Source organism: Setaria italica, chromosome IX (genome assembly GCF_000263155.2).
Source record: "Setaria italica strain Yugu1 chromosome IX, Setaria_italica_v2.0, whole genome shotgun sequence".
NCBI lineage: Eukaryota > Viridiplantae > Streptophyta > Magnoliopsida > Poales > Poaceae > Setaria > Setaria italica.
Genome location: NC_028458.1, coordinates 44,745,497 through 44,817,585, shown reverse-complemented (window position 1 = coordinate 44,817,585; position 72,089 = coordinate 44,745,497). Strand labels below are relative to the sequence as shown.

Here is a 72,089-nt window from a genome sequence, read left to right as displayed (position 1 = left end):
CTTAACCGTACGTAGCATGGCCATGCATTTTCAGATCCGATCACTCGAGGGGCCCAGAGATATCACTCTCAATCAGAGAGGGGCAAATCCCATCTTGACTGACCATGTCTCATAGCATGCTTCTTGACAAACCCGAAAGCTACCTTTATAACTACCCTGTTACGGCGTAGCGTTTGATAGCCCCTAAGTAGGTCGATCCACATCTAGAATACATGCGACAGTCTCAGGTCTAAGGACAAAGCATATATGTTGTTCAAAGAGAGAACTACTTCTCGTGTTGGGTCAGTCCTAGCACATGTCTCCACATGTGTCCACATTATAAGTTCAACATCTCCATGTCCATGACTTGTGAAACATAGTCATCAACTAATACATGTGCTAGTCTAATATTCATGTGTGTCCTCACATGAACTCCGACTAGGGACAACTTTAGAATAACCATACAAGTAAAGAGTTTCACATACAATTCACATAATTGCAAATCAATTCAAGTAGCCTTCAATGGATATTCAATGAACACAACATACAAATCATAGATACAAATGGAATATCATCATCTCTATGATTGCCTCTAGGGCATACCTCCAACAGTCTCCCACTTGCACTAGAGTCAATCTAGAAGGTACCTAATACCCATAGCTCTTACATGCGCATCATGCTTAGCCTGCGGGAGTGGTTTTGTCAACGGATCAGAAATGTTCAGATCCGTGTGTATTTTGCATATCTTGATCTCACCCCGGTTAACGAAGTCTCGAATGAGATGAAATCGCCGCATTACGTGTTTGTTCTTCTGGTGGTTCCTTGGCTCCTTTGCTTGCGCAATTGCCCCATTGTTATCACAGTAGAGATTCAATGGGCTGGACGCATTCAGGAACACACCAAGCTCAATGAGGAAATTTCTTATCCAAACACCTTCCTTCACGTTTTCCGAAGCCGCGATGTACTCGGCTTCTGTCGTAGAATCGGCCACCGTCTCCTGCTTGGAACTCTTCCAACTAACAGCACCACCATTTAGCGTGAACACAAATCCTGATTGTGACTTTGAGTCATCTCTGTCGGTTTGGAAACTAGCATCGGTGTAACCTGTTACAACGAGCTCCTCCTCACCTCCATAGACGAGGAACATATCTTTAGTCCTTCTCAAGTACTTAAGAATGTTTTTCACCGTTGTCCAGTGACTCTCACCTGGATCAGATTGGTGTCTGCTTGTCATACTTAGCGCATATGAAACATCTGGGCGAGTACTTATCATTGCATACATGATAAATCCAATAGCCGAGGCATATGACACTCTACTCATGCGATCCCGCTCATCAGCAGTCGAAGGACACTGAGTCTTGCTGAGATGTATGCCATGTGACATAGGCAAGAACCCTTTCTTTGCCTCTTCCATGCTGAACCGCTTCAACACTTTGTTAATGTAAGTATCTTGGCTTAAACCTATAAGCCTTCTCGATCTATCTCTATAGATCTTAATACCCAGAATATATGCCGTTTCCCCTAAGTCCTTCATCGAAAAACTATTTTTCAGTGAAGTCTTTACGGACTCAAGCATAGGAATGTTATTTCCAATCAGTAATATGTCATCCACATATAAGATTAGAAATACTACAGAGCTCCCACTAACCTTCTTGTAAACACAAGACTCTTCTTCGTTCTTGGTGAAGTCAAACCCTTTGACCACTTCATCAAAATGAATGTTCCAACTCCTAGATGCTTGCTTCAATCCATAAATGGATCTCTGAAGCTTGCGTACCTTTCCAGCATTTTTCAGATCGACAAAACCCTCGGGCTGTATCATATACACGTCCTCAGCTAGGTTTCCATTCAGGAAAGCTGTCTTGACATCCATCTGCCATATCTCATAATCAAAATATGCAGCTATAGCTAGAATAATCCGAATGGACTTAAGCATCACTACGGGCGAGAAGGTCTCGTCGTAGTCAACTCCTTGAACTTGTCGAAAACCTTTTGCGACAAGTCGTGCTTTATAGATGTGAACATTTCCATCCATGTCCTTTTCTTTCCTATAGATCCACTTGCACTCTATGGCTTTAACACCATCAGGCGGGTCAACCAAGTTCCAAACTTGATTTTCTCCCATGGACTCTATTTCGGATTGCATGGCACTCTGCCATTTTTCGGAGTCTGGGTCCATCATTGCTTCTGCATATGTCGCAGGCTCATCATTGTCCAACAATAATATTTCTCGCATTTCGCGGAGCCTTGCTGACCTTCGTGGTTGTGGTGGTGCTTCTCTTGCCATGGGTATCTCAACTTGTTCTGCTACGTTAGCATCACTCATTGATTCTTGCCCGATTGGCTCATCTTGAACTTCTTCAAGATGCACTGTCTTTCCACTCTTTTCTCCTTTGAGAAACTCTTTCTCTAGGAAAACCCCGTTCCGAGCGACAAACACTTTGCCTTCTGATCGGTTGTAGAAATAATATCCCAAAGTTTCCTTTGGATATCCCACGAAAATGCACTTATCCGACTTGGGTGTGATCTTGTCCGACTGAAGTCGCTTAACAAACACTTCACATCCCCAAATCTTTAGAAAAGACAAACTAGGAACCTTTCCAGTCCATATCTCATATGGTGTCTTAACTACGGATTTAGATGGTACCCTATTAAGTGTGAAAGCTGCTGTTTCTAGAGCGTATCCCCAAAATGACAACGGTAGGTTCAACTGGCTCATCATTGATCGAACCATGTCTAACAAAGTTCGATTACGTCGCTCGGACACACCGTTTCTCTGAGGTGTTCCAGGCGGCGTAAGTTGTGGAACAATTCCGCAACTCTTTAGATAATTGCTAAACTCGTGGCTCAAATACTCGCCTCCACGATCAGATCGTAAGGCCTTAATTTTCTTGCCACGCTGATTTTCAACTTCATTCTGAAATTCCTTGAACTTTTCCAAGGTTTCAAACTTGTGCCTCATCAAGTAGACATAGCCATATCTACTAAAATCATCAGTGAAAGTTATGAAGTATTGGAATCCTCCTCTAGCCGTCATGCTCATTGGTCCGCATACATCACTATGTACGAGTTCCAACAAGTCTACTGCTCTCTCAGGAAATCCTGTGAAAGGCGTCTTGGTCATCTTGCCTAGCAAGCAAGCCTCACATGTCTCGTATGATTCAAAATCAAACGAAGTTAGAAGTCCATCAGAATGGAGCTTCTTCATGCGCTTTTCACTTATATGACCCAAACGACAATGCCACAAGTAGGTAGGACTCAAATCATTAGGCTGAGGCCTTTTAGCACTTACATTACAGACAGGTGAACCATCAAGATTTAAAACAAATAATCCATTCACAATGGGTGCAAAAGCTATAAACATATTATTCTTAGAGATCACACAACCATTGTTTTCACTCGCAAATGAATAGCCATCCTTCATCAAGCATGAAGGAGACAAAATGTTTCGACTTAAACTAGGAACAAAATAACAATTATTCAACTCCATAATAAATCCTGATGGGAGGTGGAGTTGCATCGTCCCGACGGTCAACGCAGCAACTCTTGCATTATTGCCCACGCGGAAATCAACTTCTCCTCTTTCCACGCTTCTACTTCTTATCATTCCCTGCATCGAATTGCAAATATGAGCAACCGATCCGGTATCAAATACCCAAGAATTAATAATTGTATCAGCGAGAAATATGTTGTCTATAACATTAACAACAAGCGTACCTGAGGTAGAAGTACTCTTACTTCCGCCGTTCTTCAACAAAGCTAGGTACTGCTTGCAGTTTCTCTTCCAGTGACCAAGTTCATGACAGTAAAAGCACTCTTTATCTGGAGCAGGTCCAGCTTTAGCCTTGGGCGCTGGGTTTGGCTTGGACACTCTAGCCTTGCCCTTCTTCTTCCAAGAATTGCCCTTCTTCTTAAAGGTAGGCTTGTTCTGTACAGCCATCACATGGCTGGTACTAGCGCTTTTCTTAATGTCTACCTCTGCTGTCTTGAGCATACCACACAGTTCATTCAGACCCTTCTCCGTCCCATGCATATGGTAGTTCGAGATGAAGTTCCCATAGCTAGGCGGAAGAGATGAAAGAATGAAGTCAGTGGCCAACTCTTTGCCCATTGGGAAGCCCAGCTTCTCCAATCGCTGAGTGTAACCAACCATCTTGATTACATGTGGTCCTACTGCTGCGCCTTCTGCTAACTTGCACTCCAGAAAGGCTTTGGACACATTGAACCTTTCGGTCCTAGCATGTGTCTGGAACATGTCCTTGAGCGCCACGATCATATCGTGTGCCTCATGATTTGTTTCGAACTGCATCTGCAGCTCGGGTTCCATGCAAGCAAGCATAAGGCAGCTTACCTCAAGATTAGCATCAAATGCCTTCTTGTAAGCAGCCTTAACGGCAGCAGATGCATCATCAGCAGGTACTGGTGGTAGTGGGGTGTCTAGAACATCTTCCTTTTTCTCAGCCCTGAGAACAATTCTCAGGTTACGGATCCAATCCGAGTAGTTTGTTCCATTCAACTTGTCCTTCTCAAGGACCGAACGCAAAGCAAACGATGCGGTGGTGTTGCTAGGTGCCATTTAATCTACAACAAAAGTAATGCAAAATACACTAAGACAAACGTATCCATGATAGAGCAAATTACATTAAACAGAATCTACTCCCACTAAAATCAATATCCCTCTATTGAAACTTAGTGATTCAGGATCCACAACTAACAAGTCCACTAGTGAGCTTTAGCATCACCGCTAGCAAACGAGGTAGATCGGTAAGCAACTTTTGCTAATCATATCACATATGACTCCTGTTGTTGGGTGACATCTCTATGTCTCGGCGCCCAACCTTTATGCTCCAAGGTCCTTAACCGTTAAGATAACCTTGTTAAGCAAACCAACCCTTATGCGTGTAAGTGTCCGACACAAACCCGTCTAGTCAAGGAAAACTAGTGGCACCCTAATTTCATAGACCCACCACTAATTGTACAAGACATGGGACGGTGCAAGTTTTAGTTGGGAGGGCATACTAACTTAAACTTTGTGAGGGATCGTTCTACTTCTAACATCACAGCATGCAGAAAGTAAAACATAAACAGAATAGCATTCACACAGTTGTGACACAGTATGGCCCGTTTTCATATGGTGATCTCCATCTCCATAGAACCTGTTCACCATGGTGATCTCCATCTCAATGTTCCATGTGCGCCATCCTCCTGGTGATGAGTCCTCCAAGAACTAGAGCATGCTATTACGCCTAATAGCTAGTAAAGAAGCTAGTAATGAAGATTACATAGTTGCTTGGATCATCACAGATTGGTACGCAGACCATTAAATACAATAAAGTGACAACACATATGGCTCCTGCCGTGTTGCCGTACGCGCGACACGCAGGTCATGAATGAGTTACACACATGCATCACATACACAAGGGGGCCATACTGATCACAAGATACATACATACATCCTGCAAAACAGAGTTAGGCGTCCTACGTTCCAAACTTGGGAGGCCCGAAACTCTATCTTCCAAGCCGAATTTGGGAAATCTAATTTCGTCGAAAACGGCATAGCATTGAATTTCATGTGTAACTTTTTCTGTAGATCAATTTTCATATAAAAATCGCCCCGATCCGAGATCGTACCGAAAAGTTACGGCTGATTTACCGAAGCATACGCATACGGCAAAATCCCGACCCTGGCAGTAGATCCCATCTACTATTGCACATCTAATGCGCCTGGCGTATGACCCTGGATCTCGATTCGACCAATCATATTGATCTTCGCTCACTGCAACTGGATTTACGTGTATCACTTAACTTCGATGGCGAAAACCGACCGGTAGGAGTATGTCGTTACACTACCATTGCAGCAAGGGCACGAAACCAGGACATAGATCAAACAGAAAACTCGCATATCTCCATATGCTCACATCCCGAATCCAAAACTAAGCAGCTACGGCTCTTGATACCACTGTTGGATACGAGGTAGGCTACACTAGCGCAAATCAAAATTTCTACCGCGTAAAACCAGGAAGAACTGCCGTATAAGGATCACGGGATTACCACTCAACGCACTACTGGTGCGGAAGATGTAGATATGCGTCGATGCAGTGAAGACGATCATGTAGTCGTACGTAGTCGATCACGTCACGTCCAGCAGCTCCTCCACGTGCAGCAAGATCGCCTCCGGTGCCGCGGCTCGTCGGCAGCTCGTCGATGGCTCATCCAAGTGCTGCAGGCGCAACACCTCCAAGGTATCCACACGTGCAGGGAGGAAGCGTCGCAAGCCGGACTGCTAGATCCGCGAGTTGCAACAGGCGAGGGCGTGGGAGGCGCGGCAGGTGTGTTTCGCCAAAAGGTGTCACCCTAGGGCGCCCCCACCCCTCTATTTATAGAGGTTCCTGATGGACCTCTGGATCCGAGGCCCATTAGTACTCCTAAACCTAATCCAACTCGGATCAGATCCGAATTGGGCTTCCAGCCCCTTAAGTGTGTGACCCTATGGGTTCGGATACGTATAGACATGGCCTGAGTACTCCTACTCGGCCCAATAGTCGGTAGCGGCCTCTAGCAAGACGTGCCAACTCCTATACGCACACGAAGATCATATCAGACGAACCATCACAACATAATATACATGCTATTCCCTTTGCCTCACGATATTTGGTCTAGCTTCAAGCCGACCGCTCTTTCTCGATCCTGTGATTCGGAATCCCTTTGTAGGTTAACTCTTAACCGTACGTAGCATGGCCATGCATTTTCGGATCCGATCACTCGAGGGGCCCAGAGATATCACTCTCAATCAGAGAGGGGCAAATCCCATCTTGACTGACCATGTCTCATAGCATGCTTCTTGACAAACCCGAAAGCTACATTTATAACTACCCTGTTACGGCGTAGCGTTTGATAGCCCCTAAGTAGGTCGATCCACATCTAGAATACATGCGACAGTCTCAGGTCTAAGGACAAAGCGTATATGTTGTTCAAAGAGAGAACTACTTCTCGTGTTGGGTCAGTCCTAGCACATGTCTCCACATGTGTCCACATTATTAGTTCAACATCTCCATGTCCATGACTTGTGAAACATAGTCATCAACTAATACATGTGCTAGTCTAATATTCATGTGTGTCCTCACATGAACTCCGACTAGGGACAACTTTAGAATAACCATACAAGTAAAGAGTTTCACATACAATTCACATAATTGCAAATCAATTCAAGTAGCCTTCAATGGATATTCAATGAACACAACATACAAATCATGGATACAAATGGAATATCATCATCTCTATGATTGCCTCTAGGGCATACCTCCAACAACTTCAACTTGCAGGCCCAAACCGATTCGTCTATGAATGCCGAGTTGAGACAGGTTGTCGATGGCTGTGCCTACAGGGTCAAATCTTTTACCGGTTATGATGTAAATGGATATCGCTTTCACACAACAAGGCATGAGCATAGTCGGCCCAATCGAAGAACGACAAATACCGGAGTTTTTACGCCAGGCTTTGATGGTGTAGAGTACTATGGAAGAATTGAAGAGATATACGAACTAACTTTTCATGGTTGCAAAGTTATTAATCCAGTCATATTCAAATGCCATTGGTTTGATCCATCAGTCGTGAGACGGGCACCTAATCTTGGGTTAGTCAAAATTCGCCAATCATCCGTCTTAGAAGGAGACGATGTATACATTGTCGCTCAACAGGCCACGCAAGTTTATTATTTGTCATACCCGTGACAATCCGACGACCGTCTTAAAGGTTGGGATGTTGTGTACAAGGTATCGCCGCACGGTAAATTACCGGTACCAAACAATGAAGATTACAACATTGACCCCAACACATATGACGGAGATTTTTTTCAAGAAGATGGGCTCGAAGGGAATTTTGAAATTGATTTAACCGACGCTTTCGGAATGGAAGTGGACAATGAAATGGTGGCTGACGATGACGCTGGAGAGGAGGTTCATAATATGAAGGAGTTAAAATTACTTCAGCGGTTATAGTTAGGACAGGAGCTTGATGATGACACTCCTCCTTCGGAGCACGGGAATGATTTTATTGACACGCGTGACAGCGATGATGAGACTTATGATCCAGCTAATCCCGATCATGACGATTATTTCTAAGACATGTATGGGCCGTACTAATTTATTTATTATTTGTCATACCATGTTATTTATTAAGTATGTTTACTTTATTTTGCACATCTTCCTAATTATGTTTTGTGGGCAAATGCAGGTGACTCAACAATGGTGGGCGGTACGAGGAAGATTGCAACACTTTATGAAAAATTAAAAGCTGCAGCTTCAGGGTCAGGTACAAGGTCAGACGCATCGAGAGGTCGAGGGAGGCGTCGAGGGAGGGGTGGAGGCAGGGGTGATGCACAGGTTGAGGAAACGGAGGGGGCACAGGTCCTTCCTAGAGGCAGGGGTCGGGGCAGGGGGCGAGGAAAGGGTAAAGGGGTGAGGCCCCCCTCGCCTGTGCCTTCGTCGTCATCTGATGAGGAGGTACCTCCCGCGCATGCCTCTAGTGATGAGGCGAAGGTACAGCCGAAGCAGGAGCAGGAGCAGGAGCAGGAGCTGGAGCAGGAGCAGGAGCAGGAGAGGGAGGAAGGGGAGGAGGCAGGGGATTCGTAGTCCAAGATCTGGTTGTGAGGTCCCTCGTCCCTCCCGAGGCGACCCATCCCTCTTCATTTACGCCTATTGATTCAACCTACTGGGGCAAAGTAAGTTCCTCCACACTTCTCAGTACTTTTGATATGTTGAAATTTACAATAGAAGCTAATAATGTATATTAATCACTTGTGCAGGAGTTGGACTAAGCTCAGTGGGGGTGCCCACAACCGCAAGGTCAACGGCATCATCGGTCTTTTGTGTAGGCTACACTTCCCCGGTCTAGTGGTCTTCGCCGGACAGGAGGAGCTGACCTACACGTGGGACCACTACGTCGCCACCGCCAGGACTTTTATACGCATTGTGTCTATACGCAGAACTTTTATAGATGCCAGGAGGGATTCGAGGCTAGGGCGGCCTCCGTCATTGAACAAGCCGCCAAGAAGCTCGTTAAGGACATGCACTACGAGGCGCGGGTTCAGGCCATCATCGACTTCTATGCTGAATACAGAAGGATGAGGGTCAAAAAAGAAGAGGCTAGGACAATGAACCTGACCAAGGATGAATTCATGATGGTCACGGCAAAGTAATATTGATCCTGAAATTGTGATGAGGGTGGGAGGAGGGAAGAAGCATGGGAGGTATTGGATTGGAGATAGCGTGATCGACACTGCCAGTACTCCCACCCTCTCCCAGATCCGAGCAAGGAGCACGGACTCGAGCCCCGCGATACGGCCACGGCCTATCGCTGCACAGTTACAGATGCAGGCTCTGCAGGTTATTCCTGTTTCTTTAATTTTTCATTCATTTTGTACATATCTTGGCATTGACAATAAGACATTGGGATGAAATATTGTAGGCCCAGGTGGAGGTAGAACGGAAGCGCCGGGAGGAACTAGAGGCGAGGATCGAGGCGGATCGACAGCTAGAAAGGCAGAGGACGGAGCAGATGTTTCAATACATGCAGAGTGTCTTTCACAGTTTAGGTCAGACTCCACCACCTATGCCACCGAACCTATTCCCGCCACCTCCACCACCTCCTGCAGCTACTCCTGTGAGTTACTCTCAACCTTACAATCAATCTAGAGTTAAACTAGAAACTACAGGCACTACAGACTTACACTAGAAAAGTGACTAATGCAATCTCTATAACTTTGTGCAGAATCAATCGGCGACGTCCAATGCAGAATCTTCTTGGGGGCAGTGGCCACCTGCACATACTCCTCAGCCTCCTCATCCTCCTCATCCTCCTCAATGACTTGTGAACTAGAGGTGTTAGCTGTGGTAAAACTTGTGAATTACTTGTTTCGACGAGAACTTATGAATGTTATTTGTGTGCTTGTGATGCTTGTGGTGCAATTTATATGCCTGTGGTGTAATTTATATGCATGTGCTTCTCTGGTTGTTTTTTGAGAGGGGTCTTTTATATGTAACATTTCCGTTTTTGCAGCAGGTGGTTGGATACTTTGCCGAGTGTTGAGTGTTAACACTCGGCAAAGAGGCCATTTTCTGTAACATTGACGGCTTTGCCGAGTGCATTGCTAAAACACTCGGCAAAGGCGTCATAAAACTTTTGCTGGATTGGTCTCTTTGCCGAGTGCCAAGAGGGAGGCACTCGGCAAACTATGTAAGTTCGCCGAGTGCCAAGAGGAAAACACTCGGCAACCGGCTCAAAAAATTCTGGCGGAAGCAGCCTCTTTGCCGAGTGCCACCGGGAAGGCACTTGGCAAACCGGGAACCTTCACCGAGTGCCGCGGGGAAATACACTCGGCAAAGATTTTCTTTTTGCCGAGTGCCATCTAAAATACACTCGGCAAAATGTAACTCTTCGCCGCGTGTCGGGCGCCTAGCACTTGGCAAAGGAGCCGTTACCGTCACATACCGTTACCGCTTTTGTGCCGAGTGTTATATTTTGCCGAGTGTTTTCTGGCACTCGGCAAAGGCTTTGCCGAGTGCCTGACGGTCGACACTCGGCAAACACACTGTTTGCCGAGGGAAAGTTTGCCGAGTAGGGTTCGCCGAGTGTTACACTCGGCAAACCCTTTGCCGAGTGTATTTGGACCTTTGCCGGCACTCGGCAAAGTTACTGTTTCCGGTAGTGGAAGCTTGTTGCCTTTTAAGGATTCTTCGTCTTATATATGAATAAAAGAGAGAGAGTGTTTTTTTGTAGGAGTTTTGGTATCTACATGATGATGAGTATTAAATTCCACCATGATCACCATGCACTTAACGCTTATTAGCTTCAACTGCTAGCCAAGTGTTAAGTAGCTAGCAATTTTATCGATCTGAGACGCACCTTATATATGACAACGACCCTCGCCATCTTATATATATGGTCTTCACCGGCCACCACACAATAGCAAAATATATCTAGGAAAAGCTAATGAAGTAGCTGGTAACTGTAATGATCGAGGCGAAAGAGGAACAAGAGACCTACAGTAGGGAAGCTAGGAACGTAGGAATAGAAGGAATTTGGAAAGGTTCTAGCACGGCAGCATTAGGCGCCATCAAATACAGCGCCACCATCCGTGCATTGGCTGACACTGCTGCTCGAGCTTCTCGAAAAGGCGGTGGCAACAGCGGCATTGCACGGACGTAGTACGCAACAGGAAGCTGTATTGGAAGGCAGCCGGTGGCCTACTCACCAACAAGGGGTGGAAGCCGGGGAGAGAAGCTGCCGCAGTATGGACGTGTGCGGCCAAAGTGACTCATTGTAGGTTGTTTCTTCCTTTAGGTGTCATGTGGTTGCCTCTGCGGGACAAACGGTAGACAATACAGTAGTGACATAGTGCTGAATCTACTGTCTCGCATTCTACGAATTCAAACTAATATTCCCAGCCTTCACACCCGTATGAAGCTCGTTGCCTTTTATGAATTCTTCGTCTTATATATGTATAACAGGAGTGTTTTTTTTAGGAATTTTGGTATCTACATGATGATGAGTATTAAATTCCACCATGATCACTATCTACCTAAATTCTATGAGCTTCAACTGCTAGCCAAGTACCAAGTGCTAAAAACTAGCTAGTAATTTTCCCTCCAACGCACCTTATATATGACAACGACCCTCACCATCTTATATATGTTGTCTTCGCCGGTCAGCACACAATAGCAAAATATATCTAGGAAAAGCGAAGGAAGCAGGTAATCACCGGTACAAAACTCGCCTTTAGTCCCGATTGGTAGGGGCAAATCTTCCGAAAATCCATCCAAAATAAAGTAATCAAGACGAAGGGAGTCTTTAGTCCCACGTCACTCAACCGGGACTAAAGGCACCCTTTAATCCCAGTTGGTAAAACCAGTCGGAACTAAAGGGATCGCCACGCTAGGCACAGCCCCCACCCCTTTATTTCCGGTTGGTAATAGTTTTGCGAAAAAAAAGAACCGTGCACAACAGGAAGCTGTATTGGAAGGCGGCCGGTGGCCTACTCACCGACAAGAAGTGCAATCCGGGGAGAGAAGCTGCTGCAGCAAGGACATGTGTGGCCAAAGTGACTCATTGTAGGTTTCTACCTTTAAGTGTCATGTGGTTGCCTCTGCTGGACAAACTGTAGCCAGTACAGTGGTGTCAAGTTCTTGCACGTTTTGTTTTAGGCTTGCCTCAAGGCAGAACCACGTGGTTAATTAGGAAACAACTACTTCTTCCATGTATGGGGTTTATGTGAACTTGGCTTTGTTGGGATACGAGGTAGGCTACACTAGCGCAAATCAAAATTTCTACCGCGTAAAACCAGGAAGAACTGCCGTATAAGGATCACGGGATTACCACTCGACACACTACTGGTGCGGAAGATGTAGATTTGCGTCGATGCAGCGAAGACGATCAACGTAGTCATACGTAGTCGATCAACGTAGTCATACATAGTCGATCACGTCAACGTCTAGCAGCGCTTCAGCAGCTCGTCCACATGCAGCAAGATCGCCCTCGTACCGTGGCTCGTCGTCGGCTCGTCGTGGCTCGTCGGCGGCTCGTTGTGGCTCGTCGGCGGCTCGTCCAAGTGCTGCAGGCGCAACACCTCCAAGGTATCCACACGTGCAGGGAGTAGCGTCGCAAGCCGGACTGCTATATCCGCGAGTTGCAACAGGCGAGGGCGTGGGAGGCGCGGCATGTGTGTTTCGCCAAAAAGGTGTAAACCCTAGGGCGCCCCCACCCCTCTATTTATAGAGGTTCCTAACAGGCCTCTGGGTCCGAGGCTCATTAGTACTTCTAAACCTAATCCAACTCGGATCACATCCGAATTGTGCTTCCAGCCCCTTAAGTGTGTGACCCTGTGGGTTCGGATACGTATAGACATGGCCCGAGTACTCCTACTCGGCCCAATAGTCGGTAGCGGCCTCTAGCAAGACGTGCCAACTCCTATACGCACACGAAGATCATATCAGATGAACCATCACAACATAATATACATGCTATTCCCTTTGCCTCACGATATTTGGCCTAGCTTCAAGTCGACCACTCTTTCTTGATCCTGTGATTCGGAATCCCTTTGTAGGTTAACTCTTAACCGTACGTAGCATGGCCATGCATTTTCGGATCCGATCACTCGAGGGGCCCAGAGATATCACTCTCAATCAGAGAGGGGCAAATCCCATCTTGATTGACCATGTCTCATAGCATGCTTCTTGACAAACCCGAAAGCTACCTTTATAACTACCCTGTTACGGCGTAGTGTTTGATAGCCCCTAAGTAGGTCGATCCACATCTTGAATACATGCGACAATCTCAGGTCTAAGGACAAAGCGTATATGTTGTTTAAAAAGAGAACTACTTCTCGTGTTGGGTCAGTTCTAGCACTTGTCTCCACATGTGTCCACATTATTAGTTCAACATCTCCATATCCATGACTTGTGAAACATTGTCATCAACTAATATATGTGCTAGTCTAATATTCATGTGTGTCCTCACATGAACTCCGACTAGGGACAACTTTAGAATAACCATACAAGTAAAGAGTTTCACATACAATTCACATAATTGCAAATCAATTCAAGTAGCCTTTAATGGATATTCAATGAACACAATATACAAATCATGGATACAAATGGAATATTATCATCTCTATGATTGCCTCTAGGGCATACCTCCAACAGTCTCCCACTTGCACTAGAGTCAATCTAGAAGGTACCTAATACCCATAGCTCTTACATGCGCATCATGCTTAGCCTGCGGGAGTGGTTTTGTCAACGGATCAGAAATGTTCAGATCCGTGTGTATTTTGCATATCTTGATCTCACCCCGGTTAACGAAGTGTCGAATGAGATGAAATCGCCGCATTACGTGTTGTTCTTCTGGTGGTTCCTTGGCTCCTTTGCTTGCGCAATTGCCCCATTATTATCACAGTAGAGATTCAATGGGTTGGACGCATTTGGGAACACACCAAGCTCAATGAGGAAATTTCTTACCCAAACACCTTCCTTTGCGGCTTCCGAAGCCGCGATGTACTCGGCTTCTGTCGTAGAATCGGCCACCGTCTCCTATTTGGAACTCTTCCAACTAACAGCACCACCATTTAGCGTGAACACAAATCCTGATTGTGACTTTGAATCACCTCTGTCGGTTTGGAAACTAGCATCGGTGTAACCTGTTACAACGAGCTCCTCCTCACCTCCATAGACGAGGAACATATCTTTAGTCCTTCTCAAGTACTTAAGAATGTTTTTCACTGCTGTCCAGTGACTCTCACCTAGATCAGATTGGTGTCTGCTTGTCATACTTAGCGCATATGAAACATCTGGGCGAGTACTTATCATTGCATAAATGATAGATCCAATAGCCAAGGCATATGGCACTCTACTCATGCGATCCCGCTCATCAGCAGTCGAAGGACACTGAGTCTTGCTGAGATGTATGCCATGTGACATAGGCAAGAACCCTTTCTTTGCCTCTTCCATGCTGAACTGCTTCAACACTTTATCAATGTAAGTATCTTGGCTTAAACCTATAAGCCTTCTCGATCTATCTCTATAGATCTTAATGCCCAGAATATATGCCGCTTCCCCTAAGTCCTTCATCGAAAAACTATTTTTCAGTGAAGTCTTTACGGACTCAAGCATAGGAATGTTATTTCCAATCAGTAATATGTCATCCACATATAAGATTAGAAATACTACAGAGCTCCCACTAACCTTCTTGTAAACACAAGACTCTTCTTCGTTCTTGGTGAAGTCAAACCCTTTGACCACTTCATCAAAACGAATGTTCCAACTCCTAGATGCTTGCTTCAATCCATAAATGGATCTTTGAAGCTTGCATACCTTTCCAGCATTTTTCGGATCAACAAAACCCTCGGGCTGTATCATATACACGTCCTCAGCTAGGTTTCCATTCAGGAAAGCTGTCTTGACATCCATCTGCCGTATCTCATAATCGAAATATGCAGCTATAGCTAGAATAATCCAAATGGACTTAAGCATCACTACGGGCGAGAAGGTCTCGTCGTAGTCAACTCCTTGAACTTGTCAAAAACCTTTTGCGACAAGTCGTGCTTTATAGATGTGAACATTTCCTACCCATGTCCTTTTTCTTCTTGTAGATCCACTTGCACTCTATGGCTTTAACACCATCAGGCGGGTCAACCAAGTTCCAAACTTGATTGTCTCCCATGGACTCTATTTCGGATTGCATGGCACTCTGCCATTTTTCGGAGTCTAGGTCCATCATTGCTTCTGCATATGTCGTAGGCTCATCATTGTCCAACAATAATATTTCCCGCATTTCGCGGAGCCTTGCCGACCTTCGTGGTTGTGGTGGTGCTTCTCTTGCCATGGGTATCTCAACTTGTTCTGCTACGTTCGCATCACTCATTGATTCTTGCCCGATCGGCTCATCTTGAACTTCTTCAAGATGCACTGTCTTTCCACTCTTTTCTCCTTTGAGAAACTCTTTCTCTAGGAAAATCCTATTTCGAGCGACAAACACTTTGCCTTCTGATCGGTTGTAGAAATAATATCCCAAAGTTTCCTTTGGATATCCCACGAAAATGCACTTATCCGACTTGGGTGTGATCTTGTCCGACTGAAGTCGCTTGACAAACACTTCACATCCCCAAATCTTTAGAAAAGACAAACTAGGAACCTTTCCAGTCCATATCTCATATGGTGTCTTAACTACGGATTTAGATGGTACCCTATTAAGTGTGAAAGCTGCTGTTTCTAGAGCGTATCCCCAAAATGACAATGGTAGGTCCGACTGGCTCATCATTGATCGAACCATGTCTAACAAAGTTCGATTACTTCACTCAGATACACCGTTTCTCTGAGGTGTTCCAGGCAGTGTAAGTTGTGGAACAATTCCGCAACTCTTTAGATGATTGCTAAACTAGTGGCTCAAATACTCGCCTCCACGATCAGAACGTAAGGCCTTAATTTTCTTGCCATGCTGATTTTCAACTTCATTCTGAAATTCCTTAAACTTTTCAAAGGTTTCAGACTTGTGCCTCATCAAGTAGACATAGCCATATTTACTAAAATCATCAGTGAAAGTTTTGAAGTATTGGAATCCTCCTCTAGCCGTTGTGCTCATTGGTCCGCATACATCACTATGTACGAGTTCCAACAAGTCTACTGCTCTCTCAGGAAATCCTGTGAAAGGCGTCTTGGTCATCCTGCCTAGCAAGCAAGCCTCACATGTCTCGTATGATTCAAAATCAAACGAAGTTAGAAGTCCATCAGAATGGAGCTTCTTCATGCGTTTTTCACTTATATGACCCAAACGACAATGCCACAAGTAGGTAGGACTCAAATCATTAGGCCGAGGCCTTTTAGCACTTACGTTACAGACAGGTGAACCATCAAGATTTAAAATAAATAATCCATTCACAATGGGTGCAAAAGCCATAAACATATCATTCTTAGAGATCACACAACCATTATTTTCACTCGCAAATGAATAACCATCCTTCATCAAGCATGAAGGAGACAAAATGTTTCGACTTAAACTAGGAACGAAATAACAATTATTCAACTCCATAATAAATCCTGATGGGAGGTGGAGTTGCATCGTCCCGACGGTCAACGCAACAACTCTTGCATTATTGCCCATGCGGAAATCAACTTCTCCTCTTTCCACGCTTCTACTTCTTATCATTCCCTGCATCGAATTGCAAATATGAGCAACCGATCCGGTATCAAATACCCAAGAATTAATAATTGTATCAGCGAAAAAAATATTGTCTATAACATTAACAACAAGCGTACCTGAGGTAGAAGTACTCTTATTTCCGCCATTCTTCAAGGAAGCTAGGTACTACTTGCAGTTTCTCTTCCAGTGACCAAGTTCCTGACAGTAAAAGCACTCTTTGTCTGGAGCAGGTCCAGGTCCAGCTTTAACCTTGGGCGCTGGGTTTGGCTTGGACATTCCAACCTTGCCCTTCTTCTTCCAAGAATTGCCCTTCTTCTTAAAGCTAGGCTTGTTCTGTATAGCCATCACATGGCTGGTACTAGCGCTTTTCTTGATGTCAGCCTCTGCTATTTTAAGCATGCCACACAGCTCATTCAGATCCTTCTCCGTCCCATGCATATGGTAGTTCGAGATGAATTTCCCATAGCTAGGCGGAAGAGACGAAAGAATGAAATCAGTGGCCAACTCTTGGTCTAGTGGGAAGCCCAGCTTCTCCAACCTTTGAGTGTAACCAACCATCTTGATTACGTGTGGTCCTACTGCTGCACCTTCTGCTAGCTTGCTCTCCACAAAGGCCTTAGACACATTGAACCTTTCAGTCCTGGCCTGTGTTTGGAACATGTCTCTAAGCACCACGATTATATCGTGCGCCTCATGGTTTGTTTCAAACTGCATCTGCAGCTCGGGTTCCATGCAAGCAAGCATAAGGCAGCTTACTTCGAGGTTAGCATCACATGCTTTCTTGTAAGCATTCTTAGCAGCAGCGGGTGCATCATCAGCAGGTTCTTCTGGTAGTGGGTTGTCTAGAACATCTTCCTTTTTCTCAGCCCTGAGAACAATTCTCAGGTTACGGATCCAATCTAAGTAATTTGTTCCATTCAACTTGTCCTTCTCAAGGACCGAACGCAAAGCAAACGGTGTAGTGCTGCTAGGTGCCATTTAATCTACAACAAAAGTAATGCAAAATACACTAAGACAAACGTATCCATAATAGAGCAAATCACATTAAACTATTTTAACAGAATCTACTCCCACTAAAATCAATATCCCTCTATTGAAACTTAGTGATTTAGGATCCACAACTAACAAGTCTACTAGTGAGCTTTAGCATCACCGCTAGCAAACAAGGTAGATCGGTAAGCAACTCTTGCTAATCATATCACATATGACTCCTGTTGTTGGGTGACATCTTCATGTCTCGGCGCCCAACCTTTATGCCCCAAGGTCCTTAACCGTTAAGATAACCTTGTTAAGCAAACCAACCCTTATGCGTGTAAGTGTCCGACACAAACCCATCTAGTCAAGGAAAACTAGTGGTACCCTAATTTCATAGACCCACCACTAATTGTACAAGACATGGGACGGTGCAAGTTTTAGTTGGGAGGACATGCTAACTTAAACTTTGTGAGGAATCGTTCTACTTCTAACATCACAGCATGCAGAAAGTAAAACATAAACAGAATAGCATTCACAAAGTTGTGACACAGTATGTCCCGTTTTCATATGGTGATCTCCATCTCCATAGAACCTGTTCACCATGGTGATCTCCATCTCCATGTTCCATGTGCGCCATCCTCCTGGTGATGAGTCCTCCAAGAACTAGAACATGCTATTACGCCTAATAGCTAGTAAAGAAGCTAGTAATGAAGATTACATAGTTGCTTGGATCATCACAGATTGGTACGCAGACCATTAAATACAATAAAGTGACAACACATATGGCTCCTGCCGTGTTGCTGTACGCGCGACACGCAGGTCTCGAATGAGTTACACACATGCATCACATACACAAAGGGCCATACTGATCACAAGATACATACATCCTGCAAAACAGAGTTAAGCGTCCTAATGTTCCAAACTTCGGATGCCCGAAACTCTATCTTCCAAGCTGAATTTGGGAAATATAATTTCGCCAAAAATGGCAAAGCAATTGAAATTCATGTGTAACTTTTTCTGTAGATCAATTTTAATATAAAATTCGCCCCGATCCGAGATCGTACCGAAAAGTTACGGCTGATTTACCGAAGCATACGCATATGGCAAAAATCCCAACCCCGACAGTAGATCCCATCTACTATTGCACATCTAATGCGCCTGACGTATGACCCTGGATTTCGATTCGACCAATCATATTGATCTTTGCTCACTGCAACTGGAATTACGTGTATCACTTAACTCCGATGGTGGAAACCGACCGGTAGGTGTATGTCGTTACACTACCATTGCAGCAAGAGCACGAAACCAGGACATAGATCAACCTGAAAACTTGCATATCTCCAGATGCACACATCCCGAATCCAAAACTAAACAGCTATAGCTCTAATACCACTGTTGGGATACGAGGTAGGCTACACTAGCGCAAATCAAAATTTCTACCGCGTAAAACCAGGAAGAACTGCCGTATAAGGATCACGGGATTACCACTCGACGCACTACTGGTGTGGAAGATGTAGATTTGCGTCGATGCAGCGAAGACGATCAACGTAGTCGTACGTAGTCGATCAACGTAGTCGTACGTAGTCGATCACGTCAACGTCCAGCAGCTCCTCCGTAGCTCGTCCATGTGCAGCAAGATCGCCCTCGTACCGCGGCTCGTCGTCGGCTCGTCATGGCTCGTCGGCGGCTCGTATTGGCTCGTCGGCTGCTCATCCAAGTGCTGTAGGCGCAACACCTCTAAGGTATCCACACGTGCAGGGAGGAAGCGTTGCAAGCCGGACTGCTAGTGTGGCGGAACCACCTCGAATTAGCTTGATTAAGCAGGGTTAAGCCGCCTAACATGCGACGTTCATGCCTAAACCGAGCTAACACGAAGTGCCGTCGGATTTCATCCGATTTAACCACTTGAACAGGATCGAGTTTAGCAAACCCACACGAAGGTGAGTGGTTACAGAGAATACAACAAGTCCACTGAGTTAAACAAGTTTTACCCATTTTTTGTTCAACCATAAAATCCAACATCAGAGTTTTACAAAGTTCAAAGTAAATGACAGAGAAAACACTAGTGGAAGACTTCGTTGGGGTCGGATGTCCGGGCGAGGCTAGCCAGAACATCACTGAGTCCTCTCCTCGCCGTCCGAGGAGGGGTCCCACTCAACCGTCCAGCCTGGCGGGAGCTGGGGCGGCCAAGCACCAACCAGAGAGGGGTCGGACGCGACAACTTCACCTGAAAACAGAAGCCACAACAAGGCTGAGCTACTAAGCTCAACAAGACTTAACCGAAAGGAGTAAAGACTACTCCTCCTTCTAAACATGCAAGCTGTTTGGCTGAGGGGTTTGTTTGCCAAAAGCACTAGTAACCTTATTTCAAGTTTTAGCTCCGGTTCTAGGTTCATTTACCAGTCTAGGTTGTGCAACCTATTCTAAGCAATCATAGAGCCAATCAAGATGTGTAGATATAACAACAACGTTGCCATCATCAGATTCCTCATTTACTCAGGGTGACATAGCGATCAAGCAATCTCAAGCTGTGAGAGGCAGACGAATCGATTCGAGTTCTTTAACCATGCATGGTGAACCTAGCCCCACGACATCCGCGCACCCGGAGGTCGCTTCCTGTGTTGGCCTTCCCCATCAATCCCCTAACCTGTGTCGGGCCCATTTCCTTTGGTGCAAGGTTCCACAGATCCGGCCTCTGCCGTTCTGTGACCACACATTGCCACCACGTGCGACAACCAGCAGGGGAAACTCCGTTCCAAGAACAATGGGGCGACCGCTCACGTCTAGGTTCAATCCGGTACTAGGCTTCCTCATCCCATACTAAGTATGAGGCTAGTACTTTCAAACACTTGATCACGAACACCACCACTGTCGGGCCTTAGCAAGATTTCATAGACAGACGGGGCAACAACCATCCACCAAAGAGTTACCAAAACCCTGCCCCGTCCATCGTCCTTATGGTTATAACAGGAGAGTAAACATGCAACTCCTACAACTCGCGAGTGATAGGAAATCACTCGACTTTTACCGTCTCCTAGTTAAGCAATGCAGCTACTCGGTCCAACAGCTAGTGCTCAGATCATGGGTTACCTGAATCATGCATCTAGGGTTTCACACAACTCCTATACGTAAATGCACAAGCATGTTACAGAAGGCATGCGCAAGTCTGGTAAAACACATAGGACTTTCATGCAACCGGGGCTTGCCTTCAAGCAAAGGGGACGGAAGCTGCTCGACTTCTGGGGCGACTTCGGCTTCCGCGGGCAGGAACTCGTCTACAGCTTCTGCTTCTGGCGCCGGGTGGAGCTAGTAGAAACCATCGGCGAGGTGCAGCTCTACACGAATGCAATGCAAGGGTTAGCTTAGACGGTTATTTCAACAGCAACACTGGCTCGCCTGAGCCCAGAAACTTGCGACAAAGAGCAGGGGGTCATGGTGGTTCGAGAGAGCTGATGATGATTAAAAGGTAAGGGGTAGGAAGGAACTAGTGGTCTGATCCTTGAACTAGATGATGTGATAACTGGGATCCTTAGACGCAAGCGCTAAAGGGTTCCCAAGTTTTAAACTTACACCCTCGAGTTGAAGAAAAAGATCACAGCCAAGCCCTCGGGCGAGGCGGATAAGGGTCGGCGGAACAGACAGGGTCGGGCGAGACGGAACCGGGGTCGGGCGGATAGAAGGGGTCGGGCGAGGCGGACTGGGGTCGGCAACTCACCTTCTTCCTGAAAGGAAAACGTGGGGTCGGGAAGAAGCGGACTTGGGCGGAGGGACTAAGGTTTGAACAACAGCTAAGACCGGCAATGCTCCGGCGGCGGCGCTGCTTCTTGCGGATCACAAGAGAGCTTTTACGCAGCACGGAGGAGCAAGCTGCTGGGTGACTTGGAGAAAACTGAGAGAGAACTGAGAGAAGAACTCCTCAAGAACTGGGTGGGTGGCGCTAGGAGCTTGAGCAGGGAGCTAGAGAAGGCTGAAGGCAACATGGGCGGAGGGAACTCCGGCGACGGGGGCATTCCTTTTATAGCTGCTGGAGCAGAGGAACGGAAACGGCGCGGAGAGAGAGAAGGGGAGCGGCACGAAGGCCGGGGAGAAGTAATGGAGTGCTCTGCCGTGGCGGCGATTGAGCAAACAGGGCGGTGCTGCAGAACTCCGGGGGTGACGCCAGCGATCATTGCGCTATACCGTCAGGGTGGCGTAGGCGCGGGTAGACCGGTGGTTGGGATTTGGCGGAAAGCGGGCGTCGTCATGCGGAAGAGGTGATAGAAGCGACCGGTTAAACGGCGCTAGAATCGAGGGCGCACAGGTGAGAAGACAGGCGGACGCGGGCGCGGGGGAGAGCGCGGAACAACAGATTGTCGAGCGGCTTCTGACAGAGCGGGGGAAAGGAACTGTCGCGGCCGCGGTCGGGGTTGGCTGTGGAGGAATCGTCGTGTAGCGACGACCGGGCGGCGCAACTGTAGCGGAAGGGACGGAAAAGACGGGCGACATCGGGCTTTGGGGCCGGGATCTGGTGGCGTGATGATGGGCGCGGGAGGCGAGGCTCTGCAGAAAGGGGTGCAGAGGGCTTCCGCTGCCATTGGGGAAAAGGGGCGCGGGAACCCACTCGGTCGCTGGCCAGAGACAAAACTGAGCGGCAGGCGTCGGAGAAGACGAGCCACGCGGCAGGAAGACTCTGAAGCGGCCATGCAACTCGAGTGCGACTGTCGCGGAGGATCTGGAAAAGATCTCACGGGTCCACCGGTGGATAGATCGGACGAGCGAGGAAGATCAGCAGGATCCGACGGTGAGCCGAACTCGCCGGGGTCGGAAGAGGAACGAAGCGGGAAGGGGTCGGATCCAGGGGTCGGGACTGGCGGAAGACTGAGCACTCAGGCACGGTTAAGCAAGACAGATAACTAAGGTCAAGGGCTCCGATCAAGATTAACTGGGAAGGTTTAGGGGTCGGTCGTTATAGCCTACCCCTCTTAAAAAGAATCTCGTCCCGAGATTCAAAGATCAAAGGTGTGTTGTTCTTACCTCCTTGATGGGATAGAAAACCGGGGAAACGCTTGTTCAGATATTCGTTCGTTTCCCATGTTGCTTCATCTTCGGTGTGGTTTCTCCAAAGGATCTTGTACATCTTTACCACTTGGCGTCGGGTGTGCCTTTCCTTTTGGTCAAGAACTCGATCTGGGTACTCGGCGTAGGTCAGGTCAGGCTCTACCTGAAGCTGTTCTTGTTCTAAGATCTCTGCTGGAACTCGGACACATTTCTTCAGTTGAGACACATGGAAAACATTATGTATGGCTGATAGCTGTTCTGGGAGTTGGATCCGGTAAGCAACGGGTCCACATCTCTCCAAAATCTCATAAGGGCCAACATAGCGGGGAGCTAACTTGCCTTTTATTCCAAACCGTTGCACTCCTTTGGTCGGGGAGACTCGAAGGTACATATGATCACCAAGGTCGAACTGCAGGGGTCTCCTCCGCTGGTCGGAGTAACTCTTCTGTCGAGAGTGGGCAGCCTTGAGATTTGCCTGAATTACCTTCACTTGCTCTTCGGCTTCTGCCACTAAGTCAGGGCCATAAACCTGTCTCTCTCCCGGTTGGGACCAGTTCAAGGGTGTCCTGCATCTCCGGCCGTACAGGGCCTCAAACGGTGCCATCTTCAAACTGGCCTGATAGCTGTTATTGTAGGAGAACTCTGCTAAGGGCAGGCACTTGTCCCAATTTTTTTCATAGTGGATGACACAAGCTCTTAACATGTCTTCGAGGATCTGATTTACTCTCTCGGTTTGGCCATCGGTTTGGGGGTGATACGTTGAGCTTCGGATGAGCTTGGTGCCCATGGATGTTTGTAATTGCTCCCAAAAACGGGCCACAAACTGAACTCCTCGATCAGAGATGATGGTTTTGGGTACACCATGTAGGGAAATGATACGGTCGAGGTACAACTCTGCATATTGCTTGACTGTGTAGGTGGTACGAACAGGAAAGAAATGTGCTGTCTTGGTCAGACGGTCCACTATAACCCAGATGGAATCATACTGTTGAGTTGTAAGGGGTAACCCAACTATGAAGTCCATGCTGATGTCTTCCCATTTCCAAGAGGGAATAGGTAGCGGCTGCAAGGTTCCTGCTACCTTCAAATGACTGGCCTTGACACGTTGGCAGGTGTCACATTCTGAAACATAACGAGCTATCTCTGGTTTCATTCCACTCCACCAAAAGGTCTGACGGAGATCATGGTACATCTTGTTGCTACCAGGGTGGATTGAGAACTTGGAAAGATGAGCTTCATCTAGGATCTGCTTCCTCAACTCGGGGTCGGCGGGCACTACTAGTCGGTTTCCATAATACACACCTCCCGTTTGGTCCTGACGGAAATGCTTATATCCTTCATCCTTTACTGAGATCTTACTGAGGATCTGTTTTATTTCTTCATCCTTAGCTTGTGCTGACCGAACTCGGTCCTCCAAAACTGAGTCAAGGATGATGTGATCAAGGGTTCCATGGGGAACAATTTCCAAACTCAGTTTTCCCATCTCGTGACACAGAGTGTTGGTGAGGGCTGTTGACAACAAGCAGTTGCAATGGGGTTTGCGACTGAGGGCATCGGCTACCACATTAGCTTTGCCAGGATGATAGTGCACTTCCAACTCATAATCCTTTATCAACTCTAGCCATCTTCTCTATCGCATGTTGAGGTCGGCTTGAGTGAAGATGTACTTGAGACTCTTATGGTCGGTGTAGATGTTGCAGTGAGCTCCCATTAGATAGTGCCTCCATATCTTCAAGGCATGTATCACTGCTGCCAACTCAAGGTCATGGGTCGGGTAGTTTAGCTCATGAGGTCGTAACGCACGTGAGGCATAGGCAATGACTCGGCTGTCTTGCATAAGAACACATCCGAGTCCAGTACCAGAGGCGTCACAGTATACGTCATACGGCCTAGAGGGGTCGGGTTGAGCCAAAACTGGGGCGGTGGTTAACAAGCGCTTCAGGGTTTTGAAGGCCTCTTCACACTTGGTGTCCCACCCAAACTTGACCTCGTTCTTCAGCAACTCGGTCATCGGCTTAGCTATCTTGGAGAAATCCGGTATGAAACGCCGATAGTAACCTGCCAGTCCAAGGAAACTCCTGATTTGGTGTACGGAGGTAGGAAACTTCCATTCCATGACTTCTTGCACCTTATTGGGATCCACGGCAATACCGTTCCTGGAGATAGTGTGTCCCAAAAACTTGACACTATCTAACCAAAACTCACACTTGGAGAACTTTGCATAAAGCTGGTGATCTCTCAGCCGTTGGAGAACTATGTGAAGATGGTTGGCATGCTCTTCCTCGTTCTTCGAGTACACTAGGATATCATCAATGAACACCACTACAAACTTGTCCAGCTCGGGCATGAACACCGAGTTCATAAGGTACATGAAGTAAGCGGGTGCATTGGTGAGTCCAAAGGACATGACTAGGTACTCGTACAGTCCATATCTGGTAGAGAAAGCTGTCTTGGGTATGTCACAAGGTCGAATCTTGATTTGGTGATAACCCGAACGAAGATCGATCTTGGAAAACACTTTTGCTCCAGCTAACTGATCGAACAAGACATCAATGCGTGGCAGTGGGTACTTGTTCTTGACTGTTACCGCATTGAGGGGTCGGTAATCCACACACATCCGTAAACTGCCGTCTTTCTTCTTCACAAACAGGGCGGGGCAACCCCAAGATGATGTACTGGGTCGAATGAAGCTATTTTCCAACAGATCATGCAACTGGGTCTTCAACACGGCTAACTTAGCGGGTGGCATCCGATAGGGTCTTTTAGATATCGGGGCGGTGCCAGGAACCAACTCTATGGAAAACTCAACTTCTCTATCAGGTGGCATACCCGGCAAATCCTCTGGAAACACATCTGGGTACTCACAGATAACAGGGAGGTCTTCTAAACGGACTCCCAAGAGAGGGTGGGCACAAGGAGTCAAAAATGCAGGATGGGTCAAGAATAAGGTAGAACTGCCATGAGAGGGCGAGCTGAGGTAAAGAGATCGGGCTGATGTATCTAGAACAACATGATGTCGGGCCATCCAATCCATGCCAAGGATGACATCTAGACCTTCTAGGTCAAGGATGATAAGGTTTTCCTTGAAGAGGGTAGGACCTAGCTGGAGAGGTACAAGAATAATGACCTGATCCGACGTTATCCTCCCTCCAGGAGTGGCGATCACATAGGGTTCCTTAGTGTGACCGACACTTAGCCCACATCTTTCCCTTGCCTTACTCCCGATAAAGCTATGAGAGGCTCCCGAATCAAACAACACAACAACAGCTTGATTTAAAACAAGGAAGGTACCCGTCATTACTGGCGCACCTTCGGGGAGGTCGGTCAAGCTGGTGTAGTTGAGTCGGCCTTGTCGGACTTGCACCTTGGGCCTTCGTCCTTTGGCTGCCATGGGGTTCTGGCCTTGCTGCTGATTCTTGTTCCTGGGGCAGTCCCTTGCAAAATGTCCCTCATTGCCGCAGGTAAAACATCGATTACTGGCTGCCGGGCGAGGTGGCGTTGGCAGGGTCGGCCGGGGCACTTGCGGTTGGAAGCCTGGGAAACGAGGCATTGTTGCCGGCGGGGGTCGGGCGATCCATTTCCCTGACTGCTGGGGTCGGCCAGGGGTTTGTGGAGGAACCATCCGGAACCTTCGGGTTGGCGGACTCGGAAATGCCACAGAGGCTTTCCTCTTCTGGTCGGCCTGGAGAGCTTGCATGCAGTCCTCCTGGGAGATGGCCAGGTTGACCAACTCGTTGTAGGTGTCCACCCGGATGGGGTTCAGCCTTTCCCTGAGCTCCAAGCTCAGTCCTCGGCGGAATCTGTCCCGCTTCTTCTCATCGGTGTCCGCATGATAGCCAGCATAACGGCATAGGTCATTGAACGCTTGGGCGTAGTGCAGCACATCCCGAGTTCCTTGGGTGAGGGCCAGAAACTCGTTGAGCTTGCGCTCCAGGAGACCTTCGGGAATGTGATGCGCCTTAAACGCTGTCTTGAACTCGTTCCAACTGACTACGTGGCCAGCAGGTAGCATGGCATGGTAGTGGTCCCACCAAAGCTGTGCGGAACCACGCAGCTGCTGAGCTGCGAACCGCGCCTTGTTGTTGTCGGGGCATGGAGCGGTGAGGAGCTCGAACTTGGACTCGATCGTACGAACCCATGCATCAGCGTCGAGCGGTTCTTGTGTCTTTTGGAACAGCGGGGGCTGCGTCCCCAGAAAGTCCTCATATCTAGCGATATGCGGCGGCTGCTGTGCTCTTCCACCATGCGGCTGTTGTTGTTGTCCTTGCACTAGATGCCTTAGCAGCTCGGTTTGGGTTGCTAAGATTGCCTCCAATGGCGATGGTGGCGGGGGTGGGGGAAGATCCTATCGCTGATCACTACCACTGGGCACAGATTCAGACCTGGTGCGGTGCGCCATCTGCAAGAGTTAACGCCCCATCAATTTCATAACCTTAGGTGTACTCCAACAAATGGAACGTATGAATTAAATCCCTTAATGCGACTCTTGCCAATGGTGCATCACACATCCTCATAGAGGAAGCACATTCCTCCCATTCTCAGCATAGATAACCTCTACTTGTCCTGGCACTCCACTTCAGGCACACATGCCACATACAAACTCCTAGGATCTGATCCTCTAAACCAAGGGGTCGGACACGGTACGCACTAGAAAAGGGTCGGACGAGGCGGAAACTGCCTCAAAGGTCGGCGCACTCGGTTTCACAAGCCGGGGTCGGCTCAAGAACAGGCTCCCCGAAAACAGCATAGGGCTACGGCGCAACTTACTCAACCCTAGCATCCCCACCATACGAAAAGGATCAAACTATGCACCGGGTCGACTTTATACACAGCGATGTTTCAACACAGGGAGTACTCAACTCAAGGCTAACCTATTACAACTTTTTCCAAAATCTAGGCTGCCGAGGAGTACAACAAAAAGAAAGAAGGTTCCCTGAGAACCCTTAAGCTACCACTGGACACTATGAGTCGGAGAAGGGGCGCCATTTTCTTCTATGTCCATGCTGGACGCTCCCTCGTCTTCCTCAGGGTCCTCCTGAGCTTGAAGCTGCATGTTGAGGGCATGCATATCTTCAAGCTCAGCTTGGTGCTCCTCCAGGTGGGCATTGGCGACTGCCAGCTCCATTTCCACCTCCATCTTCTCCTCCGAGAGCTCTATCATGCCGTCCACGAGGTCGGCAACTTCTCCTTCTAGCTCGGAGATCCGATCCTGCATATCATGGATCTGGATACCACGCTAGATCAGCTGGTAGGTTTGGCCTACCAGGTCTCTTCTTGCTGCCTGGAGGTAACCATGGGTATCTGCAGCCGTCCGGGCGAAGAGAGTCATGGCTCTTCCTTGGAGCTCTATCAACCGGTAGAGGGCAGCCATGCACTGGACGTTGGTGGAGATGGTGACCATGGCGTAGGTGGTGGCCAACACCTCGATGTTTCCAATGCGGTCAAGCCAGGCCGGGTCCAGCCGACTCCTGACGGGAAAGAGACCGATCGGGTCTAGCGTGATCTCCACAGGGTGCAACTGACAGAACTGGGTGAGCAACTGAAGGGTGGCGGATTCCCATGTATCTTCCGGAGCAAGACCATAGGCTATTATGCCTAGAGAGGGCCAGTCGGGCCGGGCAAGGGGAGGTGGTACCAACGCTTGCACCTGGCACGTCTGAATGCCCTGTTCCATATACAGCCGCCCAGCATACAGGGGAGGGGACTGATACCCAAACCACCTCAGCGTATCCCACAAGATCGCGGGAAGCCCCTCGAAATGCAGGCACGTTGACTGGAAGGTACCGTCCGCTCCAAAAACCACATATCCGGGAACAGCCATCTAGAACCAAGAAAACCGGAAAACCACGTGAGATAACTCTAAGGATCAGGGGTCGGATAGAGAAGCAGAAGGGCTTAACCAAGAGCAACTAAGAGAAACTAGAAATCCTTAGATCCAAAAGAACTCTTTTGAACAGGGTTGCTGTTGAGAAAGAAACATTACAGATTTTAGGTATGACGCATGCACGGCCTACCGTACTCTCAACCAAAAACAACTGCCCAACTTTGGGTCTTACGCGGTCAACGCCGGTGACAAGGCAACCATACGTCTCTCCCTATAATAACTAGTCGGTTCTAGCAACGTCTTAACGAGCGCGTTTAGCAACCTGCAGAAAACACCACACACGAACCTTTCGTGCCAGCACCCACGAAAGCGTTCCCAAACATTACCGCTCACTATAGGAATGGCACCCATGCGTTTAAGGCTGCATGGACAGCACTCAACCGTGGAAATAGGTTCCTTCCGAATAGAACCATATAACCCTTCGCATACTCGTGATGCGGCATCGGCACACGTATGACAAACGTGGCGAAACAACCGTGCCGATAGGTTCGTTGGAATCGAACCGTACCAACCTTTGTATGGATCACATACGGAACCTGCGCACGTATAAGAGACGTGGGAGAAAACAACCGTGAAGATAGGGTCCCTTGAATGGAGCTCCCTATCGACCCTCGCATGCTCGCGATGCGGAATTCGGCACACGTATGATAGACGTGGCAAAGTGCTGGAGGGGTTAGCAACATAACCAAGTACTTATTAGTCACCTAAAACAACCCCAAAATCCCCTAGGGCCTCTCGCACTAGGTCATCCTTAACGATCGTACGAGATTTTCAAAAGTTTCTTGCAACTTTTATGTTTTCAGAGAAGTGTTTAGGGCTCGTTGGGTTCTCTGAAATGCTAAACACGGCTCTGATACCAGCTGTGGCGGAACCACCTCGAATTAGCTTGATTAAGCAGGGTTAAGCCGCCTAACATGCGACGTTCATGCCTAAACCGAGCTAACACGAAGTGCCGTCGGATTTCATCCGATTTAACCACTTGAACAGGATCGAGTTTAGCAAACCCACACGAAGGTGAGTGGTTACAGAGAATACAACAAGTCCACTGAGTTAAACAAGTTTTACCCATTTTTTGTTCAACCATAAAATCCAACATCAGAGTAAACGACAGAGAAAACACTAGCGGAAGACTTCGTTGGGGTCGGATGTCCGGGCGAGGCCAGCCAGAACATCACTGAGTCCTCTCCTCGCCGTCCGAGGAGGGGTCCCACTCGACCGTCCAGCTTGGCGGGAGCTGGGGCAGCCAAGCACCAACCAGAGAGGGGTTGGACGCGGCAACTTCACCTGAAAACAGAAGCCACAACAAGGCTGAGCTACTAAGCTCAACAAGACTTAACCGAAAGGAGTAAAGACTACTCCTCCTTCTAAACATGCAAGCTGTTTGGCTGAGGGGTTTGTTTGCCAAAAGCACTAGTAACCTTATTTCAAGTTTTAGCTCCGGTTCTAGGTTCATTTACCAGTCTAGGTTGTGCAACCTATTCTAAGCAATCATAGAGCCAATCAAGATGTGTAGATATAACAACAACGTTGCCATCATCAGATTCCTCATTTACTCAGGGTGACATAGCGATCAAGCAATCTCAAACTATGAGAGGCAGACGAATCGATTCGAGTTCTTTAACCATGCATGGTGAACCTAGCCCCACGACATCCGCGCACCCGGAGGTCGCTTCCTGTGTCGGCCTTCCCCATCAATCCCCTAACCCGTGTCGGGCCCATTTCCTTTGGTGCAAGGTTCCACAGACCCGGCCTCTGCCGTTTTGTGACCACACATTGCCACCACGTGCGACAACCAGCAGGGGAAACTCCGTTCCAAGAACAATGGGGCGACCGCTCACGTCTAGGTTCAATCCGGTACTAGGCTTCCTCATCCCATACTAAGTATGAGGCTAGTACTTTCAAACACTTGATCACGAACACCACCACTGTCGGGCCTTAGCAAGATTTCATAGACAAACGGGGTAACAACCATCCACCAAAGAGTTACCAAAACCCTGCCCCGTCCATCGTCCTTATGGTTTTAACAGGAGAGTAAACATGCAACTCCTACAACTCGCGAGTGATAGGAAATTACTCGACTTTTACCGTCTCCTAGTTAAGCAATGCAGCTACTCGGTCCAACAGCTAGTGCTCAGATCATGGGTTACCGGAATCATGCATCTAGGGTTTCACACAACTCCTATACGTAAATGCACAAGCATGTTACAGAAGGCATGCGCAAGTATGGTAAAACACATAGGACTTTCATGCAACCGGGGCTTGCCTTCAAGCAAAGGGGACGGAAGCTGCTCGACTTCTGGGGCGACTTCGGCTTCCGCGAGCAGGAACTCATCTCCAGCTTCTGCTTCTGGTGCCGGGTGGAGCTCGTAGAAACCGTCGGCGAGGTGCAGCTCTACACGAATGCAATGCAAGGGTTAGCTTAGACGGTTATTTCAACAGCAACACTGGCTCGCCTGAGCCTAGAAACTTGCGACAAAGAGCAGGGGGTCATGGTGGTTCGAGAGAGCTGATGATGATTAAAAGGTAAGGGGTAGGAAGGAACTAGTGGTCTGATCCTTGAACTAGAGGATGTGATAACTAGGATCCTTAGACGCAAGTGCTAAAGGGTTCCCAAGTTTTACACTTACACCCTCGAGTTGAAGAAAAAGATCACAGCCAAGCCCTCGGGCGAGGCGGATAAGGGTCGGCGGAACAGACAGGGTCGGGCGAGACGGAACCGGGGTCGGGCGGATAGAAGGGGTCGGGCGAGGCGGACTGGGGTCGGCAACTCACCTTCTTCCTGAAAGGGAAACGTGGGGTCGGGAAGAAGCGGACTTGGGCAGAGGGACTAAGGTTTGAACAGAAGCTAAGACCGGCAATGCTCCGACGGCGGCGCTGCTTCTTGCGGATCACAAGAGAGCTTTTACGCAGCACGGAGGAGCAGGTGACTTGGAGAAAACTGAGAGAGAACTGAGAGAAGAACTCCTCAAGAATTGGGTGGGTGGCGCTAGGAGCTTGAGCAGGGAGCTAGAGAAGGCTGAAGGCAACAAGGGCGGAGGGAACTCCGGCGACGGGGGCATTCCTTTTATAGCTGCTGGAGCAGAGGAACGGAAACGGCGCGGAGAGAGAAGGGGAGCGACGCGAAGGCCGGGGAGAAGCAATGGAGTGCTCTGCCATGGCGGCGATTGAGCAAACAGGGCGGTGCTGCAGAACTCCGGGGGTGACGCCAGCGATCATTGCGCTATACCGTCAGGGCGGCGTAGGCGCGGGTAGACCGGTGGTTGGGATTTGGCGGAAAGCGAGCGTCGTCGTGCGGAAGAGGTGATAGAAGCGACCGGTTAAACGGCGCTAGAATCGAGGGCGCACAGGTGAGAAGACAGGCGGACGCGGGCGCGGGGGAGAGCGCAGAACAACAGATTGTCGGGCGGCTTCTGACAGAGCGGGGAAAGGAACTGTCGCGGCCGCGGTCGGGGTTGGCGGTGGAGGAATCGTCGTGTAGCGACGACCGGGCGGCGCAACTGTAGCGGAAGGGACGGAAAGATGGGCGACATCGGGCTCTGGGGCCGGGATCTGGTGGCGTGATGATGGGCGCGGGAGGCGAGGCTCTGCAGAAAGGGGTGCAGAGGGCTTCCGCTGCCATTGGGGAAAAGGGGCGCGGGAACCCACTCGGTCGCTGGCCAGAGACAAAACTGAGCGGCAGGCGTCGGAGAAGACAAGCCACGCGGCAGGAAGACTCTGAAGCGGCCATGCAACTCGAGTGCGGCTGTCGCGGAGGATCTGGAAAAGATCTCACGGGTCCACCGGTGGATAGATCGGACGAGCGAGGAAGATCAGCAGGATCCGACGGTGAGCCGAACTCGCCGGGGTCGGAAGAGGAACGAAGCGGGAAGGGTCGGATCCAGGGGTCGGGACTGGCGGAAGACTGAGCACTCAGGCACGGTTAAGCAAGACAGATAACTAAGGTCAAGGGCTCCGACCAAGATTAACTGGGAAGGTTTAGGGGTCGGTCGTTACAGCTAGATCCACGAGTTGCAACAGGCGAGGGCGTGGGAGGCGCGGCAGGTGTGTTTCGCCAAAAAGGTGTAAACCCTAGGGCGCCCCCACCCCTCTATTTATAGAGGTTCCTAACAGGCCTCTGGGTCCGAGGCCCATTAGTACTTCTAAACCTAATCCAACTCGGATCACATCCGAATTGGGCTTCCAGCCCCTTAAGTGTGTGACCCTATGGGTTCGGATACGTATAGACATGGCCCGAGTACTCCTACTCGGCCCAATAGTCGGTAGCGGCCTCTAGCAAGACGTGCCAACTCCTATACGCACACGAAGATCATATCAGACGAACCATCACAACATAATATACATGCTATTCCCTTTGCCTTACGATATTTGGTCTAGCTTCAAGCTGACCGCTCTTTCTCGATCCTGTGATTCGGAATCCCTTTGTAGGTTAGCTCTTAACCGTACGTAGCATGGCCATGCATTTTCGGATCCGATCACTCGAGGGGCCTAGAGATATCACTCTCAATCAGAGAGGGGAAAATCCCATCTTGATTGACCATGTCTCATAGCATGCTTCTTGACAAACCCGAAAGCTACATTTATAACTACCCTGTTACGGCGTAGCGTTTGATAGCCCCTAAGTAGGTCGATCCACATCTTGAATACATGCGACAATCTCAGGTCTAAGGACAAAGCGTATATGTTGTTTAAAGAGAGAACTACTTCTCGTGTTGGGTCAGTCCTAGCACATCTCTCCACATGTGTCCACATTATTAGTTCAACATCTCCATGTCCATGACTTGTGAAACATAGTCATCAACTAATATATGTGCTAGTCTAATATTCATGTGTGTCCTCACATAAATTCCGACTAGGGACAACTTTAGAATAACCATACAAGTAAAGAGTTTCACATACAATTCACATAATTGCAAATCAATTCAAGTAGCCTTTAATGGATATTCAATGAACATAATATACAAATCATGGATACAAATATAATATCATCATCTCTATGATTGCCTCTAGGGCATACCTCCAACAGGCTTCCTACTAAATCTAAGATTTCGATTTTGGGTGATCTGCGTTAATGTTGGAAAACACAAAATACAGCACCGGTACACAAATTTTGTTCTGTCTTGGAAGCTGAAATGCTTTGCCTATTTTCTGACACAGCCTAAAGCAGGCAGAGGCCAGCGAAGCCTTGTGGGCTATAGCTGCTTCTCCTCCTGTACCATATAGGATCCTCACTGTTAGGGTCACTCTTATATATATATGTCTATAGTCCACATACCAATGAGGTAAAGTTAGAGTGGAGTATGAAAGGGTGTTAACATATTTATACAGCAAGGCTTGTAGCTTGGCTCGGGAGACATCCACACTGCCGGAGGATCGACTTCCAGTACCGGTCAGTAACACCCCTTCAGTACCGGGCGCCCGACCGGTAAATGCCACAACATTTAGTACCGGTAAGCCCAACCGGTACTAAATGCGCCATTTAGTATAGTCGATAACACCAACTTGTACTAAACTGCGAGCCATATCGTACTGTTGCGGACGACAGTTTAGTACTGGTTTACTAACCCGTATTAAAGTTTATTCCTTTCTTTTTTTTTGTTTACCTTTTTGTTTTAATTCGTTTTCGTATCCGACATCGCGCTGTTCACTTAGCATGGCCAATTTTGGCAATCCAAAACCAACCAAAAGTCAACAGGTCAAGGTCAGTAAACAAATCTCTACCTGAGGCGGCTATTGGCCACCATACTTCTATTATGAAAATCTGGCGCTAAAAGGTGTTTGGAAAACTATTTCAAGATTCTTTTATGATATTCAGTTAGAGTTTGTGGACTCGAAGTTCTTTTGTTCTCTGGTATTGGAGGAGCGGAGGTGCTTATTGTTGGTCCATCTGCATCGTATTACATGAAAAATGGATATAGAGCTTCGTATTAGATAAAGAATTTGATCAATATTAGGTAGGGGAAAGATAGAGTAAATGCGTTTATAATATTTAGTCCTCACTCTAAAAAACTCTCCATTCTCCTAGTTCTAAAAGATCAACAAGTACTCCATTTGTAACATAAAACTCATTCTAAAAAACTCTCCATTCTCCTCACTCAAACTCTTCATTCTCCTCGTTCTAAAAAATCGACAAGTACTCCATTTGTAACATAAAACTCATTCTAAAAAACTCCCCATTCTCCTCACTCTAAAAAACTCTCCATTCTTCTCGTTCTAAAAGATCAACAAGTATTCTATTTGTAACATAAAACTCATTCTAAATAACTCTCCATTCTCCTAACTCTAATAAAGAAATAAGTACTCCTCTTGTAACATAAAACTAGCTCATTCAAAAAAAACCTAGAATACTATGACCAAGGAGGGAGAATGAAGTTGCTAACCGGTCTAGTGAAGAACCCGATCGAGTAAAGAAAAACAAAGCCCGAGCAAATGGTTGACCATGCTTGGGGAGGAAGGAAGCAGCTGATTTATTGAGCAAATGGTTGACATTAGTACCGGCTGGTAGCTTCAACCGGTACTAAAGGGCATTCTGACCATTTAGTACTAGCTGAAGCCACCAATAGTAATGTATGGCTTCGTGTGGAATCGAGTTGTCGGCCATGTGGTCCACGTGCCCCATTTAGTACCGGCTGAGGCTCCAAACCGGTACTACAGGGGCTTTAATGGCACTGTGCATGACGACCGGTACTTACACCGCGCGTTAGTACCGTAGGCAAATACATCCGGTACTAAGACGTTGGATGAATGCTCAATTTTCTAGTAGTGATTAGGAGCAATGGACATGGATCAAACGAAAGTAGTTGTGCCAGTCACCGCCGCTCCCTTGACACCGGGCTGACGCGCAAGGTGAAGTCATGTTATCTTATGAAAAGCTATCATAAGACAAGTTGGTACATTTGCATGTAGAGACATTAGCGAAAACACATGAGAGCTTGTTATCGGAAGTATCTTTACCTGCACGCAGGTTGTTGTACCAGCCTCTGTTGTAGTTGCCGACATTCCCCTCTATTGGGCATAGAAGCTAGACCTGGGACCTTTGCCTGATGCATCCTTTGGTCTATAAATATCCCTAAGGCCTTACAAATACAATGAGTTTTGAATAAAATATAGATGTTCTTGAGCCACATTTCGTACACCTTTAGCCCATAGGACCTCCTTCCGGCTTTAGGGCTCATTAATGTTGTTTGGGCTATTGTAGCCATCAATATATATCTCTTTCCATCTTAAGATCATTGCTATATAAGCAATGCACTATAGTAGATTTCATACAAATGAGGTAGAGTGATATGTAATGGTAAAGCCATCACCAAATGGTACCTCGGTGTTCATATATACCCAACGATGCTAAATAGCTAGGCTTAGGAGCCATCAGGAGCAGTCACCTTTGATATACCCGCAGGAAATGTCGGATTATCGCAACGGTTCCATTAATATAATATTCTAAAGCTACCATGTTGTTGTCACATCCTGAATTTTTTGAATTTCAGGATGTGATTAAAAGGAATAATTAAATAATAATTTTCTCCTAATTTGAAATTTTTTTGCCATAATTAATTTTTTACAAGGAAATGTAGTATAGGAAAAATAAATTGTTGTTTTTCTAAATTAAATAAAGTTGTTCTTTGTGTCTGCATTCATGCCGAGGCATCTAGGTATTTCTTGAGTGAAAAAGGTTTTAATATGCACTTAGACGATGTCCAGACCCTTCTGAGAATTTTTCAGCTTTTTCTGGAATTTATTCTCCTTTTCCTAGATCTAAACCTAATTTTTGGAAGGTTCTAGAATTCTTTTCACGAGCTCCAAGTATATTATTTGGACTCCTCGTGTCCCCATCTATATTTAGGAATTTTTCTTGAATTTTTGGGATTTTAAAAGTATTTTTCATGAGTTAAATGATTTATCTTGAATCTTCTGGATTTATCTTTATACGCGGAATAATTTTCTAAAAATAATCTTTTCTTTATCATAACGGGCCGAGCCCGTGGGCCTGACCCGCGTCGGCCGCTCCGGCCTATCCCAGCTGGCCCACTCCGCTAGCAGAGCCCATCTGGGCCGACGCCACCGCTTCCCCCAGCCTGCACGGCAGCGCCACCGCCGGGCCCTCGGCGTGCGCACCCAGGGCGGGTGCAGCCCCGCGCCCTATGAAAAGGCGCCGCCCGATGCACTGCTGCCACCTTGCCCTGCTACTGCTCCCTTGCGTTGCCGCCTCGCCTGGCTCTGCGTCGCAATGCCGCTCACGCCGCCGCCTGCGGCCCCTGTCGCCTCTCACGTCCAAGCCGCCACTGCCATCCGTGCCACCGAGCCGCAGCCGTTCCGCCAGTCGCCGCCATCGCAGCGCCTCTGGAGGAGCCCCGTCGGTTGAAGCCTGAACCGACCGCCACCTGGCCGCCGTCCCTCTTGTCCATTCCCCATCCTCGCCGCCGACCCTCGTCACCCGGAGCACCGGCAAGCCGGCTAGCCAGAGCCCCCAGCGAGAGGAAGAAGAAGACCCGGCCTTTTTGCAGTTTAGCCCTGAAAGATCATATAATCTTTAGTAGTTCCCCTGTGTCTTGAAAGTATTACAGATAACCCCTTAGAAGTTCTCTTTTCTCACAAAAAGATCCAGTCCATGATCTTTTATAGATCTAACCCTGATATTAGATCTATTCACGAGCCCCTGAGATCTACAATTATTTCTGTCTAGGAACCTTGTCTTTGCCATCAAACCTTTGTTTTAGCTCTGTTTTAATCCGTTCAAGTTGCATTAGGTTCATAATAGCATAAATTATACGATAGTGGTGATGTTGTCCATCATTGCATGTATTTGAAAATAAATTTAATATTAATTTGATTATTGCCTATTCCAATACCTTTTCTTAATGAGAATTTAAATAGGGTTTAGATCGGTTTTTCGTAATCAATATTAACTTGACCAATACCATTTAATTAGGTTTTCTTGACCAATACCATTTAATTAGGTTTTCTCAATAAAATCAAAATAGAGTGTACCTCGGCTTTTCATAATCAAACTTAGTTTGATTAATACTCAACATTGAATCAACTCTTCCAAATAAAAGTTGATTAGGTTTTTACACCGACTTTTATAAATAAACTAGCACAGTGCCTGTGGGTTGCAACGGTTATTACATAGTCCGTATTAGAATAGAAGATAGAAACTAACACTTGGCACAACACACTATTAACCACTAAATCGCCATAATTCAAAATTCACGCCTTGACTTTGATTCCGCAACCGTGACTCGGATCTGCCTGCCATCCAAGTCCTGCATTACAACACATTTTCTAATTGAAATGACAATGCAGAAGATACACACAAAAAAACAGCAGGATGTAGAACTTACGATTGGATCAAGGTTTGATATGGCATTGTTGACCTCCTCAGCAGAGCCATAGGTGACAAAACCAAATCCTCTTGATCTGCCACTCTCCCTGTCATAGGTGACCTTAGCGTCAAGCACCCGCCCTTGCTCGCTGAACAGGTTCTCAAGCGTCGAGTTGTTGACACCCCATGCGAGGTTCCCTGCTACGTAGATCTTGTTTCCTGAATCGACAATGTTTCCACCACCTCCACCACCCCTTGGTGCTCTTGGTGCAGAGTCATCCCTAGGCGATGGTGGCCCAGAGTTCACCCTTAGTGGTCTGCTTTGAAATGTTTGTTTGAGAGGCAAGGCTAATTAGTCAGGAGCTCAATCTGCTATGACGCACTATGCATTCAAGAGAAGTAATTCAGTTCCAAAAGCTATGATGAAGTTGTTCCTAAAGTTTTCAGTTATGCTACGATTCACATTTCAACCTTTTATAGAAATGCATCTGATCTTTGTCTGTTTAGTGTTGCTATATCTTTTTAGTTTTCCTTCAACTGGATAGTTAATCTTCTCCAGAAGCATACCAAGAGAAAGGTAGCTTAAACCATGGAAGTATACTCACATAACCGTTGAATTGCTCAACAGCAGCTCCGGCTTCTTCAGCTGAAGACATTGTCACGAATCCAAATCCATGGCTTCATTATCCAGTCATTCTATCATATACAACCTGCAAAGAAGTTATGAACTATTAGAAACTTAGAATAGTGAAGGCGAAATAGTGAAACGCAGAAGGTTCACTCAATGCATACAGCTCTGTTGGACTTCACAATTCGAATATTGTTTCGATTTCTGGTCATAATTTACCACAAGTACATAACCATATCAGTGTTTCAAATAGTGTAACAATATGCAACTTTACTCAATTACTCCTGACTAAATTCGGTCAAGTTGTCCAGTACTCCAGTTCCATTCCAGGTGACCATACGACAGTGAGCAAGACTTTTTTTAAAGAATAATATATTTCTTATTTTAGAAAAAATGACAATTTCTGACACTAATTACATAGACGGGGCGGCACAATTAACTCGTATATACCTCGACCATCTCGACGGAGCCGACCTGCTCGAAGAGCCTGACGAGCTGCGCGCTGTCGATGCTGAAGGGCAGGTTCCCGACGAACAGCTTCAGGTCCTCGGAGAACTCCTCGGCTCCCTCCTCCTCCTCCTCCTCCACGCCCTCGGTCTCGTACTCGGACGGCACCGCGACGGCCACAGGCTCAAACACCAGCTGCCCCGGTGCCGAAACGACGCACAGCAACAGCCTAAAAGGGAGGAAGGCGGAGGCCATGGTCGCAGCGGGCTTTGGGGAGGATAGGGCCAGGAAGCGAGGTGAGAGGGAGGTGGAGAAGAGCGTGGCGACCATGACGCCCGGGATGGGGATGAGGATAAGGTTTCGGGGATTGAAGAGTTGGAGGTGAAGGTTGATGGCATGGGAGGAGTCGAGAGAGCGAGGAGGACCTTCTGGACATCAAGTGCCGCCTCGAGGGGCTGGCACGATGGAGGCTCGCAGCTGGCGTTGACGCACAGGACCACCCTGCTGTGCTCCAACTTGTCCGCCTATTCCCACTCCTCCTGCTCGCTGACGAGGGAGGGTAGCAGCAGGGCACCCCGCTCCGGCCGCCGCCCATGCTCAATCCCCCGTTGCGCCTCTATTCCTCTCTGTTTTGAGAAGCTTTTCCCCTTAACCCCCTCCCTTCTCTCCTTTTTCCACCGAAACCTCCCTCTCTTTAGAATATAGACTGTGGGTTGATTACTAAAAACTTGAGGGACTTTTTTGTAAAATGACCACGACGGTTGAAAGAAACATCCTCTCTTTAATATTAGATATAGATATTAACTTGAATAATACCAACTTAAATATATTTTCAATAACAATTTGACCAACTTAAATTGTAAAATATACGTTTAGATTTTCATAGAGTTTAGCCTTTCTAAAGTCAAATGTTAAATTGTATAATCTATACTTCAATATATGTAATTAAAATATGGTTAAGTTATAACTCGTTTTTTCTTAAGTACTGATAAAATGACTAATGTCAATATGAAATGTGTTTTCTAAATAAAGTTTGTTTAGCCAACATGACATATGTGTTTGTTCGATTAGTTGTTCTCACCTTTCTAAAGTTAAGTATGTAATGGGTATAATTTATACATGGACATTTATGAATAAAACTTGACTAGGGTTTACTTCGGTCTTTGAAAATAAAGTATAAATTGCAATAATTCCAACTTAGGGTATTTTCTTTCTGATATATCCTTTACATATATTTTGCAAATTAAGATAAACCTAGCATCTAGTCTTTTGTGCTCTCATGAACATAAATCATTCAATAGTCGTTCTTTGTCAGCTTTAGCTCAGTATCTCTTCTGAAGATCTAGTCTTCTGTAAAGCTTTAGATCTTTCCTGTTCCAGCTTAGACCATGTTTCCTTTATAAATCTAACCAAGCTTTTCCTTTCAAGCACACTTTGAGTGCTTTAGTGATCCAAATAGTTTATCTTAGAGAATCTATTATGCCTAGTACTTTGATCATGCTTGTCCCTATTTCTTTTACAATCCTATATCCAGTTCATAGCTGTCCTATATCCTAGTTGTCTCTTTCTGAGTCAGCTATATTCTTTATGGCTAAACCTTTTGCAACCATCTCTTTGGAGCCAATCTTGTTAGTTTGTTTCTCCGCCAACTAGTTCAGTTTAGCTTTGTCGAGTTTGTTGTCACTGTAGTCTAGTTGTTCTCTTCGTAGACTAGTCCTAAACCATAGTATACGCTTTTCTTCTACGCTCTAGAGTACTCTGTTATTGTTGTTCTCGTTCGTTTCACCTTAACTTATATGCTAGCAGTGTATGTTTACATATTGCTTGTTTTTAACTTCATTGTTAAAAGTGAACTTGACTAATTCCTATTCAATTAGTTTTCTAAATAAAAGTTGATTAGGTTCTATCTCGATTTTCATAAATCGAGGTTTAATTGATTAATTCCTATTTATAACCAGCTTTTCTAAATAAAAGATATCTAATGTTATACATCGGTTTTCATAAATAAATTTAATATGCCTAATGATAATATAAATGCATTTTCAATAGTAATATGTTTAGTTGAACACAAAATACAAAGTTATTCGATTAGATGTCTTATACCTACTCTGTGTTTCTAAAGTTAAATTTGCATAGCTTGTACTTGAACATTTACAAATAAAATATGATTAAGTTTATCGCATTTTCAATGATTAGATATAATTTGCTTAATTCCAAATACAGTATTTCTCTGAAATAACCTATGTCCATGTTTTATTTAATTAAAATGGATCAAGCATATACTCTTTTTTATTTCTTTTATTAATCAAAGCTCTCGATAGTTGTCTTGTCGACCATAGTTCCGTTCTCAGTGTTTCCAGCGTTTGCGTGATCCTAGAATCGAGCCCTATCCTTTAGTACACTCTTTTAAAGCTTTTCTTTTGGTTTGGTGTACTGTTCTTAGTTGTATTTATTTGTTTTACTTGTATGCTTGTGCCCGGTGATTGCTTCGAGTAGAAGGATTGCTGTTCGAAAGATTTGAAGATTAAGAGTTTCAAGAGAACAAGAGCTGAAGAGCACTAAGAGTAACTTTTCGTTGAAGAAAGGCAAGTGTCCCTAACCATCCTTCTGTCTATATTTATTTATAATACCATGATGATGTTAATTGGAACATGGAGCGACCACCCAGGAAAACAATGCAACCACAAGAACTATATGGCTTTGGTCTTGGCTAATTAATTAGAGACTCTAGTCTGGGGTAATCTTACCGAAAGGGCAAGAGGGACGGTGGCAGATGAGGTATAACACGGTCCTCTTTGGAAGTGAGCTTTGCTAAGATACTATGCCCACTAGGGAGGATTATGCTCTGCTACTAATTTGGAAACCTTAGCGGGTTACCACTTACTAGGAAATTGTTGTAAAGGCCTTGTAGCATCCCTATGCAGTCACACCTCGGTAGTGTGATGTGTGCCTGATCAGCACAGCAAAGTTGGGTCTAAAGTTCTTCTGAACTTTTACGCAACTTGTGGTGAAAGTGTACAACCTCTACAGAGTGTAAAAATGATCGATTAGCTATGCTCACGATCAAGAGCGGCCTGAAGTTTTCTAGATGATGCTGAGTTTTAGGCATACGTAGCCCTCAGTCTATTGCCTGTGAAATTTGGAGCCTTCGTTTCCAGGATTAAGCTGTATATCTCTGATAATATGGTAAGTCTTTATTTATAATCCTTTAAGTGATACTGTTGCTGTTATTCATTAATGATGATACTATATGTATGAAACTAGATTCTGGCGTACATATAGGTAGGATTTGATTTTGTTTTAAAACCGTGTGTGACAGTTGTGCTCATTTTGAAGCACATATAAGAAAATTATCAAGTAAATCCAATTGTTTTTTAGCCAGGCAATAATTTTGAAGGTGGGTAGAACGATTAATCTAGTCTTTGTAATTGCCAACGTGTACAGTGACATGTATACATCGTTGCCAGTTTGTCACCTTCTGAATCTGTGAAAGATGTCATAAATCTGGACAGAAAAGCTGCTAGTTAATCCAATTGAGTTTGTAGACATGTTGTTGGTATTGTAAACGCTTAGCGGGTTAAGTTCCATGTGCTGGAACCTCTGACCACCAAGGCTGAATCAGCAAGGTTTCTCATGTTTCGGCTATAAATAATGTTCAAATTGGCGTGCAACACAATTCAGAAGTGATCGTTACGCAAGTCTAAGTAGAAAGTTTTAAAGACACAAATATTCGCTCAACTGTTCCACAAATACAGACAGCACAAATGGATAATCGCAATTTGTGATGATACATTTCCATTCATAAAATAGAAATCTTGGGTATCAGATCATGACGAATATGAACATTCCATAAACTGATTGAGCACTATAAAAGAACTGACCATTGTACAAGCTTGTACATTTTTATTTGCGTGCAAGCATAGAGTCGTCCGTCTGTACTAGCTTTGCAGTTGACAATGGTGACCACGAAATCCATGGCCTCCTCATTCACCAACCGTAATAACATCGTTTGGCTCGTAGGACTGCTGTCCATCCTCTTGGTCGTGTCAGACGTCTATGGCGAGCCTCCCAGCGTGGTGCCCTCTGCGTGCAAGCGTGCCTACGCTGCCAGCGGTGGCTCTTTCACTGAAGACTTCTGCTTGTCTGCCTTCAACGGCCACAGCGCCGGCGCAGCGGACAATGCCGACCTGGCCCTCATCGCGGTCGACCTCGCCACAGCCAATGCCACCGCCACCGAGGCAAAGATCGACACCCTCCTTGGTGGCAGCGGTGCCGGCGCCCTGTCTGAGGGCCTCCGGTTGTGCCGAGAGCTGTACAACTCCGTGGTGCACGTGTACCAGCCAAAGTGCCATGCCGCTGTGAAGGATGGAAGGTATGTTGACGGGAAGCTGTGCCTCCGCAGGACGGCGCAAGCACCTGTGGAATGCGAGAGGTGGTTTGAGCAGCGGAACGTCTCGTCGCCGGTGACCAGGGAGGATGAGATCCTGGCCAAGCTCGCCAATCTCGCGATCGCGCTGACATCGATCGCCTGACCCATGATCCATAGACGCCTACATTTTATATGTGATCAATTCTGTCTTATTGGTCTCCTTATGTCTGGAGCAGTGCTAAACTTCTCAATCGATCATCCTCATCAAAATTTATTTGTTACATAATCACTTTTCAATCGATCATCATCATCAGAGGATAAATTCACTACTAGAAATATGAGCATTCGTTCTTGACGTTTACTAATATGCGAAATTAGTACCGGTAGAAATTTTCGATCCTCAGAGCCCTTTTAGTACCAAGCAATAAAACCAACTGGTACTAAATGGTGACATTTAGTAATAGGCAGTGTTATTGCTCGGTACTAGTGGCCTCTCCACGGGTTACTTCAAAAGAAAAGTGTATCTAACTCCATCACATATGTTGTGGAGGTAAGATGGTAAGTAAGGTTCACGCGAGGCTTGAGGTCATAGGTTCGAATCCCACGTACCGAGTGAAATTCGCATGACTTGTGGCTTCCCGGCTGTTCATCAATTTTTTTCTTTATTTTCTGGGTGCAAAGCCGTTTAGTACCGGTCGGTGTTACTAACCGGTACTAAATGGTGCATTTAGTATAGGGCATTTTAGCTAACAAGTGATACCGGTCAGGCTTCCGGTACTAAATGGGAGTTCCTTACCGGTACTAATTTTTCTGCCCCATCATTATGCCGTCCATCTGTTTTGTGCGCCATCATGTCTACCGATCATCATCAACCAAGGTTGGTTTCAAATCGCTGCACGGAAACTGAAGTTATTCGAACAAATTAGTCTGACCGAAAAGAAGGAATACGCGGATTCTTTTTATGGTTCTGTCCACACAATATCTTCATTCCCATCAAGCACATTCGATTGCCTGTAGATGATTTCAGAATGGTGAATAATGATAAAAGTATTTGCAACATTATTAATTGCTGACAGCTCCCGGCCCTTGCAATCACTACGGGAGACAGAACTTTTGCCGAGTGCCTGGGGCACTCGGCAAAGGCCTGAAAACACTCGGCAAAGCCTTTGCCGAGTGTAACACTCGGCAAAGGGCACACGGCAAATGTTGTGTCAGCAAAGCCTAGTTTGCCGAGTGTCAAAACTCGGACACTCGGCAAACATGTTGCCGACGGCCAAAAAACACTCGGCGAACAGATGTACTCGGTGAATTGCGGACTGACGGCGTCGGGTAACGGCGCGTTTGCCGAGTGCCAAACGGGAGGCACTCGGCAAACACCTGGTCTTTGCCGAGTGCCAACACTCGGCAAAGACAGGGAGTTTGCCGAGTGCCACGCGCCTGGCACTCGGCAAACACGGTCCCTTTGCCGAGTGCCGGCACCCGGGCACTCGGGCACTCGGCAAAGCCGGCTCTGTTTGCCGTGTGCCGGCTCCCGGGCACTCGGCAAACCGGCCCCCTTTGCAAATTTCGACACTCGGCAAACTGACGCCCACGTGACTTCCCCGTGCCGCCGGCGGCGCCCCTCCGTGACGGCCGTTAGTGTTTGCCGAGTGTTTTATTTTTACCGTGTGTTTTTTATGTTACACTCGGCAAAACGGTGCTTCGCCGAGTGTCCGAAAAAAAGCACTCGGCGAAGTAATTACACTCGGCGACGTTAAGCTTTCCCGTAGTGAATAGTACGACAGTTATGGCTTGAGCATTTGAATACTAGTTGAATGGTATCCAATATGTCCAGAAATTATTCCATGCACATGCAAGATATGGGCTGCATGTGGCTGCAGAGGAGCTACGGTCACATCCTACTCGTTCTGTAGCCTTTACGAGGTGTGTAACAAGCTTACAATCAAAACAGTGTTTTCAGCCGGCTTATCATTCTCCAAACAGTATTTTCCTCTCACAACAAATCAGCTGTTTCAGCTTTTCAGCCAGCTTATAAGCTGAAGTGAACAGACCCAATTATTAATGTCTAAAAAGAACGTCACGTACCTCCTAAAATTTTGATCCAAATCCAACAATCAAAATGAACGTAACCATTAATAGATGTGTAAGAGGATGACACCCTTATCAAGATTGCCAACCTCGCGATTGCACTGACCTCGATCGCCTGATCATACACACCAACATTTTGTGGTGAATTCTTTCTTCATATCTTTATATATCATTAGGAGCAGTGACAAAAAAAAAAACTGGTCCACAATAGCAGCGAAGTACTTTAAATTGCATACTACATGCGCAGAAGGAGATGATGGTACCCTTCGGTGTATATAAAGAAGTCACGTATGGTTTAAGAAGAATTCCTCAGGTCTCCAAGAAGAATGGACCTACCAACAAATTTGTGTAGCTACTACAGAACATGCGGTAGCTAAATATTGAACAAGGTGTAGAAAAAAAGTCATTGTATAGGAAGAGCGATGTATGCAAGGGTATATGCAATCTCCAAATGGTAGCTCATTGTGCCTGCGTGTGTTTACCTAGGCTTAGGAGACGTCAGGAGCAGTCAACTTGGATTTTTCAGGAGGAAATGTCTGACAGTATGGGCCATTCCGTCCACTTGAATAGAGGCTGCAAGCTTCAGTTAATGATAGATGTCCTACGAAGCGCCTAGCTTGTGGAAGTACCAGACTGCGAATAAGGACAAACATCCAATACAAAAGTGAGCTCCACGCATGGCTGAACTAGGGCAAAGGTAATGGTTGTAATAATGACGTAGGCATGACATTCCCTCCGTCTAGCACACAACGTGTAGAAGAACAACTGTGCTTTGCTCCATTGTAAGTACGTACTTGGAAGAAATAAAACTGCAAGTAAATCCAGTTGGTTTTGTAGACATTCTGCTGCCTGGCACAGAAATTTGAAGGTGTACAAGGATTAGTAGTTTCATATTTGTAATTGGCAATTAGTAGTTTAATATTTGAAGGTGTACAATGACATGACAGCAGGGTACGCTTGCTACCTTTTGACTCTGGAACAGTGGAACTTGTGATAAAATTATAATAATGTCTGGTGGAGGTTGTTAGAAAAAAATGGATGTAGGACTCTACGGATCAATTGGTGTTACATAAACATCACTGTTCTTTGCTGTGTTACAATGCAGCTGTGTTTTTTTTATCCCCTGTAAACATGTACATAACATCAAGGGACACATTGGAAGACTCTTAATTTCGGGTCCAAGAGCTCAAGTTTTGACCGGTAAACCGGTACGTAACATTACCCGGTATTGATAGTAGTGATATATATACTATCACTGCCATTTCGTAATTTGACCAGCTCTATTTTTTCATTGTCGGATCATATGTAACAACCCGGCAGGAACAACTCATTACTATCGGTTAGTGCAAATCCGGCAGTAATAGATGTGATGGTGATAACTAGTTTGTAGTAGTATCAGTGAATTACTCAGCTACCGTACAATTGCCAGTTGCCTACTAAGGTAGAAATATCTGAGCAAAAGCGTTGAACAGTACTATGTCGAAACCCGAAAAAAAAAAGAACACTATGTAGAGGATGGTGCCTTTAACTAGCTGTAGTGCATATAGCGTTCTTGGAGGATTTATGTGTTGCATGTAAGCTGCAAGTGCCTTCGAGAAGAATGGTCCTACCCCCAAATTTTTGTCGACACTACAGCATGTGCGTGGGCTAAACATGGATCACTATGCAGCCAAGTCGCCGCATAGGATTAAGAAGCATCGGGAAGTTTATTGTTGCTTGTTTCTTTATTTATAACAGCGAAGTTCTATCGCACCTTGAATTTTTTGAATTTCAGGATGTGATAAAAAGAATAATTAACAATGATTTTCTCATAATTTTAAAAAATTTCGCAACATTTATTTTTCTCCACAGCAAATTTATTATAGGAAAAATAATTATTTGTTTTTCTAAATTAAATAAGGTAGTTCTGTGTGTTGCATTCATATCGATGCATTTTGGTGTTTCATGAGTGCAAAAGTTATAAAAATACGTTTAGACGATTTCCTAAACCTTCCGAGAATTTTCTAGCTATTTCTAGAATTTATTCTCCTTTTCTAAGAGCTGAATCCCTTTTTTGGAAGGCTCTAGAATCCTTTTCAAAAGATCCAAGTATTTTATTGGGACTTCTCGCGTCCCAATCTATCTCCAAGATTTTTCCTGAAATTTTTAGGATTTTCAGAGAATTTTCATCGCTTAAATAAATTATCTAGATTTTCTGGATTTCTATTTACACAGGAAATATTTTCTAAAAAAAAGAAAAACCTATCCTATCAATTTGGGCTGAGCCCGTGGGCTCATCCCGTGTTAGGCTGCTGGCCTGCTAAAGCCCATCTGGGCCCAGACGTTGCCGTCGGTTTCCTTGGTGTGCGCGGCTATAAAGGGCGAGGCCCGCACCTGGCCACCGCCCTCCTTGCATCCTACTGCGCCGCCGCTGCCTTGTTGCCTCGCCAGCGCCGCCGACGCCGCTCCACACCTCCGGCAGCTGCCGCCTTGCCTTGCCGTGCGCCTCACCTGCACCGCCAGTAACCGCCCGTGCCTCCCGCTCCGCTCCCTGGCCTCTGCACCGTGCCACCGCTGATGGCCATCGTCGTGCGCTGCACCACCCGCCGCAAACGCTCCTGGCCAAGCCACGATGTGAGCCGCACCGCCCGCCGCCCGCGCCCTGGCCGAGCCACCGCCCGCCGCCACCTCTCGGCCCGAGCGCTGCCGGACCAAACCATCCACTAGCCGCACCACATGTTGTCTTTAATTAGAAGCTATTTAGTGTTCTACACCAGTTTTCATAATAAATGTTAATTTGATTAATGCTTACTCTTAAATATTCTTCCAATTCAAAGCTAATTAGAGATATACCTCGGCTTTTCATAAATTAAACTCAATTTGATTAATGTGTATTCAATTTGTTTTATAAATAAAAGCTACATAGGTTGTATCTCAAGTTGTCATAATTAAATGTTAATTTGAATAATATGAATATAAATGTGTTTTTGATTATATTTTGTTAGTTCAACCCGAATCATAAAGTTATACACTTAGATGCTTTTACATGCTTCTTTTAAAATCAAATGTCTAATTTGCTTGAATTGTGCCTAAATATTTATAAATAAAATTGGACGAAGTTTTACATCGTCTTTTCTATGTAAATATAACTTGATTAATCCAACTAAATCTCTCGATAGCTTTATCTTTTCTTTTACATTATTTTTCTCAATTAAAATAAATGAAGCATGTAGCCCTTGTCTTCTTTTTTATAGTTCAAATCTTTCGATAGCTTTGTCTTTTCAACCATAGTTTTGTTCTCAGCATTTCTTGCGTTCGCGTGATCTTAGAACCAAGCCCTATCCTTTAGTACACTCTTTTAAAGCTTTTCTTTTATTTTGGTGTATTGTTCTTAGTTGTACTTTTTTGTTTGCTTTGTATGTTTGTACCAGTGATTGCTTCAAGTAGAAGGATCGATGTTCGAAAGATTTGAAGATTGAGAGTTTCAAGAAAGGAAGAGCTGAAGAGCAGTAAGAGAAGCTATTATTTGGAGAAAGGAAAGTGTCTCTAACCATCCTTCTACCTATGTTTTGTTTATGATACCATGATAATGCTTAATTGGAACATGGAGCGACCCAAGAACTATATGGTCCTGGTCTTAGCTAATTAATTAGAGATTTTAGTTTGGGGTAATCTTACTGAAAGGGGCAAGAGGGGGCATTGAGTCGTTGTATAAACTGGTCCTCTTGGGAAGGGAGCTTGGCTAAGACCCTATGCCCACTAGAGAGGTTTACGTGGGCCAGACACCAAAACCTTAGTGGGTTACCACTTACTAAAGAATCTTTGTAAAGGCCTCGTAGCGTCCCTAAGCAATCATAACTCGGAAGTGTGGTATTGTGCTTGGCCTGTACAACATGGTTGGATCTAAAGTTCTTTTGAACTTTTACGTGACTTGCAGGTAAACATGTGCAACCTCTATAGAGTGTAAAACTGATCGATCAGTCGTGCTCACGATCAAGAGTGGCCAGGACCCTCACATGATTAATAAACTTGAAGATGACTTAAATCGTTATTCTGGTTATTTCTTTTGGCCTTACTGAGAACCAACCATAAGTGTACTCACCCTTACTTACTGCTGCTCAGAAGAAAAGTCGCTATGAAGTTTTCTGAAGATGATGCTGAGTTCTAGGCATACGCAGTCCCTAGTCGATTGCTTGTGAAGTTTGGAGCCTACGTTTCCAGGATTTAACTGTATGTCTCTGATGGACTCGTAAGTCTTTATTTTTATTTCTTCACGTGATACTGGTACTGTTATTCACTGATAATGTCACTATATGATGATGTCACTATAGCACTTGGATTTATTTTAAAACTGGGTGTGACAAGTTTTCTTTAAATTGCATACGACATGTGTAGAAGGCAAGGTAGATGACATGGTACCTTTCGCTATATATAATGAAGTGCACGTATGGTTTAAGAACTCCTCAGGTCTCCAAGAAGAATGGCCCTACAAACAAATTTGTGTAGCTACTACAGAACAAGCGGCAGCTAAATATTGACCAAGGTGTAGGGAAAAAAAGTGATGGTATAGGCTTGAGAAGCATAAAAACAAGGCAATCAACAACGACTGGTCACATAAGAATCACTACTAGAGTCATGGTATAGTTTTCGCTATTTTTATTTATAAAAGGAAAAGATGATAAATAATGGTTCCACGTTCACGGAAATGCCTCTTTTGCTGGAGGTCCATAAATATTTTCTGAACAAACTAATTACCTAATCAATATTTTTATGGGGTGATTGATCCAAACATTTCACGGTTTTATAGTACAAGTTATTTATTTGTCATTAATTCGCTTCTACAAAGAAATTTTAGAAAGTCACTTTATATAATTTAAATCTATTGTATGACATTAAAATTAAACCCTGACAACTCCTTTTCTCAAATTAATTTTATTTCCGAAATGGCATTTGCACATCTAAACCCTTAAAGTTCAAAAGCTTATAACTTTTATTTTAGGGTTTTAGAGTAGTAGGGTTTAGGGTACTTAGGCCATTTATTTTATTTAATTTTATTTAGAGTAGTTAGACCATTACTTGCATGATGTGTCATTAATTTCAATCCCATGTTAGGGTTTACTAGTATTCCAATATTTTTCTTGAAGTGTAAGTTGATTTAGTAGTATAATGCATATGCTTAGCCTTGCAGTTTTGGTTGGTTGCGTTAATAAAAGCAATCTTATACGACCTTGCACTACTAGAAAACGATGTTTCCATCCCCAATAAAATTTGTTTAGAAAGACGATCAGTACTGTACCCATCTCTTGAGTCATGGGCACTGCACGCATGTGTAAGAATTAGTGTTGCACTGGTTTTTGTCAGGCAGAGAGAGGCATGCATGAAGTCACATGGAACACTTATCAATTAGAATATCCATACCTCCTGATTTAACTACACATTGGCTCATGTTTACACTACACCAACCAAACATTAATAACTGCAGTGCAGTGTATAGTACCATACGGCGCCACTAGAGTGCCAATAAATAGTTGATCCAAGACAGTCTTGCTTCTCGTCGCCCCTTAGAGCCAGCCATTTCGCATGCCACCACTTGGCCAGGGAGAAATAGGTGAAACATATACATAGAAAATGGAAGAAAAGAAATCTGCTCCTAGCTTATCCGGTAGAAATGGAAGACACCAGGATATAGGTTACTGCATCTTTGAATTGTGGTGCATTGTGCCACAACCATGCTTTTTTATACGACCGCGACAACGGTTGGACATAGGTGAATGTTGGGTCGATGTGGACATGGTGAGCAGTCGATAATGAATAGGTATTTCAATTTATAGCGGGGTGCGTTACTTTTGTCCAGTCATTTGTACCTGCGTGTGAGGTGCAGCATTAGCAGGGAGCAGGGCATGAGGTAGAGATGCATTCGAAGAACGAATAAGAGGTGATGCCGGAGTCACTCTTTGGTAAGGAGATGGAGAATGGTGGCTGGATCGATGTAGGGAGGACGACAGGAAATGCGGCATGGTGGTGGCAAAGCTAGACTCTCCCTAGCTCACGAGATAGAACAAGCTAGCTCGAGCTGTAAACGAGTCGAGCTGAGCACAGGTTTTTGCTCGTTAAGGAGCCGAGCCGACCTGAGTCGAGAAAGCTCGTTACCCAGCTGTAATCATGGATATAATTAACTAAAGCTTGTACGACATGGAATAAAAACACAGAGATCATGGAAGGTATGGGTCTTTGTTTTGGAATAAAAAAGCGAACGCTATTGTGGATGAAGGTGCCGTAAACTTGCTGTATATAAGTAGTGCATATAGGGTTTCAAAACTCAGACTGTCGAAAGGGCCAAGGTTTTATGTGTTGCATGTATGCTGCAAGTGTCTTCAAAAATGGTCCTTCCACCAAATTTTGGTAGACACTACAGCGCAAGCGGAGCTAGGCTAATATAAACATGGATCATGTGCAGCAAAGTCATCGTATAAGATTGAGAAGTTTCAAGAATTTTACTGTTGCTTGTTTCTTTATACCAGTGAAGTACTTTTTTACTGAGCCACGGAGGATCCCACAGTCACCTAATAGAGAAATACGTGTGCATGCACTGTATGGTCAATTGTCACGAATGAACTCGAGGCCGCAGGAGTACTGAGTGTAATAAAATTTAAAGTTGATCGCAATTTTTAAGAGACTATGTTATTGAACCGTAATACATAGCTTTGTAGTCATCAGCGTATTTAACTCCAACTGCTATAACAAAGTTAACTTTGATTTATGATGACTGAATGATACAATGATTTAGGCCCCTCTTCTTGAGCGGCTTCTCCATCGGATCAAGTCTATCATGGAAATATCTATTCCTGTCATCCAAACGGGTGCTCACAAAACGGCTTTGCGGGAGAAGCCCCGCGAGTCCCGCTGAGAGGAGCCAGGAGAGGAGAGAAGCCCAAAATACCAGATCCCCGTGGCTTCATCTCCACCGTGGGGGCCAAAGTCCAAGCTTGCCGTCGCTGAAGTCCCCATCTTGCACGAGGAGACCGGAGGACGCCGTCGATGCAGGCACAGGGAGGCCGGACAGCAGCAGCGGCGCGGATGCAGGGCTGGAGCGGTGAGGGCCCGGTGGGCTAGAAGGTGGCAATGGCGTGGCCACGGGAGGCTGGATGGCGGCGGCGGCGCGGACTCACAGGCGCGGGGGTCGGAGGATGGTAGTGGGGCGGGTGCGTGGGAGTCGAGGACGGCGGCGGCGCTGGCAGGAGGCGAAGGACGGCGTCGGGGGGTAGGCAGGAAGGTGACGGGTGAATGGATAAGAAAGAGAGAGGAAGGGAGGGTAGGGGAAAGAATAGGAGAAGAGAACAGGAGAAATAAAAAAAGAAAAGAAGAGAGAAGGGGAAAGAAAGAGTTGAGAAAAATAGAGAAGAATATAGAAAAATGAAAAAGAAAAATAAAAAGTATAAGAGCATTATAGACATTTCATCCTTTTTATCCTTGTTACACAGCCAGAAGAAGCTATTTTACCAAATATTTTTCTAATCAGATAAGCCCGAGCCAAAAAAACAGTTTCATCAGAAAAGCCACAGCCGCAGCCCTGCCAAAAGAACCCTTAGTAGTACAGATTGCCTACAAATGGTGTTATTTTCAAACCTTTTGATCAACATTGATTATTTACCTTAGGTCACCACGAGACATGCGAACAGTCATTGTATTAAAGACTACTGAAGTACCCAAATAAAACAGTACCTGCTGTGATGTGGCACTACATTACACTTCCAGACGAAAATGGTCCTTATTGTCTTTTAAAAAATAAATAGTGTTTAATTAGTTCAAATGATGATGATTATTTCCATATTTCAATGTTCCTTTGTTCTTTAATTCCTATGTTCCAAACGCCTTCTTTGAAATCTTTTATGTGTTTTCCAATGCTCTGTTTTGCCGCTTCTTACATTCATGTTTCCTGCATTTCCTACCATTCCTCTGTTTTCGAAACCATTCATCAGGCCACGGAGAAGTGGCGGAGGAGAACCCCGCGGAGGGGAGCCTCGCCGTCGCCATGGTATCCGATCGATCGAGGGGGGCTACCCTAGGGTTTTGCAATCGAGGAATGGTGTGCGAATGCCAACACTGCTGGCTGGTGAAGACGACGAGCCAAACGGGCCCGAGCCTAACTGGGCCTATCTTAGTGGGCTTCACATCGATATCACAAGTCGGTTCGAGCCCGAAGTCGGATACGAAACCCACTCAACTCAACCCTCCTTTTCTCTCTCTCTCGCGTAAGCAGTTAAGCACACGGATCTTCCCACCAGCCTCCGCACCGCCGCCTCCCTTGCCAGAACCCTAGACGCCGCCGTCATCGCCACCGCTGCTGGTACGATCCCCGTATTCTCTTTCTCATCCTTCAAATCAAAGGCTTCCGTATTCGCCCCGGCCTAATCCAATCCCCTAAACTTCTCAGGATTTCTCCGGTGGTGCCGTCCCGGCGAGCCGAGCGGGCCGGTATGAGTAGCCACCGCAAAAACTTCCGCCGCCGCGCGGACGACGAAGAGGACGCTAACGGAGACGGCGGCAGCCACTCCAAGCCCGCCACCAAGACCCAAACCCTAACGGTGCCCAAGCCCAAGTCGCCGCCGAGGCACCAGGGGGCGAGCCGCCTCAGCTTCGCCGACGATGAGGACGATGATGACGCCGAGGAGGGCCCGTTCGCGCATCGCCGCCGCCCTACGGCCTCCGTGTACCCGGCCCGCACGGCGTCCCCTGCTGCGGCGTCGCTCCATCGCCTCACGCCCGCCAGGGAGCGGCACAGGAGCTCGCCGGCGGCTGCTATTGCTGCGGTGTCGGCGCCCAAGCCCTCCAACTTCCAGTCTCATGCTGGGGAGTATACTCCAGAGCTCCTGCACGAGCTCCAAAAGAACGCCCGCCCACTCCCCGGCAGCCTCATGCGTGCACCACCGCCGACTCCGGCACCTGAGCCCTGGTCTCAGAGGTTGGCTGGAGCCCCTGCCAGTTCCACTCCTACTACCTCCACGGCAGCTGCAACAGAACCAGTGGTTATTCTCAAAGGCCTGGTCAAACCTATGGCAGAGGCAAGCATTGGGCCAAGAAAACCCTTGCAGAAGGAGGACGAAGATAAGTCTGAGGAAGAGGAGGGAGGAGATGAAGAGGACGAAGGGCCAGTGATACCTGACCGTGCGACTATTGAAGCCATCAGGGCGAAGCGGCAGCAAATGCAGCAGCCAAGGCACGCAGCTCCAGGTTACATCTCCCTTGATGGTGGTGGTGTGCTCAGCAGCAAGAATGCTAGCGGTGAGTCCAGTGATGAGGATGACAACGAGACAGGGGGTCGGATTGCAATGTACACTGACAAGTCAACTGACAGCCTGAGGAGCACAAAAGGTGTGTTTGGTGGGATCAACAACAGGGGTCCTGCTGCCAGTTTGGGTGCTCTCAGTGATGGGATCAGCGAGGTTGAGGATAATATGGATGATGATGACGATGAGGAAGAGAGGAGGTGGGAGGAGGAGCAATTCAGGAAGGGGCTTGGTAGGAGGGTGGATGATGCTTCTGCTCAAAGAACAGCAAATGGTGCACCAGCTTCTGCTCAGGTTCAGCCGCAGGCATTTGGATACTCTGTGGGTTCCCATCACCAGCACTCTCTTAGTGGTGCTGTACCTGCAGCATCTGTTTTTGCCTCAGGAAGCGTGGAATTCTTGTCCATTGCTCAGCAAGCTGATGTTGCAAATAAAGCCCTGCAAGAGAACATCCGGAAGCTTAGGGAGACTCACAAGACAACAGTGAGCGCTTTAGTAAAAACCGAAACACATCTTAATGAAGCTCTTTCGGAAATATCTAGCCTGGACAGTGCTTTGAAGGATGCAGAAAAGAAGTTTGTGTATATGCAGGAGCTCCGCCACTATATTTCAGTGATGTGTGATTTCTCCGAGGAACTCACAAAGAAATAAGTTGACTGATGCGTGGATATGAAGTAATGGGCAGGGCTCCATTCAGAATGACCATCACGTACTGTAACCATCTGTTGAGTCATGGGTCCTGCACACGTATGTGTATGAATTAGAGTCTATTTGGTTTGACTTCTAAAGTGCTGTGGCTGCCGCAAAAAGTAGAAAGCTAACCAAAGCTTGCGCTCCTAGCACGGTACTTCAACAAAAAGCAGCTTCGTGCGACATTGTATTCCCGCAGCACCTCTTACCCAGCTTTCACCGGCTGCGAAGGATTGGTTTTACACCAAATTACCCGCCTGCCACTCTTTACAGCTTACCGGTTCGATATTTTCCATCGCTCTCCTCTCTTTCTCTGGTCCAGAACCATCGCTCTCCTCTATCCACAACCGCAGGCTGCGCTCGGGTTAGCGCACGGGCCGGCGGCGGCGCTTCCTGCTTCGTCATCGGCGACGGCGGCCGCTCCTCCCCGGCAAGAGCGCATCCCGCCCTCTCTTCCTCTCCTAGGGCCGCCGCCCTTTCTTCGTCGCAGCAGGCCGCTGCCGCCTTGTCCGTCACAGCGGGTCGCCGGTGGCAGCGGGACGCCCCTGCCCTGTCGCTGCTGCCAACGGGCCGCCGCCGCCCTGTCTTCGTCGCAGCAGGCCCCCACCGCCCTCTCTCCGTCGCAGTAGGCTGCCGCCTCCAGCGGGACGCTGCTGACCTCTCTCCTGGGGCCGTCCTGGTGGCCGCCCCTTTCGTCTCCTCCCCGGACCAAGCTGTAGGAGCTGGCGCAGCGCAAATCCGTGGCTGGCAGCTCCGGATCTGCAAGCACTCGAGTGGACGGGATTCCGTGAGTCAGGATTCGAGGTGAGTCTCTAGGAGCTCGAGCTCAAGTATACTGAATTCCCTGTTGTGCTCTGTGCTGTCCGTTAGATACATGTAGGTAGCCATTATTAATTCATGGAGTATATTGAGAAAACAAACACATGGCTTGTTCATTCGAGTAGTAAATTGGCTTGTGCACATTAAGGTTTTATAAACTGTATTCTGTGAAATATACTTGTGGAAGTAGCTCATCTAAAAATAACTATTGTGCATATTATTAGGTAGGGTGAATACCACCAAAGATCTGGGGTATTATAACTTCCTTTGTGCCAGACTAGATATATCATGGATGAATCGAAGAACAAGAGTATAGAGATAGACACTAGTTCTTGGGTCGTAGTCATGTTATGGTAACTGAATTGAATCAAAGTTTTTTTTCTTCATTCAAGAATGGCTGATAAGGCAGATTGGTGTGATGCCAATGTGAGGCATTTTATTGATATCTGCAAAGGAGAGATAGAAGCTGGAAATAGACCGTTGGGATTTTTTAATAGGACTGGTTGGAAAAATGTTATATCTAAGCATGAAGAAAAAACTGGTCAGAAGCTAACAAAGAAACAACTCAAGAACAAGTGGGACAATATGAAAAAGGAATATACATGGTTCATGGAGTTGAAAAATAGTGCAACTGGGCTTGGATGGAATGAGGCGAAGCGAACTATTGAGTGCTCTAAGGAATGGTGGGATGAACACCTAGCTGTAAGCACTTTACTGTCATTATTCATTGTTCATTTTCAATGTTTTCATATTCTGTTACTTGCTAATGAACCCTTTGTTTCATTTAATTTCAGAGGTGCAATAATCCTGAGAAAGGTATCAAATGCAACCATGTGAGGTTCAGAAAACAAGGGCCAAAGCACCTTGATGATCTGCATATATTGTTTGATAAGATACATGTCAGTGGCGCTAGTGCATCCTGCCCTGGAGATATATCCTCTGATGAGTCAAGTGATGACGATGTGAGTGAGATACAAAAAACTCAAGACATTGATGATGTGAAGCTGGCTGCTTTGAAGAAATCAAAGCCAGGGAAAAAGAAACGCAAAGAACACTCTAGTTCTATTGTAGAGAAGGAGGAGAAGAGCCCATTCTTTCGATTGTACAAGAACACATGTTTGAAGATAGAAACTGCAGCAGATAAGATATCCTCTAGTGTTGAAGCTTCATCTGCTGCTCCAACCAATCCAGTCCCAAGCATTTCAGAGGCTATGAAGATGGTGAAAGATTGTGGAGTGCAAGAAAAAACTGCTCTAATGCACACAGCCACTTTCCTTATCGTCAAACCTGAATTTAGGGAGGTCTTTAGCTCCTTGGAAACAAAAGAAGGAAGGTTCGATTTGATTGAGAGAGAGCATGAAAAGGAGTTGTTAAAGCGTCAGTAGAACTATTCCCTACTTTATCTAGTGTTGTGTTGTGAACCAATAATTGTTTATTTTCCTTTGTTGAGAACCATTAGTTGTCTGTTATTACCTTTGTTGAGAACCATTAGTCGTTTGTGCACCAATATTTATTTAGTTGTCTGTGAGAACTATTTGAGAACTATTGGTTATGTGTTCATATGGTGTTCATATATTCGTGTTGTCCATCCATATGATGTTTATATATTTGGTTATGTGCTTTTGTTATCTGAATGGAAGAATTGAACTTGTGTCTGTAGGGAAGAATTGAACTTGTGTCCGTAGATGGATGCCAACATGGAAGAACTAGCCAAAAAGGAGCAAAAGGGATTATTGCTTCTAGCTGAACTTTCCTATCAGGCTGCTACTATTGGTCAAATGGGAAACATGTACACGAATCGGTATTTCAACAAAGCAGAATACAGGGAAACATTAGAAACTGGACTTCAATGGGTTATGAGGTGCTTTGATCGTCCGAGGTACTTTTATAAGATGTTTCGAATGAGCACTGATATTTTCATGGCACTACATGATGTGCTCATCTCGAATTACGGTTTGATCTCAACTAACAATGTTTCATCAATTGAGTCATTGGCGATGTTTCTGTGGATCGTCGGAGGACCCCAATCATTTTCACAAGCTGAAAATCGTTTTACACGGTCGCTATGGACAGTTCACACCAAGTTTCATGAAGTATTGAATTGTTTGCGCAAGTTAGCAAAGGACAATATCAAGCCAAGAGATCCAACTTTCTGTACTGAGCATGAAAGGGTGAAAGAGGACCGTTTCTGGCCTTATTTCAAAGGCGCTATTGGAGCTATAGACGGTTCACATGTTAAAGTTGCCGTTCCAGCAGAGGAAGTGGTTAACCACACATGTCGACATGGATATACATCTCAGAACGTGCTAGCTGTTTGTGACTTTGATATGAGGTTTATCTTTGCGGTTGCTGGTTGGCCGGGTTCTGCACATGACACACGGATTCTCAATCATGCATTAGCGAATTTTCCTTCATTTCCCGTGCCTCCCAAAGGTATGCATGTTGGTTAAGAGTTAGTAATAGTTCTATTGTTGTTTTCCTTTGATGATTTGATTTGGTTTTGTAGGAAAATATTATCTTGTGGACTCTGGCTATCCAAACAGAGTAGGATATCTTGCCCCTTTCAAAGGAAGCACATACCACATACCAGAATTCCGGCTTCGTTCTGGACGTCCTCCTCAAGGGAAGTACGAGATTTTCAATTTTTTGCATTCATCCCTTCGAAATGTCATTGAGCGGGCTTTCGGAGTGTTGAAGCAGAAGTGGCGTATTTTGAAGGACATGCCAAGTTTCTCCACTCGTACTCAAAAGCATATTATTCTTGCTTGCATGGCATTGCATAATTTTATTCGTGAGAGCAATTTGCATGATAAAGTGTTTGATAAATGTGATGCTGATGAGGACTACCTACTACAAGAGACATGTGGCATAACCCAAACACAAGGAGATGAGAGTCCAGATGGGGAGAATGAGGATACGATGAATACTATTCGTAGTAGAATAGCTGATGCTTTGGTTAGGACGAGAGGGAGATAATTATGTGGACCATATGTTAATGGTGGACATTTATATGAACCATATATCTTTTGTGAAATGTTATCTTTGTATTCAGGTAGACAATATGGTAATGGTGGCTGCAAAATTTTTAAAAAAATAAATTTCCCTTTCTAAAATGGTAATTTACATGTGATTAAGTGAACAACACAGTGTTTTATAATCAATTTGCATATCAACAGTCCCTCGTACCTTCCAAGGGCATTACAGACCTTCCTTGCCAAACCTACAGTCTCATAGCTGTTTCAACCAAACGGCTTTTGGCTTTCTCATGGCTGACAACTTAAAGCAGCTTTTCCACAGCTCACAGCTCACAGCAGCTTTTTCACAGCTCACAGTCCAACCAAACAGACCCTTAGTGTTGCCGTCGTTTTTCTCATGCAGGCATGAACTGCTTTTACATGCATTCTGCAGGACTACAACAGACCTTGAACTGCTTCGACATGGGGAGTAGTTATTGTATCTCCATGCATGGATCTGTGCTAACATGTAGGAGTAGTCCTTCGAAATGAATCTGCAGTGTCATGGTGTCTAAATATAAGTCCGGGAGTCATGCTTTCTTCGACTAATCATCGTCTATATATCCCATACATCAAGGTGTTGTGTTATATATTATCTGTTCGCTTACATGAATAAGAGAGGTCACGGATAAAAAGTGATGAACATCTCGTGTATACAGCCACTGCAGGTGAGTATACATGAGGCATATCGTATTCCCCGATAGCTGAGATGCGTAATAGAGGGTCACTGGTCACTTAGGACTTAGGAGTATGAGGCATTGGGAATCCATCTGCTGCTTCGAGTTCGATCTTCAGAACAGAACAAAACAATGCCATCGTGGATATATTTCTTGTTTGGCGTCACCAACAAGAATATTGTTACACATCTCCGCGTGGATGCTGGTGGATGGCATGTCTAGCTAGGTTTGTTACTCTGATTGTATAGTCTAGACTGTTCTTCTGGTGTTTTTCCCAAATTTATGGTGTTTCCCCGTTCATCATTTAATAAATGTAGTAAAAGCATCAAAGGCATTTTCTGCTGCATGGTACACCCGTCTTCAATCCTCCTTGCATTTTTCGGCTAGAAAGTCAAACCTGGCCCCATGCCAGCACCTTCTCTTTTTCTCAGATCCTAGCTTCTTATTAATCCCGTGCATGTCCTGGGCCCACGCATCATCTGCTTCGCCGGCTCTCAGCTCTCCTTCCCCAATGAAGCTAAAGCATCGGTGCAGGCATGCAGTTGCTTTTAGACTGATGGAGGCATGGCCAGAATAGCAGCAGATGTAATGAACCTGAGACAGATGTTGCTACTGAAGAAGAATTGAAAGACAATCATTACATAGTGCGAAACCTTACATTTCTGTGGTTACAGTTTGCTGTTTCGACCTCAAGCACCATTTCTTAGCAATGATCCTTCTGTAATCGATAAATAAATTCAGAGCTAGCTTATGCTGTTTCTTCAAATGAGAAAGATTGGACCACAAGGCATTTGCGAGATAGTTACCACATCGAGCGGCAGGTACAGCGGATTTGGTTTACTCGGACGCTCTTGTGCCAGCTAGCCTGACCCGCAAGCGAAACTGGAGCATAGATCCTTCGGATCAGTCCAACTCTTTAGTGCTGAAGGAACTTACTGGCCCCCAAATCACCAAGATCAATCCATGTCGAGTAATCCTGACGTCTCCCAAGTCTAGCTGTGGGCTTTGTTGCATACATGTTCATCTGTGTATGGAGTCACTGAGTTGGGTTATTGCATACCCTTGCATGCTGAATACTCAGAGTTACCTCATTCATATGCAAACTCTACAGCACAAAGCCTACACTGCATCGCATAGATATATAGCAACGACCTGGAACGGCGGAGAGATACAAAATTATGTAAGTAAGATACTTGTATACAAGGGTGTACATATTAATGTAATTAGAGTGGTTGTTGGATTTTTTGAGATGCCCGTCTTGTCTGTTTCTACTATTCAGAGTTCCAAGTTTTACGAGGTGAATGATGTCAATGTGAATATGATTATCTATTTTGTTTTTCCAAAAAGTGTCAAGGTGGTCAGTTTGCGCTTAGATTATTCTTTTCCTGAGATTCAAACTGTAAGTTCATCCATGGAGTGTCCTAGTTCTCAAGGGTCTGATGTGTATTAATTTTTGAGTGGTTTAATCAAAATGCAAGTTACATGCTGGTTTCGTTGTGGAGGTCTTATCTAGGTTAAGGGTTCATGAACTCACTGGGAAGATTGGAGCATGACTCTGTTAGCAAAATTTTTCCTATGTTATAAAAAGGAAAAGTTAGAAAGATGTATGTGCCAATGCTTTCAAATATGTAGATATTATACGTACATGTCTTCATAGTGGTGGCTGCAGTGAGCAGTTTCCATGTGTTGAGTGCGTGTGTTACTTGTTATTCAAATAATGATCATGTGTCAGTTAGTGGAGTGGAGCTAGAACCTGTACGAAGAGAAGCTAGTGGAGCATATTCTACATGTACATTTAGCTTCTCTTCATATATCATCATGTCTTCATATATGAAAAGAAGTTAGAACCTGTACGAGCAAAACACATAATTGAGATTCCAAATAAAGGAGCATATTCTACATGTACATTGTCTTGTTCAGATATTTTGGTGTGCAATCCTGGGTGTTTTACAATAGATGTGGCCGCCAGCCCCCATGGGATGGGGAGTCAGGCGGCATTGCGAGACACAGTGCCTGCATTCAGTGTCTCTTGTCTCGTCAAGCCTATCCTTCCATTGCTGGGCGGCCATGGTAGTACTCCGCAGGCCTCGCACTAAGGTTGTGGTTTGACCCTTGAGCCCTTAAGCATATAATGGGTACGGGCCAAGGGGTGTTCCTACAGATCATGAACCTTTGTCTTGTCAATTGAAATTGACAAATAGAATACGGATCATGAACCTTTGTCTTGTCAATTGAATTCCTTCCCTCACTCGATTTGTTCGCAATATGATCTACAGCTAGATCTTTAATTCTATCGCTGTGGGTCCTTTCAACCATCAGGGAGGACATCCTGTATGTATAATAGTAGTGCTATTGTGCTTGAACTTCCAATCCAACTTTACATGGATCATTCTGATGCAAGTTAATTTGGGTAGGAAGACAGCAGCACAACATCATTAAATGTTTTCAAACTGGGCCAAACTTATGAATAAGCCTTCCTCTAAAGCCCAACAATAATACTCCTTTTACAACTGTATAGAATTTAGAACTAAAATGATTTTCTGATTTAGGTGGAGAAGAAGACTGCAAAAGCTCAAACAAGGGATGTTGGAAATTAATCCTGATGCGGAATTTGAATAGACTTGGAAGCAAATAAGGAATCACATCACCGATGGCAAACCGAGGAGCCATGGCTAATTACTTCATGTGAACATATCTTAGGTAATATGAACGTGTCTTAGCAATGTGGAACAGTTAGACACAATGTGGAACAGTTTAGGGGCTGCCCCTATATATATATCCATGTAACCCTCTTTGAAATCAACAGAGAAGAAGGTTATAGTTGTGTTCCACAACAAATTCTCTCGTGTTCATGTTGAGTTCTTAGATTTTTCTATACTTATACACTAGGACACAAAAGAATTGTCCTGGCGGCTAAATGGGCTCTGTGTTGGTGGGCCAAACACCCGCCAGCAACCTTGAGCTAGCACAAATGGCATCAGTGCTGGCGGCCCGCCAGCACAGATATTTTTGGAAAAATAAAAAAAAGCTCGCTCGCCGCTCCCATCCCCGCCGCTCGTCGCCCACCGCCACTCCTGCCTCCGTCTCCCTTAGATAAGGGAGAGAGAGACAATGAGATAAGGGAGAGAGACAGTGGAGAGAGAAGGAGAAGAAAAAGATAAGGTAGATGGTGCTGTGCCAGCTGCCTCCGCAGCTTTAATTTGCATCCAAGACACCCGCTTTGTGCTGGCGGGTGACGTAACCACCCACCAGCGCAAATGGAGCAACTGACATCCATTTGCACTGGCAGGTGATTATGTCACCCGCTAACATAAATGCATTTGTGGTGACGGGTTTTAACGGGCTGGCCACTGCACCTTTTATGCTGGCAGGTGGTATTTATACCCGCCAGCACTCAAAATTTAAGGTACCAGCACAAATCGTTTCTGGCGTAGTGATGTGTGTTCGATACTTGGGCAAAGCCAACAAGGGACATTGCTGGTCAGTAGAGATATCGAGCAATTGCAAGATAGACATTCTTAGCCACCTTCATTCTGTTGTGGTCGAAGATTTTCTGTGCTTTGCAGGGAAAGCGTAAGGTTGTTCTTCATAGAGACCTCTGCTTTTGATACAACAAATGTCGTGAAGGCATTTCAAACTGCTGTACTGACTAATCAGCAATAAGCTCCAGTCATCTGAGGAGTCTGGATCAGGGTCAGCCGACAATTCTAGCACCCTTAAGTTACGGTTCTGCTCTTCTCGGAGGTTCTAATCAACAACTAATGTCCTGTTTTGAGTTTTACACTTGTGGAAAATATCTCTTTGTGCGAACAATAAGTGTTGAGTTGGGACGCTGACTACTCGATCTGCATAGCCATGTTAATTCAAAATCCGGCATGGAGAAAAGTTTATCACTCATCTGTAGTGAAAATGAACGCTGTATCAGCGCCAGCAAAGGTCCTTGTTCTAGCAGGCTAGTATTTATATATGTATATATTGTTAACTATTTTGTTGTATTGTTGACTCTATAAAACTCAAGTTCATTGCATGTACACCTAACAGAAGTAGCTGGCGCTGGCATCTATGTTCTTATGTTCCTATTCCTACTGCGGATCTTGTCCTTCATTTTTCTTCTCTTGAGATTGAAACTGTATATTGACAGATTATCCTAGTTTCAAAGGGTGTGAATGTTTGATTTATATTTTTGATGTTTTCTTTGTCAAAATCAAACTTCCCATGTTGGACTAGTGGCTTATAAAGGTCTCGGCGTTTAGGGTTGAGGAACTCAAATGGAAGATGGAACATGACTCTTGTTATCCATTTTTTTGTATGCTGAAAAAGAAAAATCAGACAACATTAAATGCCCATTCTTCCAAACATATATATTTATATGTACAATTAATTTAGTTGTTAATAAGCATCAAAACTCTTTTACAACAGAAATGAAGGTTAGGGACATTACTCATCGGAGGAGAAGGTCAGTCTTTTACATTTTTTGAGCAAACCATACCCACGCTCTAGGTGATGGCAGATGCTTATGACTAGTCGAGTCACCAAGGATTGATGTTGCAACTTGATTCCTGATGGCTCCCAAGCCTACTTTCTATTGCTTTTGCATAGTGTGAATGTGGGAATGCTAGAATTATCCAAGTATCTCTCTATTTCACATCTAGTTTATCTGGTGCTTCTGGTAGCCCTGCTAGTGGGGGGTGTACCCGCCCCTCACCCACCCCTAACCGCAACAGCCAAGGATAATTACCCGCCCCAACCCCACCCAAAAAATAAATTAATCACCCCGCCCCACCCCGCCCCATAAAAATGGGTACCCATGGCAGCTGCATGCCATTAATTTATTTTTTCAGAGCTACAGCTAAAAAAACAAGTGTCTTAAGCCAAGTGTCTTAAGCTACAGTTAAAAAAACAAAATAAGTCTCTTGATCTACATAATAGACACTTCAGAAGCCCTGTCTTCTAGCTGCTCGTCCTGGTTTCTTTAACTTCTTCCCAATGGTTTCCCAGCTACCATCTGTATACAGAATAGGACAACAATCTTAACAATCATCTATGAATAATGGTACTCTCAATGCTGTAATAATCATATGTGAAGCATGTCACAATATTCAACTTCAACAAAGATGTTACTTCTGCAACTCACATAATTGGGGAAGATAACCATGTCAACATTGTCAGGAACGTCTAAAAGCAATCGCCTTAGAGAGTACTGGGAGCAGAGGAAGCAACAGTTTGGGATTTGAACCACAGAGCACAAGCTCAATTCTGGAGAACAGTCGGATAGCTGCACAGATATTAGCAGGTGGTTGTCAATTCAGGGGTGTATCAAATCAAATGCTACTAATGCCTTCTGACGTAACATTATAAGCTAGGACAATTCTGAAGGGGGCATTTAATATGCAAAACATCTGTAATTTATGCGAAAAGGATCCTCGCAAGAGTGGGGCATAAGAAATTCACCCACTACTACAGGGCTACAAATGAATGACATCTTTTAGTTCTGGTTGTGAAAACAGTCCAGTGAAATTAAAAATCTGGTTCATGGTGTCAATCTACAAAAATTCTTTTAGTTCTTTTATATTGGGAAGGCTATAGGCAAGCCAGTGGATAATTCAAAAAAAGAAGGGCACATGATAATACAGACAATCTCATACACCTAGTCGTTTACGGCAACATATGAATATGAACAGAGACTTACTCAAATAAAAATTTAACATAGTTGATCACATAGCTCGTTAAAGGATGCACTGTTCCATCAGTATGTATATTCTTGGTTGCATCCTTTTCAACCGCTTTTTCAAAATCACTGAAAGTCTTCTGCGCCGTTTGCGCTAAGCATTTCGTCAAACTCAGTGCAGAATCACGCATTTGAGAGCATGATTCTCCAACAAAGATGGTGTCAATCTACAAATTCAATTCAACAAGATGAATCTTTAAATCCATTCCATACAAAAAAAATCTCCAAGCTAAAGTAGATTTACATTTTTTACATATCAAAATAAATGTAAATTAAATAGAAAAAATACAAGCTCCACATTTCCTACAAGACAGAAGCCCAAACTCCTAAGGACAGTCAAATCAATTTTGGGTAAAAGTTTGGCAATTGGTGTATAAGTTCAGCATGCAAATTATACTGGCATCAGTGTGCACACAAGAGAAGTGGTTAGCAATGCAGCTATGATCAGAACGAGAGATTTACCTCTGTTTGAAGTTCACACATTATCTCGTACATGTCTAGCAGAACAAAAAGTTTCTCCGGTGATCGTTTACTCATAGCAATTGCCTCTCCAAAACTGAGTAGTGTAGCCAAACTGTTTTTTGTTATTGCAGCAAAGCACTTATCCCTCAAAGATTGACTGCATTCAAAAACTTGGTCGCAAAGCTGGCGCTCCCCAGCAAAAAGAAGTTTGACCTGTTTGCAGAGGCAAATGTCACTAGAGGAATGCTATACCATAACAGAAGATCTGAGAGGAAGATGGACAGAGAAACAAAAATGGACCTGTTTACCATAACAGAAGTTTGACCTGTTTACTTTCTAAGATGTTGTCATCACAAAAATGGACAGAGAAACAAATAAGTAGCAAACTGCTAACTATATGAAGAGTTAGCACAGAGGACATTGTTTGGGTACCTTTAACTCAAAGAGGCATCATTATCTCAGGTGGCTGCAGATACAAAGAGGCATACTAGAGACATCAGTACATGTATATGCAGTAACAAGTTGCAAAGATATAACTGTCTTAGTAACATACTAATATGCAGTAAAAATTACCTTCATTGGTGGGATACTTGTACAGCCAATCTTTGCAACAGACCAAAGCTTCAAGAGTTTCTGGTGTCATTGAGCTTCGATTGTCACTAAGAATCCGACCACTCAAGCTGAATGCTGATTCAGAAGAAACGGTGCTGAGTGGAATTGCTAAGAAATCGCGTGCCATCGCTGACAGCACAGGGTACTTGTTGGAGTTTGTCTTCCACCAAGTCAGAATTTCAAAATTTTCATCTGTTCTCACTGGTGGTTCATCTAGATATGCATCAAGTTCTGATTTTTCAATCCAAGTCCCTCTCCTCTGATGCCTATATTCAGCAAATTCTTGTTCTAGTCTTCTTTTTCCAAGAACTAGCACTGGAGAATGGTTCACCATGCTCCTGGACGCACCAGTTTGTGATACTACATTTGTATCATTTTGTCTAATAACCTCTTCATACTTCCTAAAATATAGGCGAAGCCACTCTTTAGCCTGATTTTTGCTCAAGTCAATGTCAATAAAGTTCCTGCACACCTTCTCATAAAAGAAGTCTAAGAAGTCAACTTTTGTTCTTGGATCAAGTATGCTGCAAATAACAAGGACCATATTGTAATTTCCATTCCAATACTTATCAAATTTCCTCTCCATTGCTTTTGCCAAATCTGCGATAACCTCATCCTTGTACCATTCTGGACTATTTAGAGTTTGATGGATACAAAGCACATTATCCAGAAACATGTGGGAAGTAGCGTATCTATCAGCTGAGAACGCCCTGGTAGTTTCTTCAAAAACTCCAAGAAACTCACCAATATACTCAACTTTGCTAAACTCATCTTCAGTTGGAAATGGTTGCTGATTTGCTTGGGCATATCGCTTCAAGACGATCTTGTACTTTACTGCCTCCATAATCATGGCATGGGTTGAGTTCCAACGGTAGGGAACATCAAGGACTAAACCAGCCTTTGCAGCAAGACATTCCCTTTGAGCTATCTCATTGAAATCCTGGATACGCGATGGTGATGAGTTAATGTGCCTAATCAGGTCTCTTATCAACTCTATCATAGCACTAACAATGTTCATACCATCTTGGACAAGAATGTTGAGTATATGAGCACAACATCTAACAAGAAGATGCTCACCACCAAATAACATGTCAGACTTTCCGCTTTCTTGCAAAAGATCACAAGCTGCCTTGTTATTTGTTGCATTATCGAGTGTGATGGTAAACATCTTCTCTTTGATACCATAATCTGTTAGAACAGTTGTAATGGCTTCCTCAATAGCTACACCCGTATGTGGATACTTCAGATCCTTAAATGCAATTATCTTTTTCTTCAAAACAAAATCAGGGCCAATATAGTGAGCTGTCACACAAATATATCCCAACTTTTGGTTTGATGTCCAAAGATCAGATGTGAAGCAAATGCGAGAGTTAAGACTCTGAAGTTCACTTCGCAATTCTATCTTTGCTCTCTCAAACTTAGCAACACATTCATTACGAATCATTTGTCGTCCTATGCATCTAAATGCAGGTTGCAATGATTCCATCCAAGGCTCAAACCCTTCATCATCAAACTTATTGAATGCTACATCAGCTCTAACACACCATGCAATCATCAAGTCACGACTTCTCTGTTGATTAAAGGTGAATGAACTATCTACAGGCTTTTTCTTCATTGTAGCGACAAATTTGTTCCTATCATCACTAGGGATTGTGGGGCAATGCTCTGCAATGTGAGTTCGAAGGCTGTTTGTACCTAATTTTCTGTTCGCAGTCAACTTTGTTCCACAGTACTTGCAAATTGCTTTTAGGACACCATCTATCTCGACCAAATCCGGCTCATAATACTCCCAGACTGGTGCCCTTCTGTTTGGTGTTTGCGAGGAATTGTTGTTGGTGCTCTCACTAGTACCAGAGGCCTCTAACCGATGAGAAGACATCTATTTCAAAAAATATAAAGTATAAAGTAGAAGCAACGTTGTGTAAAAGTAGAGTGACATCTGCCAAATTAACAAACTGACAAGATTTCGTAATGAAACAGATGAACTGATAATAGCACAAAGTAGAAGCAACGCTCTCTATTTAACAAACTGACAAGATTTCAGCTTAACTAGTAGCACTAGCAGAGAAGCACCAAAGGCCCTCCATGTAGTTTCTGTAGCACTAGCTGGGCTCATTCATGGTGTGAAAATAAAGGTAGAGTAGCAGAGAAGCTTAGACGAACCAATAAACTTTTGTCCTAGACCTTTTCTTTATTGCTATACATACTGACATCATTGGTCGTTGCTTATTTGTTAATCAAAGAGTTAAAAATCACTTTATTATACCGGTACAATAGAGTCGTATAAACCATTTCCCCTTTGGATGCAGAGCAATTGGATGCAGAGCATTTCCCCTTTTTACTAGTCAAACACATAAAGTTGTGAAAAAATTGTACTGCCTAATTTTCCCTGTACAATAGATGTTTGTAACCCTTCATAAAACTGTCAAACTGACCCAGGTCGTGAACTAACTAACAATAATCGAAATGGAAGAATCAATTTGGTCGGTTAACTATGCATTCCTCCCAATCATGTCGCTCATGCAGAGGTTCTTTGCTGGACAAAGACAGCGCACCTGTGTGTGGGTACTGTGGCTGGCGATTTAGCCTAGCCTGCTAATGGGAGGAGGACGGCGCGAGGGGCCTAGATCCAGCGCCTCCCTGCAGATCAAGCAAGAAGAAGGGTTGAAGGCCGACAGCTCCGTCTCCTCGGTAAAGGTAGCTCCGTCTCCTGGATCCAGTTAACACGAGGAAAAAACAACAACATTAATTCCTGCATCGTTTCAACAGTAAAGGCATGATTACATCAACGAAGAATCAATCATTGAATCTGCCGCTACAGGTTCAATGAATCAGCAGGCTTCCACTCGTGCCTAATCATCGCTGACAGCACGGGTTCAATGAATCAGCAGAAAAACCTAGTACTACGCAAGATCCCCATGAACAGTCAAGAACACAGGCAAACGACCGATCAACTAACAGCCAAAGCAAACAGAGCCCTACAGGCTGCTGACTCCGCGCCGCTAAAAAATTGCCCCTGCAGATCGGGATGAGTTGATGAGGAGAAGAAGGGGAGGGGTAATCTGGAGGGGATGGAAGGTGGGAGGTGCAAGAAGAGTACCTGGATCTGCCGCCGTTGTTGGAGGAGAGCGGCGGGAGCGGGGGTTGCGGCAGACGGTGCTGGCACCGGCGGCGTCGCCGGAGCAAAGGCACAAGGGGCTCCGGACTCGGCGGTAGATGGAAGAGCGGCGGATCCAGAGAGGGCAATCGGCAGGGACACAGGGTGGGGCGGCTCGCGACTCGCGTGCGGGGTGCTGGCCGCATGATGTGGGAGGCCAACCCGCCCCCGACCCGCATTTCAGTACACCCAACCCGCCCCAACCCATTAACCTCTGGTACCCATTCCTACCCATCCTAACAAAACCCGCGCGTGGACCCGCCCCAAAATACCCGTATCAACCCGCCCCACTAGCAGGGCTAGCTTCTGGGAACTCTCCAAGTAAAAGTAAATTTCTAAATTAAATGTGACCAGTACATGCATATAAAATCACCGGCAGGCTTCCATTCAGAAAGACGATCACGTAATATAACCATTCTGTAACCATCTCTTGAGTTATGGGACCTGCACAAATATGTAAAAGTAGTGCTGCCATGGATATTTCTCGAAGATGTTATTCTATATATAAAAATGAATGCTGTTGAGATTGGTAAAGTTGGGACGCTCTTATGAAGTAGCAGGGTAGTATTGATATACGGAGTATTTTGCAGCTATGATGCGTTCACTATTTTAGTGGGATTGTTGACCCTGTAACAATGAACTTCACAACATATACACCTAACGGTGGTGGCTAGTGGTTGTTGTTTCTTAAGTTACATCTGGAAACTGTAGTTTCTTGATAGGTTACAGGTGGGGCCTTTGGTCAGTAACAGTAATAATTGATCAGGCTTATCTCTATGTCACCGGGCCTAGCTAGCCTTGGTGTGACATAATACATGAAGGGGATCCAATTGAATACATGTATCAGGTTGGTTTTATTAAGGTTTGATAGAGATCTCGTACTTATTCATATTTTATTAAGTTAGAATCGGACCTAGTTCTCTAATGTATAAACATTTATTTATCTCCACTGAAAAGAAGGGAAATCAGAGAAGTTGTACGTTGTAATGTTTACTGTGTAGTTAGTTCTTACGTGATGATTTGCGATGCAGTTAGCGCTTGCATCCGAATATTTATATGAACAGATAATTTTAAGGGATTAAGTAGTGTAAAAATTCCTTCACAAAAGAAATGGAGATCCTGAACATCATTTGGATATCTGATACAATTTCTCGAACCCTTGTCCAACCCTGGTGTATGGCACAATGCTTGTGCCTTACTCCTTTGGCTAGGCAGCTCATCGTGTATCGCAACTTATTCCCAATGCCTCCCGGGCCTACATTGCACTGCTTATGCCCTCACGTTGTCTAGCATAGAATTCGCTCTCTATCTGATACAGGTTGGTTTATCCCGGATGGATTTTCGAGATATTTGCACCCTACCAACCGGGACTAAAGCCCAATTCTCTACTAGTGGAAATGAAGATCCTGAACATCATTTGGATATCTGATACACTTTCTCGAACCATTGTCCAACTCTGGTGTATGGCACAATGCTTGTGCCTACTCCTTTGGCTAGGCAGCTCATCGTGTTATCGCAACTTATTCCCAATGCCTCCCGGGCCTACATTGCACTGCTTATGCCCTCACGTTGTCTAGCATAGAATTCCCAGTGTATATCTTGCTCTCTATTTGAACATCTAATTTCTCAAGTTCTATCTATTTACTTAACCTTACGCACCAACCACCTGGCAATTTCTGTGAGGAAAATGTCATAATGAAATTGATTGTAAGTGAGGTGTTGCGGATTTTGCCAGGAAGTGTATGAGGTTGAATAGTTGTCATCATGCACCGTTTCTAACACAATAGTGTGATTATTTGTGTGAACAGACCTCTAGCCTAATGGTTATCACTACGGGACACAGGTTTTATGCCGAGTGCCAGGGGTACTCGGCGAAACCCAAAATACTCTCGACAACAAGTTCGCCGAGTGTTACACTTGGCATCTGGCACTCAGCAAAATTTCCATCGGCAAACTAACCTTCGCCGAGTGTTTTCGGTCGTGCACTCGGCAAACCATTTTTCGAAAAAAAATAAAAAAAATTGCATGCCGACACCGTTGGCTGCACCACCAGCACGTCGCCACCATCCACGCCGCCGCCGTCGCCACCACAGCCGGCCACCATCCACACCCGCCGCCACCATCCACACCACCGCCACCACCACAGCTGGCCACCATCCACGCTCACTGCCACCACCACCACCACCAAAGCCCGCCGACCACCACGAGCTGCCTTCCGCTGGCCACCACGAGCTGCCTCCCACCGGCCACCA

The 72,089-nt window shown here is 45.4% G+C and overlaps 5 protein-coding genes and 1 pseudogene across 5 annotated transcripts; 4 read left to right on the top strand and 2 right to left on the bottom strand.

Annotated features, from left to right (window-relative positions):
* Positions 1-37,758: 37,758 nt before the first annotated feature.
* On the bottom strand, positions 37,759-39,285 carry LOC101772950 (RNA-binding protein CP29B, chloroplastic-like). Its single transcript, XM_012842635.1, is given in 4 exon segments — positions 37,759-37,821; positions 37,900-38,210; positions 38,485-38,590; positions 38,959-39,285. Coding segments are annotated over 4 exon segments (807 nt in total).
* A 3,644-nt stretch (positions 39,286-42,929) lies between these two features.
* On the top strand, positions 42,930-43,487 carry LOC101759079. The gene has a single exon (XM_004986892.1). It carries the CDS (start codon positions 42,930-42,932, stop codon positions 43,485-43,487), a length of 558 nt encoding a protein of 185 aa, XP_004986949.1.
* Positions 43,488-53,868: 10,381 nt separating this feature from the next.
* On the top strand, positions 53,869-55,329 carry LOC101758670 (transcriptional repressor ILP1-like). Its single transcript, XM_004986891.3, has one exon. It carries the CDS (start codon positions 53,869-53,871, stop codon positions 55,327-55,329), a length of 1,461 nt encoding a protein of 486 aa, XP_004986948.1.
* Positions 55,330-56,580: 1,251 nt separating this feature from the next.
* LOC101758267 lies at positions 56,581-57,309 on the top strand (annotated as a pseudogene).
* Positions 57,310-57,872: 563 nt separating this feature from the next.
* On the top strand, positions 57,873-59,613 carry LOC101757849. The gene is made up of 4 exons (XM_004986889.2): positions 57,873-58,620; positions 58,694-59,142; positions 59,240-59,251; positions 59,596-59,613. The coding sequence occupies exons 1-4, from the start codon at positions 57,873-57,875 to the stop codon at positions 59,611-59,613; spliced, it is 1,227 nt and encodes a 408-aa protein (XP_004986946.2).
* A 6,913-nt stretch (positions 59,614-66,526) lies between these two features.
* On the bottom strand, positions 66,527-68,559 carry LOC105915183 (zinc finger BED domain-containing protein RICESLEEPER 2-like). The gene is made up of 2 exons (XM_012849116.1): positions 66,642-68,559; positions 66,527-66,534 (listed from the first exon to the last, which is right to left on the bottom strand). Exons 1-2 carry the CDS (start codon positions 68,557-68,559, stop codon positions 66,527-66,529), a joined length of 1,926 nt encoding a protein of 641 aa, XP_012704570.1.
* Between the last annotated feature and the right edge of the window lie 3,530 nt (positions 68,560-72,089).

What these genes read in the sequence shown, in the direction of transcription:
- LOC101759079 (XM_004986892.1), top strand. Translation starts at nt 42,930, where the DNA reads ATGGCCTCCTCATTCACCAACCGTAATAACATCGTTTGGCTCGTAGGA.
- LOC101758670 (XM_004986891.3), top strand. Translation starts at nt 53,869, where the DNA reads ATGAGTAGCCACCGCAAAAACTTCCGCCGCCGCGCGGACGACGAAGAG.
- LOC101757849 (XM_004986889.2), top strand. Translation starts at nt 57,873, where the DNA reads ATGGATGCCAACATGGAAGAACTAGCCAAAAAGGAGCAAAAGGGATTA. An exon ending in ATTTCCCGTGCCTCCCAAAG is followed by an intron (nt 58,621 to 58,693) that starts GTATGCATGTTG and finishes TTGGTTTTGTAG; the next exon opens with GAAAATATTATCTTGTGGAC.
- LOC105915183 (XM_012849116.1), bottom strand. Translation starts at nt 68,559, where the DNA reads ATGTCTTCTCATCGGTTAGAGGCCTCTGGTACTAGTGAGAGCACCAAC.